This window comes from Protobothrops mucrosquamatus, unplaced genomic scaffold, assembly GCF_001527695.2.
Source record: "Protobothrops mucrosquamatus isolate PMUCROS unplaced genomic scaffold, P.Mucros_1.0 scaffold360, whole genome shotgun sequence".
In the NCBI taxonomy this organism is placed as follows: domain Eukaryota; kingdom Metazoa; phylum Chordata; class Lepidosauria; order Squamata; family Viperidae; genus Protobothrops; species Protobothrops mucrosquamatus.
This window is the reverse complement of record NW_015386695.1, coordinates 136741-201216: the sequence shown is the minus strand read 5'-3', so window position 1 is coordinate 201216 and position 64476 is coordinate 136741. Positions and strand designations below refer to the sequence as shown.

At 36.1% G+C, this 64476-nt stretch overlaps 1 protein-coding gene across 1 annotated transcript; it reads left to right on the top strand.

Annotated features, from left to right (window-relative positions):
* The first annotated feature begins 7369 nt into the window (after positions 1-7369).
* SLCO4C1 (solute carrier organic anion transporter family member 4C1) lies at positions 7370-39307 on the top strand. Its single transcript, XM_015815661.1, has 13 exons — positions 7370-7732; positions 13330-13593; positions 21817-22011; positions 23682-23778; positions 24751-24872; positions 26475-26581; positions 30351-30495; positions 32635-32830; positions 33575-33731; positions 34608-34789; positions 36135-36199; positions 38086-38223; positions 39073-39307. Exons 1-13 carry the CDS (start codon positions 7513-7515, stop codon positions 39195-39197), a joined length of 2013 nt encoding a protein of 670 aa, XP_015671147.1. The 5' UTR covers positions 7370-7512; the 3' UTR covers positions 39198-39307.
* Positions 39308-64476: the final 25169 nt, after the last annotated feature.

The following is a 64476-nucleotide window of genomic DNA, read 5'->3' as shown; positions in this document are numbered from 1 at the left end:
TTATTATTATTATTATTATTATTATTATTATTATTATTATTATTATTATTATTATTATTATTATTATTATTATTCTATCTGAATTTATAATTCACGATTTGAAGGCAATGATATTTTAATTATTCGAGATTTTGTTTAATTAAAAAAAGTTCATTGATAATGCATCAAACCTCCTGCAGTTGCTTAATTTTTTGGCAGTGCATAAGTAGCAGGAATAGTAGGATCACATGTTTTGGGGCTGGCAGACCAAAATAAATATTGTACAATATTACAGACTCGTCACCATGACTCATTGCCAAGGCTAACCTCTGCTGTGAATGTTGTATTAAGCATTGCATAATTTTATTTTAATATATGCACTATTAATGCATATATTAGACAATATTATGTGAGGAAAAGCTTTATATTGGAAGCACTCTACAATATCTCAGGCCCACACTGGCCATTCCCATGTAGTTGGCAAGAGCAAAGAAGTAAGAACAACATGGCTTTCAGGAAGGAATCATTAGTGCCAGACTAGGGTAAATATAGAAATAGTAAAAACTCTAAGAGAGATTTCTCAGCCTTGGTGGGTTAACTAAGGTGGACTCTTCTTGAAATACTTTTGCTGAGCAGTTGGACTGATATGCCTCTTCTAAGATAAATGTTCAAACATCTCATCTTTGCTTTCCTACAATCTCTCTGGCACAAAATAGATTAATCTTAACCTCTCGTTCTATATAAACCTGCCTGAACATATTCTAACAGAAGGATGAGACATAAGTAGCTGAGTAGCATTCCCTAAGTGCTGATAAGCCATGTTTGCAGAGCTGATAAAAGTATAGGCCAGCTACTCATTAATATCAGAAAGCCCAAGATATTATTCAAGTGCCCTCCCCTCTTTTGCCCCTACATGGAAATAGGTGCAACAAGGTCTGAGACTTTGTAATTGTGCTATTCAACACTTCATATTCAAATGGGAAATGTCCTTCAAAGTGTGCATGGGCATGTATGAAGAATCAGCTGGCAATCCAGATATTAGTATGTCAGATGTTAACAATGTATTACTAATTATAAGAATACTAAGGACTTATTGTGCAGAAGCAAAATATACCAGATTATTTGTTAGAACTATACTGAGGTGAAAAGAAGATGTCATGTCTTCCTGACATTTTGGCTCATGTTAATTGCTAGAATGGTCTGTTTGGGGGGAAAAAGTAGTCTGAAGCAGCAGTTCACTTCATTTGACAATTTTAGCAGACCTAATTTTTGAAATTTAGTCCATTTGCCATTTCTATGATTTCTTACTTGCTAGGAAGACTTGTTGGCAAAACCTATGATTCTAGGCCAGAAATTGCTTCACTCAGTTAAGCAATATTGGAGAAATCCATAAAAATCCAGTATGTGTACAGGTTGTTTTATAAAGTAAATTTAAAAAAATATTTAAAAATAAATTTTAATTACTTAAGTTTCAGAACATTTTGAGAGAAGATGCCTTCTGTTTGTAAAGTAAATTTTGGGTATAGCTGGGGGATTCTGGGAGTTGAAGTCCTCACATATTCAAATTGCTAAGGTTGAGAAACATTGCTATATATGCAGTAAATAGAAGTCCCAAGTGAGAGGAGCTGAAAACCAGTATGATCAGTTCCAGCTTTATAAATGTAAATATTTACAGAAATTGTGCAATGTTCCCTGAAGCAGACAATAGGTAGGTATGCTGTGTTCTACCATGTCACATCCATGACAAGAACTAGTTTAGAAAGTTTCTATAACCATAATGCTAAGCCTTCATTAATCTTATATGCAAAACAAGTTGTCAGTTAAAATCTCCTGTATTTCAATATAAAAGGGTTGATTCATAACTTTTTCCCCAATTTTTAAATGATCATCCAACTGCTTTTGCAAATCCAGTGACTCCATCTCAGTTTTCTCCAGAGGGATTTGTTCATCTTCATTAGTAACTTCTCATTCCAATAAAGAATTAAAAAGTTTAAATATTTTGCAGACCTATAAATCAAACACTTCCTTTAAAGTAGCCATCTTGTGCTCTGATAATTGACCTTCGTGGTTTTGTTTTAGAATTAATATGAAAACCAGATAGCTTTCCCACCCAAGATGCTCTTTATAATTAACTTCACAGCCTTTAAAACAGTTTCACCAAACCTTAGTATTTATAAAGGTTTCTAAAAGCAACTTTAAAGTCACCTCTTTGTTGTATATTACAAAAAATTACAAAAGATCTTATAAAAGCTGGAAAGATGTGATTTTCTTTCATGTTAAACAGACTGAAGAGAATCCCACCCACAACTGTTAAACTTGTTGCTTCAAAGGTTTTTCAATCTTAGAAGAGCAATAAGAAAAGTAAAACTCTGAAGTGATTACATGAATCTTCAGTCTAAAAGGCTGAATTTATACCTCAGAGAATGATGGAATCTGCAACTTCCAGCTGATCACAAGTGGCTGTAAAAATAATAGTTTATGCTATCTGCTCACAAAAATCAGCTGTTTGAAGTACATATAGACAATCTCCAGTTTTCTTTTTCTCCCGGAGAGAATTTTGGCAGCCTGAACCTCAAATCTAGCTGCCAATTTCAGCTGAAATGCCCTTGCAGAAATGGATTTATTCTCCAGCTTATCCTTTGTTCACTTGATTTATTTTAAATATTTATGAGATCTACTTATCTAGAACAGTGTTTCTCAGCATTGGCATCTGGACGATATATACCACTGATGGAGAACCTTTTAGAGACCGAGTGCCCAAACTGCAACACAAAACTCACTTATTTATTGCAAAGTGCCAGGGCCGCATCAGCATTGTGGTGCTCTCAGGCAGAGCGGGGGAGTGTGGCCCACTGGGTGGGCATGGCCTCTGAGTGGGCATGGCCGCTGGGTGGGCATAGCTGTGGTGGTCACAGCTGCAGTGGTCATGGCAGACTGGGTGAGCGTGGCTGGGGTGGGTGGACTGGGACCAGGGTGGCGGGGACCAGTCCTTGCCATCTCTGGGCCATCCCCAGGGGGCCAATGCCACTTGCTTGCTCACTTCCTGCCCCATTGCTTCCAAACACCACGTGCTCGCTACTCTGTCGAACTATGCTGGGGCGATGGTGTGCGTGCCCACAGAGAAGGCTCTGAGTGCCACCTCTGGCACACATGCCATAGGTTCGCCACCACTGATATATACATTTCAACTCACAGAATTGTGGAACTGGTAGTCCACATACCTTCAAGTTGCCAAGATTGAGAAACACTGATCTAGGAGATAGATAGGAATGATATATACATATATTTGTTTTCTACTAACTAGAAAGTTATAGTGTAAATTCAAATAATACAAGCATTTCATGGGATGCATTGTCAGTTCTGAGGCCTACCTATATACACTAGAATTTATTCTTAATGAGTTTCTATTTATCTGTAACATGCAATTGTAAAAAGTATTGTACAAATGCAGTTACTACTACTATCACAAAGGTGCTGTTCAAAAGACAACTGGACTTTCTTATTTTTTTTTCCCCTTAAAAACATTTCACTTCTCACCCAAGAAACTTCTTCAGTTCAGTTCTTCAGAACTGAAGAAGCTTCTTGGATGAGAAATGAAATATTTTCAAGAAAAAACCACAAAAAAGTCCAGTTGCCTTTTGAACAGCACCTTTGGAACACTCATGATCTGGATGATTGAGAATCTCCATAGACATTTACTACTGTCACATATTTACAATCTAAGAAAATGTGTGTGTTTGTGTATGTGGGTGTGGGTGTTTCCTGATTTTCACAGTTAACTTCTTTTACTTCTTGTACTGATGTTTTTTTCCCCCCTTCTGGTTTGCTCCATCAGTATAGTTGCCATACCACCTCTACCAATGGGCCATCCTGCTCATATTAGATTTCCTGATTGGATGTGATGGTTAATATTTAAAAGATGTTTGCCCAGGCACATATTCCTCTGTCTGTACAATCCAAGGCAACTCTCTCCCCAATTTTGGCTATATTTACATTACTGGAATAGCTCATCGATATAAACAAATAACACGCCTTTCCCATTGAACATTAGCTGGCATGCATTTCCTGGTTCTTATTTTTTAGGCCAGGATAATTAATATATTTTTATTTCCAATATACAGTATAATGGAAAATAGTATACTCTTTGCCAAATAGATTTGCTTTCTGTAGGCTTCAGATAGTAATTGTATACAATGTCACTTAGAGATGTAATATCATCTCTAATGAAGTTATATTAAATTTCAGTCACTTCGTGAGCAAATAAGGAACTGATATGGTAGACCGAAGTCCATGTACAGTTGAACTTTGTCTGTGGGCATGGACTGTACAGCAAATCAAAGTTAAAAAAACCAGGAAGAACATGAAATATTTATTTTCATTCTTAGGTCACTCACCCAAGAGATTATTTTTTTTTTACAAACAGGAGCATGTTTCTCCTGTGTATTAATAGATTAAAAAAGATTTGAGAAAAAGAAGAAACATAGATAATCCAAAGTAACAGTTGGTCAACTTTGCACCTCTATATCAGCTCTGAGATATTTTTAATGGTGAGATGCCTGTTCCATGTTGGATCAGAAAATCAACAAGATGATGTTCTCTTTCCTCATCCTGCAAAATGTCCTGACTTCATTTTATAATAAATACCACCATCTTGACAAAAGCAGACTTGTGTATCACTAGTGTTCCACCTAATCATGTCATGGTACATTTCCTGTGGTGGATTTATACTCTTTTAGGGTATTAAAATCTGCCAAGACATCTGGAACATAGATGGACCAAAGTGAGGTTATTATCTCATTGGTGACAGGGTGTAATGACTAAATAATTTGGTACTTTCCATCTCTGTAGAAACTTGACACTAAGATTGGAATTCCTACACTTGAATCTATTAGGAAAATTTACTAGGATAATTACATATGAGATAGGGTCATTTCTATGGTAGCAGCAGTCCTTGTAAAATATCCAACTATCTGTGGATGGTTTCTTCTTTGCTAGTGACTGTAATGTTAGAATGATGAAATATGCATTGTAAAATCAGGATGTAAACTTCACTCTTGGATACATGAGTTGCAGATACAGGTATATCTAGGGCAGAATTTGTGTTGCAATACATGCATGTTGCCTATTTTGTTCTTCACTTCATGAATGTTTTATAAACAGGCAGTGAAGTTTTGGATGTTCCTAATAAAGTTTTGGATGTTCCTATTAAATGAATTGATGCTTCATTTGTTTATTTGCACAATGTTTACATATATACTTACATTAATTGTACTATGTTGTTGCTCTACTTTTATTTTTTTTTAAAAAGAATTTTAATTTTTAAATATTTCAAATTGCCTAAAAAGTCTGATAAACATGGTTTCAATTAATCAAAGTCCAAAGAGAGCTCTTTTTTTTTCACTGTTCACTGTTTTAAATTTGTGCACTAAAAGGAATCATGAACACCATTATTCTTATTTTGGTCATCTGAGTCACTTTCCATTGCATAACATATATAGCATAATATGTAGCAATGGATTATTATGTAGTGATTGTGGGTTGTTGAGGAAATGTCATACTGCTTCTGCTGTTGTGGGGAAACTATAATTGTCATGTTCTTTCTCTCTAAAGCAGTGTTTTTCAACTTTGATAATTTTAAGATGTATGGACTTTAATCCCCAGAATTCTAGGAGTTCAAGTCCAGATACTGGTATCTTAAAGATGTCAAGATTGAAAAACATTGCTCTACAGAATATTTCTTGCTCCCAGTGATTAGTTGGGGGAGACTCATTTGCTCCCACACCTCTTAGTGTACCCCGCAGAGATATTCAATTCCCGTGCTTTGGGTATAGAAAAAAGAGGATAGTCCTACTTTGCTATTACCTCCAAAAGCTCTTTTTTGTTTATTTGTTTTCTTGGAGTTTTAGTAAGCTGCCCACTCTAATAATGGCTCAGGACTGCATCCAAGAATACAAAGAAAACAAGCTTTAAAACACCATAAAAACAATATCACAGTACCTTTTAAAGCAATTAAAATATTAAAGCAATTAAAACAAAACTCCTGAAAGAATAAAAGGGCCTGGATAAAAAAGTAGATTTTGATCTCCTAACTAACTCATGAAAGGGGGGGGGGGTTAATTACAACTCCGCTGGCTTCATTACAATAGAACTACTATCATCCTGAAAATAAAAGTAGCAAGTGCTCCCATCAGCCCACGGCGAGTTGTAGCCAGATGTGTCTAACTTGAGTTTAAAAAGGCAAAGTAGTAGGGTTTTTTTTTACATAAAGGTCAAACATACTCACTTTTATCGTCTTTCATCAGTGAGTGACAGGGAGACATAATACCCTCCTCTTGAATAAAGTATTGACAAATTGTTGTTAATCACAATAGAAAATCATACTTACACCAGACAGGAATGTTACTTTGCCATTCTTGGTGGGATTGGAAAAAATCAAGTTTAAGTTCAAATCTTATCAATACTTTAAACTGAAAAGGAAAACTCATCTATTATTCTTAATCCTTTCAATTAGTTATTTATTCGTCCTGCCATTGGCTTTAATGAACTTTCGCGAAATCCCCAGATATGTCTGAAGTATAAAATATTCACTTTTTTCTAAACTTGGGGACACCTAGTGTTAATGTCTACAGGTCCAGTTCAGAAAGAATGTGTACTTTTGGCAGAGTGATGTCATGCCTTCAGTGGTGCCATTGACAACTGTCATTTTTAACTGTCACAAAGCAGACTGTCTGCAACATTCCAGATGGGTTGGATGTTCTGCAATTAACCTGGCTGGCTAAGTTGACCCAATGTTTTTGCCATGAGCTGTAACAATGATCTGGAATCGCCATTTATTAAGACCATAAACTGGAATGTCTTGATACACATTTCCATACTCAGGAAAGCGTGGCGAGCGGGCATGGGAACGGAATCGCCCAAACCCCGAAACTGCAAATATTAAGAAGCCAACTCAGCTCAGCTTAGCTCAGAGTCCGGAGGAGAAACGAGAAGGCAACTCCAGATTTAATACGGACACGGGTGACATCTACCGGCTCACTCTTCTTTACGAATTCATGCGCTTACTCTTTCCTCTCCGGTGGCTGCTATTTAAAGGTGAGCGGGGAGGCAAAGGGGAGCATGGGGAGAGGTTGGGCTTGGTCTTCCTGGCGGCTGTCCCGCTCGCAGCTCGCCTTTCTCCCCGCTGGGCTGATTTCACACACTGATGGGAGCAAAGGTGGCGCGTCTCCTTGGGCATACGAGCAAACTGGTCATTCCAGTAAGGAGAAACCTCAAGTCACAAAGCTGCGCGTCCCACGCCGAGGGTTCCACCTTCACCCTCTCTCAAGAGGGCTGGCTTTCTTCATTGCCCTTCTTTTTCTTCTTCTTCTTCTTCTTCCTAATTTTCACTTTGCCGGTTCTCGACAGCGAGGTCCCGCCTTGAATCGCCTCTTCTTCCTCTGCCCTATGTAGGCGGGCAGGCGCTTGGACGACAGGTGCTTCGGACGCTGCGGCGGGCTTGGCGGCTGAGCCTCTCCCGGCCCTTCCGATCTCGCCATGAAAAAGGCTGGCTTGGACAACCCGGCTTTCCAGACCTCCAACCCGGATCTTCTCGACCCGCAACTCCCCTCGGTCACCCCGAGTATCTTGCAGTCGCAGAGTTTTGATCCGGACGAGCAACTCTGCGGGATCGGCCGGTGCACCCCTCGCGCCCTGCAGGTCTGCAACAACGTCAAAGGCTACTTGGTCTTCTACAGCCTCCTCTCCGTCTTCCAAGGTAAGCGGGACTTTTTGTCCGGACTATTGAGTTACCTTGGAGACATTAGCGTTCCGCCCTCCCTCCCTCCCTCCCTCTCATCTCCAGCTCCCTGTCCCATCGAAAGGGAGGATGAAGAACGGAGGAAGCCCACTTCCGAGACGCTGCGCCCCTGAGCGAATTCCACAGGTAGATCGTTCCCTAACTTGATGCCTTCCCATCTGTGACGATGATTCCGGCGCGGCTGTCAAAGCAATTAGCAGTAATAAAGTTCTCAACCTATGGGTCGGGACCCCATTTGGGGTCGATCGACCATTTCACGGGGGTCGCCAAGCAAGGCTGTCCGCCATTTTTTCCCCTTTTCCGGGGGGGTGCCTTACCTCCCTTGAGCTGGGCCAGCTGGTGGTCGGCCTGCTCCATCTCTGCCGCTTGCCAGCTACGCCTCGGCCGATGCAGGGGGCGGAACCATGCATGCGCGGTGCTCCGGGCAAGGAAAGTCCTCGACTTATGACCAGTTGGGTAGTCCTTGACTTACGACCGGTTTAGTCCTCGACTTACGACTGGTTTAGTCCTCGACTTACGACTGGTTGGGGGTCGCGGCATTAAAAAGGTTGAGAACCACTGGGTTAGAACAAAATGAAATCCAAGGCTAAAATTCACCAGGAATTAAAGTCCTGGGGAAGAGATTCATCTTTACAGGCGTTCCTAACACAAGGCAAACTTCTTGCATGGGGGGGGGGCAAGAAAAAGCCCTCATCCTGTGTGTCACATAACCAGCCTCTGATTGGGGGCAGGGAGACCATCAACCTGACATGTCTGAAAGGGAAGAAGAGTTTCTTTGGTCCTAAGCCACTTATAGATTTAAGGATTAGCCCAAACGTTAAATTGTGTCTGTTAAACAATTGGTTAATCAATGCAGGTCATTCAGCGCCAGGATCGTGCATTCCTTGCACTTTGCACTTTGGCACTTTGCACTTTTGGCAACTTATTTGCCATTCCTTTGTAACTTAGGGATACTTTTCAAGGTTAACTTGGTGTAGAACTCACAGCAGTAAACCAAGTGGCATGGATATACATGAAAAGTCACAGATAACTATTGAATGAATTTGGACAGCTGCAGCTTGCTCCACCAATTGTAATAGTTCAGGTGCTCACTACCACTACCACTACTCACCACTGCCATCTGAGAATCCAGTGGCAGGTGAAAATCAACGAGGGTCCCAGGCTTCAGGTTTCATTTTCTCCAGGTAGTGCAACTCCATCTAAAACAGGGGTCTTCAAACTTGGCCCTTTTATGACTTGTGGACTTCAACTCCCAGAATTCCTCAGCCAGGCAATTCTGGGAGTTGAAGTCCAATTCTGGGAGTTGAAGTCCACAAGTCATAAAAGGACCAAGTTTGAAGACCCCTGATCTAAAACCTCTGAACCTTAATCTCTAAATTCAACTTTTTGTGAGGCAGCCCTGACTGGATTTAACTTCAGTATGTTCTTCCTAATCCAATCCACTCTGTAATGCAACAGCATTAAGAGTAGTATAGGTAGTCCTTGAGTTACGACCACGATTGAGCCCAACATTTATGTTGCTAAGTGAAACACTTGAGTTTTGCCCTTTTCTCAGCATGATGATGGAGAATCCACACCCTCCCTTAAGGGCCGTCTGGTCCTGTGTCAGGGATAGCAGGAGCCAATGCGTCGGACTCTCGTCGGTTGCTTTGCCTTGGTCGAAAAACTGGGTCAGTCTAGCCCAGCGGGAGGCATGGCAACTTTCTAGACCTAGTCCTATCTAAGCAAGAAGGCTGAGACAACCCACTGGTGGATTCTCCATCATCATGCTGAGAAAAGGCATTCAGGTAAGATAACGCCCCTTCTGTGGCTTCCCCATTGCTGCAATGTTTGTGTGAGAAATGGTCATCACTTTTTTCAATGCCGTTGTAACTTTGTATGGTCACTAAATGAACTGTTGTAAGACGAGGACTACCTGTACTGATCATTCCCTTGGAGTTGGAAGACAAGAAACAATAAAGCATTGTGATGACAGGGCACTCCAGAACTTGGTATTATCTCTTAACTGCAATTTCATATAAATATTGAACATCTCCAGGAAATCCTGTGGGACACCATAAATCAATAGCCTAAGTGTCCAAGGGTAGTATAATGGTGAGTTTGTTTATTTTTATCCTGCCTTTATTATTTTTATAAATAATTCTAGACAGAAAACATACCTAATAATATATACCTAATATACATAATATTAATTAATTAATTAATTAATATGCATAATAAACATACCTAATACCTCCTCCTAGTTTCTCCACAACAACGACCCTGTGAAGTGGGTTGAGGTGAGAGAGTGGCTCAAGGTTACTAATTGAATTTCATGCCTAAGGTGGGACTAGAACTCACAGTCTCCTGGTTTCTATCCTGGTGCCTTAACCACCAGATCAGATTAATACATCTTTAGGAGACTGTTATGTAAATAGCGAGCTGAAGGTTTTTCTAGTAATGATGAGAGAGAGAAAAAAGAAACTCCCAGATTATCTTTAGAAAAAACAAAAACAAGTCTTTTCCTCTATGTAATAAGAGATAAATTGGTCCTAAATGGAAAAATCCAGTTGCTCCATTTTTATAACCTCATCACTTTTCTCTCAATGCATTTTGATTTAAAAAAAAAATGAAAATAATTTTGTTTATGCATTAACAAGAAATAACTGCAAATAATTACTGTCAGTTTGAGACAATTGTCAAAGAACCTGACAAGTCGCATTTCAACCCTACTCTCTGGACGTAACCCAAGATTCCAAGGACTGGAACTATTGTAAAACATTTGTCTCCAACAGAATGCCATAAGGCCACCAATCTCTACTTCAGTATAAGAAAAATTAAAGCATTTCTTATACCGAAGCAGAGATTGGTGGCCTCATTGTCCCAGTTCTGCAATTTTATAGAAAAAGAAACATGATGGATGTTACAATCCTGCTTAATAGAACTTTGTTTCATAATTACCAAGTGCTTATTCAATGCAAGTGGATTTAAGCTGCGGTGCTAATGTGAAGTATACAATTGTTTCTTATTCAGAAATATGAGTAAGAGAAAGCTTTCCACCCTCAACAAAAGCACCCCAAACCTCTGGAGTACTTCTAAGCCCCTTGATCTTAACCAGTTCACAATGTAAAGTGATCTTGAGTATATTATATTACACGATTATTTTACAAGCCCTCATATATTAGAACAAAAAAAATCACACTGGAGAGATGTGTTCACTGGCTTTCTCTGGTTTTCATGTGCAGATGTGACGAAACTAAGGTAGGTTGGCGATGTGTGGCAATCACCTTACAAGTGGAACATTGTCTTTTGGAAGAGAAACCAGAAAATAATTAACTTTGTGTTGGCATGGAGTGGAGGCCCATGAAGTCTCCCTTGATTCCTTTATCTACATGTAAGGTTGAATGCTTGACCATCTTCTTCACCAGGCGTCTCCCATCTTATTTTCTCTGGCAATGAGAATATGCTTCTTGTCTTGGGTAATGGCTTCTGATATCAAGCATTCCTGTGCCATGAGGTAGACTGAGAGGTGTGTTTTATAAAAAGAGTTTCAGATCTGAGTGCTGCTTTACTCAGTTTTGTATCACACTTTAAAAAAATGTCACAAACTGCTTCGTAGCCAGATTTTCTAGGGAGCTTACAATGGTCAAACATTTCATTTCAGTGAAATAATACAACTCGGCACCTAATTGTTTTGCAACATAGCATGTAGATTCCATCATTCTGAATTTTAGTTTTTTTTAAGACTAGGGATTCATAGCCAGGAAAGGGTTAGGTATAAGATTTTGTAAAAAAAGAAAATTTATAAATTTCCCAACTGTTTAAAAGCAGCTATTTTGATGATAAAATCTGATTGGAACAAACAAAGGTGATAGATTTTCTTTGATCCAAAGAACCCCATTGAGGTAATAAAACAGAAACTCTTATTGGTCTCCTTGTTTTTCTAGTCTTATAACTCCTGTGCAAAAGTTTCTGTTTCCTTGACATGAAGAGAAAATGTCACTGCAGCAAGGGGAGTTTTTATACCCTATGCCAGCTTGCCATAGTTTGTTAAAAAGTGCCCAATGACTTATCTACATTTATTCTGATGAACACTGGGATCAATTAAACAATCTGTACAGTCAGTGGTTGGATTCAAATATATGAACAACCTGTTCTCTGTTTGGATGCCGCTTCCGGAAGTCCATTCTGGGCCTGGGCAACAAAAAATTAGCTACCGGTTCTGCCGAAGTGGTGCGAATTGGCTGAATCCCACCACTGTGTACAGTGTACAGATTACATGGGTGGATGGCCTATGCATATAGGATCCGTGTGTGATTATATAGAAATCAAAGGGACAAATTAAATTCAGCTGTGGACTCCCACAGAGTTTGACGGTTCCCTAATCTGCTTCAATTCATAAATGAGGTTTTTATTCCAACAAGAAACTTGTTCAGCAATGTGTCAAATGGTGCCTCAGCTCTCTTGCCACATGATATGTGAGGAAGCAATGGGTGGAGGACCTGAAACATAAACTTTAGCTTTTAGATTCAGAAGTGATATTTACAGTTGGCATTTGACCAGAACTAAGCAATTGCAGTCCTAATTTTCTGATCCATCTAAATCTTCCACGGTGGCAATTTGGATTCAATCAACCATAACTGAGATTGAAGGTTATAGTTGCCAATGCCTATGATTTTTTATAAAGTTGTTGTTCAAACATTGCGGTTGAAATGATACTGACTTGAATAAGATAGAGCTAGAACTACTTATGGAAATATTCTAATTAAATATGAAAATAGGTGCTTCTTAAAGATAGCAAGCGATCCTTCTTTGGATTCTGTAGGCTGGAATCAGAATTAAAAACTTAGAAATCAATGAATGGATTAGATGGTGAATGTCCGGTAGCGAACACTGTAACCTTATGCACAATTATTGGAAACACAACAAGTTTTCTTCTGCATTAATTAGATATATTCAGACTGATGTGTAATATTTCAAGGAGCTATGTATCTGGGGAAAAGAAAAACCATTCCATTTATTAATGTAGGTGAAAATGGGAAAGAAATAGGAAGTGGGAAAGTGGGAAAGAAATAGGAAAGGAAAATAAAGACTGTAAATATAAATTGTAGAGTCTGAGATATTCCTTGGATGTCTCTAGTTTTGGCCATCAGGTTAAGGAACCTAAGAGTTCTCTTTGAAGGGAATTCTGGCTAAAGTATTGTATGTGTTTCTTTCTTAAATGGGCAATATTTTTTTTTATCACTGTTTAACCAAGAGTCAGAAAAGGATGGTCTGAAACAAAACATATGTAATCTGATTAATCGGACCCACTTTCAAACAGGTTCTGAAAAGCTGGCTTTTTCTCCAAGCTTTGATTTAGGGTGTTTGATGGACCACTTTACGTTGATGATGATGTAAGGAGTATGTTTTGCTTATTCTCTTGGGGTGATTATGCCTCTTTTTCCCTGTGTTGTTTTTCTTATGCTTTTTCATTTGTGATGCTACTAAGAATTGTTTTGGAGTTGGGTGGCCTACAAATTTGACAGATTAAAAACATGAATAAATAAACTAACACGTCTCTCTTTTTCTTCTAGGGATTATTGTAAATGGATTGATAAATGTGAGCATTTCTACCATTGAGAAGCGTTATGATTTGAGCAGTTCCCTCACTGGCGTAATCTCTGCTGGTTATGACATTTCATTCTCCGTGTTATGCCTTTTTATATCCTTCTATGGTGAAAGAGGTCACAAACCAAGATGGCTGGCTTTGTCCTCTTTTCTGATTGCTTTAGGAGCATTAGTATTTTCTTTGCCACATTTTACTAGTGAACCATACACATATGGAGAAAAAGCAGAAGGTAAGTTCATATATCTTAAACTGGTCATTATTTCTTTTATTAATAATAATAATGATAAAGTTGGAAGGGAGGTCATCTAGTCTATATACCCAGCATGTACTTATGCATTACAAGCATTTGTTTTTCCTCTGTTGCTTATTGGGAATTGACAACACAATCTTGGAAGAGACCTCAGTACAACAGACCAAATAGAATTAGCATTCTCTTCCTCAATGGAAGAGTGGATGGTAAATGTGATGGAGTTAGGGATGGTGAAGCTGTCTGTTTTAATTAAAGAAAAAAAATGGTCTAATCTTGTTTCTACTTGGAAACCACTTCTGAAAGTTTTGTTCAAAACTGGAAAAAATGAGAATTTGATTTTAGGTTTTGATGATTAGAAATATTTTGTAATTATAGAAATGGCTTGAGGTGTTGTGAAACATAAAGCAAAGCGTTGATGTTGAATTATTTTCATAATCTACTGCACTGAAGAAAATTGGAAGTCATTATTTTTTTCTTCTTTCTTTGCACTTTTCTCTTTCTTTTCATATTTTTCTAACTATAATGAAACTAAGTAATAACAATTACCAGTGGAATTAGCTTTTTCAAAATCAAATGGAAAGTAGTGGTCCCAATGACAACCATTAATGTTTTTAATCAGTAATAAGTAATAATGATAAAGTTGGAAGGGACCTCGGAGATTATCTAGTCCAACCTCCTGCTCAGGCAGGAAACCCTATACCATTTCGGACAAATGGCTGTCCAGTTTCTTCTTAAAAACTTCCAGTGTTGACGCATTCACCGCTTCTGGAGGCAGGTTGTTCCACTGGTTAATTGTTCTAACTGTCAGGAAGTTTCTCCTTAGTTCTAGGTTGCTTCTCTCTTTGGTTGCTTCTTGTCCTGCCTTCAAGTGCTTTGGAGAATAGCCTGACTCCCTCTTCTTTGTGGCAGCCCCTAAGATATTGGAACACTGCTATCATGTCCCCCCTCATCCTTCTCTTCGTTAAACTAGACATACCCAATTCCAGCAACCGTTCCTTATATGTTTTAGCCTCCAGTCCCATAATCATCTTTGTTGCTCTTCTCTGTACTCTTTCTAGAGTCTCAGCTGCTATCTTTACAAATGACTGCTCTTTACAAAAGACTACGTGGGAGTAACATCTCCAGTTCAGTGTCTGATAAGCTAAATCTCTTTTGTAACTGGCTTTTAGAAAGTCATTTATCTGATTATTTTGAAGTCCAATGTTACCATAGTTGCACAGTTCTCTTCAGTGGGAAACCTCCATGTCTATGTGAAGACTTCTCTGTGAGCTATAACCTTGCATTATTAGGCTCCCATTCTTTGTATACATCAAAATTCCCTTTTGCTGCAAACATGGAGAACCAAAAGTAATGACCAGCCCCCTTTTGGCAACCTATTATGTTGAGTTGAGTAAAGAAAATATAGTAAGAGAATGTGCCAAAGAAAAGAGAACGAAGATGGATATCAAAGAAAAATGAACTATTGAGATAATGGTGACTTTTTACTATGCCCATTGCTTGCTTAAACCCATCCGCTAATAATGCACAAAAGTAGCTAATTATTTGCAAGGTCACATGATTCTGATATCTGAATTACTATCAGTTGAAGAGTTGCAAGATATTTTAATTTCATTGTAAAGTTAATGTTGCCCCATTCCTCTGTAATCTAGATGGTCCTGGCTCTATAATCCTGAAGTGCTATCAAAAGAATATTTTTTAAATCCACTTTTGTTATTCCATATACTGTACATGGCTCCAGCTCTAGTTACAGACTAAAATACTGCAATGGATAATGATACTACATCCCCCTTTTCCTATAGAAAAGGAACTAACAATGGTAATTCCATTAAATGCTTTAGATAGAGACTTGCCAAGTTACTGGAAACCATTGTTGCAAATGTGTTTAGAGGAGTGAAGTAATTAGCCACTTTTCTTAAAGAACTGTCACACTGCATATTACACACCCAGTATTAATCATTAAATACTCAATGAGTAAGAGAAAGTTTTTTTTTCTTTTTCATCAAAAGGCAGAGGTTTAAAGTTAAGCCCTGAAATGAAAAATAAGGGCTTTTGAGGGTTAAAAATTAATATTAGATCTGGAGCAAGAGAATTTTTCTCTTCTTTTAAATCAAATGTTGTATTCCTTTGGAGGTAATCTGCCAGAGATTATATGGTAGGTAGACTGTAGCAACATATAGACTGCTCCAAGATGTCAGTCATTTTCTCTCCCATATATTTTTCTCTCTTTTTAATATTCCCTTTTTTCCCTTATTGCTGGGGGGGGGGGAAAGTGTCCATGTGAATGCACTTTTGTCAGTGATCTGATGGGATCTATCAGAAGGGATCTGAATTTTTTTTTTAAAAAAAGGTCACCTGAAATTAGGTGAAAGGTTGCAGAGAATGTTAGAACAACAGAATGCTGATTCCTTCTGATCACACAACTTGATTCTTGTCTGCTTGGGGGAAAAAAGAAGAGATTTTACATATATAGTGGCTTATCAAACTTTATTGATATGATAGCTATTTTCATCTGAGGATTTGCATATTTTCATAACTTTTGTTATTTACCGAACTATTTGGACAATTTTTTAGTAATGGTGAACATTAAATTGCTAAGTAGACATATCAATCTGCTACACAGTAGTGAGGTCTAGGCATAATACAGGTAGTCCTCGATTTACGGCCATAATTTACCTCAAAATTTTCATTGTTAAGTGAGACGTTTGTTAAGTGAGTTTTGCCCCATTTTATGACCTTTCTTGCCACAGTTGTTAAGTGAATCACTGCAGCTGATAAGTTAGTAACCCTGCTGTTAAGTGAATCTGGCTTCCCCATTGACTTTGACTTGTCAGAAGATTGCAAAAGAAACCTTGGGACACTGCAACCGTCACAAATGTGAGCCAGATGCCAAGTGTCCAAATATTAATCATCTAAACCTTGGGATGCTGCAACGGTCATAAGTGTGAAAAATGGTCATAAGTCATATTTTTCAGTGCCGTTGTAACTTTGAACGGTCACTAAACAAAGTCTTGTAAGTCGAGAACTACCTGTATTTTTCCTTTTCATAGGCAGTATATTAATTATGATGATTCTCTATTCTCCATTTTCTTTAATGAGGAATGCTCTTAGGTTCATTTGCATGATAATTTCATAATTATTTTTCTTTCATTAGTTAAATTACATAACAAATACATAATTACCTGCAGTTTATTTATATTCAACTCCCTTTTTTACAGCCCAGCAGTTGCTCCGTCCACAGATTCTGTGATATGAGTACAGTAACACTCACATTTTACTCTTTTAACAACCTATTTTTTTTTCTTTGGGGTCATACTTGCATCTCAGTATATTCTCATTGCTTCCACAAGATTTCACCTGCAGTTCTGAGAATGTGTATTGTTCATTTATGAGGAACAATGACATCATGTAATTTTAGCATATTTATTACAATCAGCTTGGATTCAAGTCTGATCTGGAATAAAACAGATTTTAGAATGGAATACGATATTGCTTCCTACAATGTGCGTATGTTCAATGTGCGTATGTTCAATTGTTCAATCAACAATTCTTCCTCATACCAAGAGCATAACTTTTGAATCTGACAGCCTTTATTTTTGTGAAATATAAGGTGATACAAAAATTAAGCAAGGGGGTACCATGAGCAACTGAATGAAGTCTCCCCAATGGCTGTTGTCATCTGCCTAGCATATTCCTAGTAGCATAGTTGAGGAAACACTGTAGTGGTTCGAGTAATACAAGTAGTTGCCCAACTGGTCCCTTTTTGAAATGTAAGTCGAAATCTGTTTTGCATCCTGCTAATGAAATTTGGCTTGGCACACCGAATTCATCAGAAGGACTTCAAAAGAGGTTATCTGGGAGTGCAATGCTGTAGCATCCAGTTGCTGAGCAATTCCTGAAAGGGCGAAACTGTTATTACCCAATGCCTTCTATTGTTGTATTTGTTTCCAGTGAAACTGTCTTGAAGGGAAATAGCAGTTATGCAACAAAGAGGTGTGTCCTCATTACTCTCATCCTTAAGAAGTGTGGTTAACACACTGTCATTGCTGATTTGAAAAAAACAAACACAGAAGCTGTTTTAAAAATAAAAAAAAAATACATTAACTAGAGTGCTTCATTCTATTTTCTTCTCAGAAGGAAATGGCAAATGAGAAGAAAATGAAAGGAACTAGACTTGAGCAAATGTTGAAATTCTGAGAGGGAGGTTTACTGAAAAATGGTTTCTGTTGAGGATACTGATTAGAAATGTTTTAAAACTACTTGCCTTGAGTCCTCATTATTCAGTTTAATAAATAGGTAAGTGTGCTTGAACACATACACATATACAAAGAGACACAGACACCTGTCTATATCTAAACCAGTACTTCTCTGAGATGTTCTGTGCTAAGTGTAATTCAACATTTTCCTTCATTTGGGGGAACTTACGTAGCTTCCTTCTTCCATACCTCAAACAACAGCAAAAGTAAAATGTAGTGTATAGTTCAGAGAAACAAAACAGCTGAACACAGAGGCAGTAGGTGTTGAATAGAATGTAAGCTTGTTTGAATATAAGTTACATGTGCAGGACTGTAAATATTCTGTTGATTTTGTTTGTTAAGGCTGTTCAGTCATGCAGTACATTTTTGGCTTCTTGCTAGTGGTGTTTAAGAATATAGAACATAACAGAGTTGGAAGGGATTTTAGAGTTCATCTAATCCAGACATGTCAAACTCGTGACGTATCAGAACTTTTTCCTCATTGCCGGCAATGAGGTGGGTGCAGTTTCCTCATGACACATCCGGCCCGTGGGCCGGCAGTTTGACACCCCTGATCTAGTCCAACCGTCTGCTCGAGCAGGAGACCCTCTACCATTTTAGACAAGTGGCTGTCCAGTCTCTTTTTAAAAGCCTTCAGTGATGGAGCACCCACAATTTCTGAAGGCAAAGCATTCCACTGGTTCAATGTTTTCGCCGTTAGGAAATTTGTTCTAGGTTGCTTCTCTCCTTGATTAGTTTCCATCCATTAATATGGATTTTATGGACTGCTCCAAGGTATATAGCTCTTATCTTATTGGTTTTATGTTTAATGTTAACCATTTACTAACATCTTAGTGTCACATAAGATTCACATGGAATTGTATTAGAGTATTACATAATCAGAACTATCACTTGAACTACAGCCATGGGGATCTCATAACATACAAAGGAAATGTCTATATGCAATAATTATCTACTGTTTAAATTGGAGTTACTCAAAACACATGTCCAATAGCTGCCATTTATGACCTTCTCAGCTGGTTCAGCTGGCTTCTGACAAGCAAAGTCAATTGGTAAAAATGTATTTGCCTAATGACTACCTGATTCATTTAACAAGTGCAGTGATTAGTTTAATTACCATAGCATTAAAGATTGTAACATTGAGTGTGACTCACTTAACAACTGCCCTGCATAGTAATGGAAATTCTCGTTCTAATAAGTGGTTGTAAGTTGAGAACTATGTATTTTTGTTTTCTATTACAATGAAAGCTGGCTATGGAAAGTAAAAGTCCATGGAAGATTATAGCTCTTATTGGTTTTGTTGGTTTTTATTACAAATGGATTGCTAAAGATATCATATCTAATCTTACCTTCTAAGATTCATTCTGTTAATGGCAAACATAATCTTGTTTCTCTTTATTGCAATGAGAGTTAATGAGTACTGAAAAAGATGATGCATAGGTGTTGAAAAGAGCATTAGCCAAATAGTTCCATGATCATTATGCCCTTTGAAAGGATATCATGCTGGGTTTTAGGTATCATCCTTTTAGATATCATCCTTGCTTTCAGAACCTTGTCTGCTGAAGCACTGTGTAATACTTGAATTAAATTGAAATAAATAAACTAAGAGCTATTATGCAAGACTTGGGAATACTGGTTCATTCTAAATACTACCCTTAGAAGTATTTGGGTGCACTCTGAGTTTGTTTGTTTGTTTGCAGACATTTCATTGCCCAACTAGGTAATATCATCAGTACCAAGGACTCCAGAGTGACTTGGAGTGCACCAAGGACTCCAGGGCTCAACCCTGAGCTGAATTGTTCTCTTCCATTTTATACAATAAGCATCAGGCTGCTGATTACATTTCAGTGTTTAAAGGTGATCTGTTAGTAAGCACCCAAATAGAAAAAAAGGAAGTATAATGAACTTTTAAGAGACTTTCAGCAAGAGAAAGATTAAAGCTAGCTTCATAAATTACACTAAACCACCTAGACCCTGTGATTTGGGCAACATGGTTTAGTTTTTCACAGTGTATAATTCAATCCACTGTAGCTTGTTTTAAAAACTATGGTTAAAAATCTCCTGAGTTGCTGTTATATAAAAACTAGCCTGGAAGAATGCTCATATGTCTCCAGACAGCTTTTTTCATATTTTAGATTTATGTAGCTGATCAAATGAGATAGAAGGTGGTTGGAAAAGGTTACGGGGAAAAATATGAAATTTTGGAAATGAGGTAGAGCCACAATAATATGAACACATTATCAGAAAGAGACAATATAAATAAATTCCAGCAGACAGGACTGGAGGGAAGACATAAGCCTGTTTATAAGCTGAATTTGAAAGACAAAGACAGTCAATTTTTTATTCTTATACAGATAGAAACATTTTGCCATAGATATGGGAAGAAGTATAGTGATCAAAAGCTATAAAAGCAGTTGCTCTTCCTGGATTTTAAGCGATTTATTCCCTGGTGGTATGAATATGTGAGCAAGAAGAATGAGAAGTGTCTTATTTTCTGCAATAGATGATTCTTACAATATAAGGGTCCATGGATATTTTGTGCACCATAATAATAGACCTGTTATTTGAAAAAAAAAATGTGGCATCGTTATGTTAACATGGTTACCATTGTATGCATTGTTTATTGATTATAATGAAACATTTGGCAACAAAGATCAAGTTGAAAATTGAAACTGAAGCAATTGATTACCATTCTCCTTTATTAAAAAAAGAAAACAAAAACCAGACAATGTCACAAAATATCTAGCTAGGCCCACCTTGTTTTAGGAATGAGTTTCATTCTCCAGATGTATTAAATAGCAGCGCCCTCTACTGTATGTCATTATTGCAACTCTAAGAGGAAACTGAATGACACTAAAGTAAGTAACCACAGAACCACTGAAAAACTCAAAGGATTATCAACATCATTTAGAATACTCCAAAATTTTCATTACAGCAACCAGACAACAGTAATATAAAACAATCTTCATATTAGGTCTGTACATATTCAGTAATGCAGAGAGCTGGAAAAACATGGAATTCAGGAAATCTGAGGAGTGGGATGTTGAGATTAGAAGGAAATGGTGGGGTAGAATCCTAACTGGGATGCTTCTTTTAAAGTGACAGAATGTTTTGCTATGTTTAGTTACTGCTCTTATCTCTTATGTTCAATGGTGGGATTCAGCCGGTTCGCACCACTTTGGCAGAACTGGTAGCTAATTTTTTGTTGCCCAGGCCCAGAATGGACTTCCGGAAGCGGCATCCACACGGAGAACCGGTTGTTCACATATTTGAATCCCACGACTGGGATTGTTAGGCCATAATATGTTTTGATTGATTTTGATTTAAAATGACAGGGAAACACGATTTACAAGCATTGTGGTTTGTAAATCATGGATTATAATTTAGCAAGTTGAGTGAATCTGGTCAGTTATGATTTATTAATGAATTATACTTAAACACACTATCGCTGCCTAAGTTATATGAAAACAGAATATAACTAAGTTAGATTCTCAGTAGTTTCAGTGAAGTGGCTTCTGAGTATCATTCTTCAGGGATGACCAGTCTTTCCCAAATTCCCAAGCAGTCCTTAAGCATTTTGAGAATTTGGGGACTTGAAATCCCAGTGTATTTGGAAGCACTAGATTAAAGAAGACTTACTCAGAAAATGAACTTATTACATGTTGGTTTTTCCCATATTGTCTGAATAATGGCTCTATATCGTTTTCAAACTTTGGAGCAGTTTTGAAATCTTATGACTGTTCTGATTGTGGGTTATATAATTACTCTGGAAAATCTGGATAGCTACTAGATGGCAGCAAAGAGATAACAAACTCTTAACTCTTTGTTGCTGTTAGCTAGATTTTTACAGCCTAGGCCCAGTAGACTTATTTCAAACAATTGCAAACAGACGACAGGTTCTCGAAACAAATAAAAAAGTTCCACTAACTTACTGCTCCTGTATTTCCAGACATCTGTCCAGTACCTCTTTCTGGAGGCCAAACCATCTCCTGCCGCCCTGGCAGCAGATCAAAACTTTCCAACTACTTCTATGTTTTCTTGCTGGGTCAGTTCCTCTTAGGAGCAGGTGGAACTCCTCTGTACACACTGGGCACAACTTTCATCGATGATAGTGTCCCAAAGCACCAAGCTTCAGTCTATATAGGTAAGTTACATTCATTTTGATTTCTTGAAATGCCAAATTTGCCTTCAGCATCTAGCAAGTTTGGTAATATCTTTTTGTATTTTCTATTTGCTTATTTAACTGGTTGTAAGATTTTTAGTTGGTTGGCATACAGGATGTATTTTTGCTTACAGTTGCTTATAGTAGGGCTATGTTCATCTTCAGGTATTTGGAGGATGACCTTATCCTTAAGTTCCTATGAAAGGGAGTTTCAGCCCTTTTCATGATCAGCACAAAGACCTGAAGGGTGTTTGTAAGTATGTTATACTGAATACACTTAAAAGTCAGTGCCCACCCACATTGGGAATTTCCCAACCAAATGCTCATCCAGGTGATTTGAACATTCATCTATGAACACCTTCCCACTTCATACCTTTATATGCTCAATATGCAAAGAATTAAAGCTGTCATGTTTGAGGATGCTGCTTACCCACTTCAAACCACAAGCATTTAGTTTAATACTTGCACTGGGATTATAGTTTCTGGTGAGTGGAGTGGCACTTAGATCCTATTTTGGGAGCCTGGAAGAATTCCTTGTCACATTTCAGTTGCTCCTTCTCATCTGTGCAAATCAGTAGATAAGAACCAGATACTGTGCTCCTGCAGTGTTGACCTTGGTTTCCCTTTCTCTTGCCTAGCCGCAACCAGCCTCATAATCATTTTAACCATAGAATAACAGCATGTGAATACTACAAATGAATAACCAGCAAGAATAACAAATGTATCAACTGTGACAACTAGACCCATCATTCATTAATGCAGACCCATGGAAAATTTCCCATGCAGCAGAAAGCAAATTTTTGGTGGTCTATTAAGGCAGTCAGAAAAGGTGGAAAAAATTGTGAAAGAGAAGGAAGTCTCAGTCCCTTCAGTATATTCTGAGTTATTGCCTTCTAGAGGAAGTTGGAAGCTTTGGGAAGTCCATTCTTCTTCACTAAGAATATTGTGCATTCCACCCCAGAAGGTGAGCTGAAGGAAGTCTTTCTGCATTTTTATCTCCTTCTGGCAAAGGATGCACAGAATCTGAAAGAAGTTCATTAACCCAAATAATCTCTTTCCCCTGAACAGTATCTGGCATTTTTGGAGTTATCCTTCAGATGAGGATCAGGTGTCAACAAGAGCTCATGACACGATTGGTAAATGGAGAAGCATTCCCCTGATGATTCATTAGGAATTGATAGGTAGATTTAATCTGAGATATTTATATCCCACCTTTCAGTCTCCGAACATTTTCTTAATGACTACAGAATACAGAATAATAGAGTTGGAAGATATCTTGGAGATCTTCTAGTTCAACCCCCTGCTCAAGCAGAAGACCCTATACCAGGGTTCAGACTAGCATTAGGTTGAACTTAATGTCTGGAATGTACCATAATTACATTTATGTGATGAAGATAAGTTGCATCAATTGTCTTTAGCTATATGTTTAATGCATTTTAAATGAGATGGTATGCTGGGAAGAAGAACCATCTGGAAGCTGGGCCACCCTCCTCTGACTCTAAACAGTGTCTTCCCTAGGGTAACCTACTTAGGATGCATGAACTTAACATTCTCAATCTTTTATCACCTTACACATTTATACAGTGGATATGGGATCCAACATGCATTTTTGTGCTCAATTTCCAAAATGCAAACTATTATCTTCCCTTCAGGAATTGGATATGCCATGTCATTGCTGGGTCCTGCCATTGGCTATGTTTTAGGAGGACAGTTGCTGAATATCTATGTTGATTTCAATCGTAATATAAGGCAAGGACATTTTGTTTTTCATCTATACATTTTTTGAAAAGCCTTTTCCAAATAGTTCATACAGAAATACATATATTTTTGTTACCTATAATAATTTTAATGGGTTTGTTTGGTTAGGGGAGTTGAGGTTTTTTTTTTTTTTTTTTTTTTTAATAATTACTGATTTGTATTTGGGAAACCTGGATTAGAACACCAGAGCAGTAATGAGTAATGAGCAATTTTTAGTCAATTTGATAGATGTAGATTTTGATCGTTTTATCTTTAGAATGGGTTTATGTGAAGAGATATGCATGAAGCCATTTGTGCTGTGAAAGGCCAACCAATTTACTTCATTGAAGCAGTCTGGTTGCTTGAGGCCTCTTTGGGCCTCTGCTGTGGGAGAAGGATCCTCTTAGCCTTCTTTTCTCCAGTATTGACTAAGGTCCTTCTAGGCTGGAAAAGGAAGACCTTTCACACATGTTAAGGTAGCTCCAGACTGGGCAGCTTCAGTGTGCACTGTAATCAATCCCACAACTTGTGGTGAAGCTACATATTCTAAAGGCACTTCAGTCAGTGTTGTAGATTTCTCAAAGCCTTTTCTTGTACGTTGAGCTCTGAGGAGAAAAAAGACAGCAAAGATGCTGTTCTCTTTTGCTTTACCTTCATAAGTAGGGTGCTCATATTACTATGATTATAAAGTGGTGCTACTTTTGAATCTTCCTTGAAATAAAACACTCTTTCAAGCTTTCTATAATCCTGAACAATAATACTTGATTGAACTCATTACTACCTGAAATACATTCATTTTTTTATTTAGTAAAACAGCAGTAATTCTTTTTGTATAACTGCATAAATGTGGGAAGAAGGAAGCATAGTTGTAATAAATAAGCTAAAATGTACATTTTATCATACAGAATAGCTTTGCAAAAGGTATTGTTATTTAATTCATAACACCTTCTTTAAATATGTGTTCATTAAATAATATTATTCTAGTGTAGACCTCACTCCAGAAGATCCACGCTGGGTTGGAGCTTGGTGGATAGCCTTTGTGATATGCAGCTTCTCTACATGCCTTTTAGTAGCACCATTTTCATATTTCCCAAAGCATTTGCCAGGTAAATAAGTATTCTAAAATAAGGAACTAGTGTAATACTAGAATACTGTAACATATTGAGCCTTAGATAAGTTGTTTGGATTCCTAAAGTTATAGTCTAAAATAGTACAGAATGAATGAATAGTTGAATTGTACTGCAATAAATATTCTGATAAATAAATATGGTTACTGCAATAAATATTCTAGAATTTGCAACTTTCATATAGCTCATCACAGTTTTAAATTATTCTTACTGCAGTAGTGTAATTTTATGAGGAACATTGGGAAAAAAGAAAAAAGAGAAGATGATTGCTAAGAGAAACACTTTGATCATTTGGATGTGGACTTATTTCTAAAACAAAGATGAAAAAATTGAATGTATTGAATAGCAATAAAAATAGGGATATATGAGGAAAAACTTGGTAGTCTTTCAATCTTTGAGGAGAAGATCCTTTTTAAATATCTTATTCTTTAACCAATGTTTGAAAAAAGAAATCACAAGAATCAGTCTTTCAAAAAGATCTGAGAAAAAGTCCTTTCATGATGTCTTGAGCCGAGGCAGAATTTTCCTGTGGCATGAAATCAAAGTTCTTAAAGGCAAAGCTTTGTTTCGAAATCCCCATTTCTACTTTTCAGTAGACAAAACCGGTTGAACAGGGAGAGAGAAATTCAACCCATTTTTGGATATTAGCCAATCCTACTTCATTACAGCTGGTAGGAATGAATGTTATTATAACATTTATAATAATGACTTATGATGATTCCAATCTAAAATCTGCTTTCAACAAACTTAAATATCTTCTTATATATCTTTTTACCTTCATGCCACAGACTGATTTTCTGAAACTATTTGTCCTTAACATACCAGAGATCTGAACAGGCAAAGGAGGACTTAGACAATTGGAAAGAAGGACAAATGGGTGAAAAGGAGGACACACTAATTGCTTAATTTTCTTACCATCTGTAAACAAAAATTACAATGCAAATCTACAAAAAATAAAATAATAATATAAAACAACACCCCCTAATTGTATATGTATAGGATCTTACTTTTTCTTGTATCAGATTTTCCAATGGCAGAAATGTATTAGAGTCAGTTAGGAGGCAAAAGCCTTCAGTATATAATTAAAGTCTTGTCAATTTCTGGCAGCAGAGCAAGCTTGCTGAAAAGTACTCTTCAATTAATTAAGGTCACAGAACAGAGCTTTTTAACTTGCCCTTAGCACTTATTAAGGAAGCACTTGTGCCATGGAGAAAAGTTGCTATGGAAGAGATACTTAAAAAGCCTGACAATGTTTAATTTTAAGGCTATGCTTGTCCGACAAAGGACATGAAGACAAAAAGGAAGAATGTCTTCCTTTTATTTAGCTGCCCATCTTGCCCCATGGTAACTCTTTTGTTACAAGTCTGGTAACCTTGTTATTGCATCCTCTTCAAGAGGATGAAACTATTTTAAGTGGGAAATATCTGACAGAAAGATGATTTTGAAATCATAAAGAATACAGATTTGTGGCCAAGCAGACAAATTTACTGAAATTAAAATTACAGCTGATTTCCACAAAATGTGTGTACATCTTGTAATTACAATTGCCTTTTGTCAAAAGTAAATTATTTCTTCTTCTAGGTACAAGCAAAATACGAGCAGAGAAGATTTCTGAAGCACATCATAATGGAAAACAGACCTGTGAATATACTGGGAAGAGTATTAAGGACTTTCTTATGATTCTCTGGGTAACAAAAGCAACACATTCAAATCAATATCTGTAGTTAATTTAAACCTGGCCACATTTGGGTTTCATTGTGTCAATAATATTTGCAAGTCCTCATTAACAGAATGCAACAAGCTTAATAGCATTAATCAATGTCTGAAATGGTTAGATCAGTCAGTACTTTACATTCAAACCAATACAATGTTATAGTCTCATAAAACATAGAATAACAGGGTTGAAAGAGACCTTGGAGGTCTTCCAGTCCAACCCCCTGCTCTAGGAGACCCTATAACATTCTGGTTGTCTTATTAAAAACTTCCAATGTTGGACCATTGACACTTCTGGAGAAAACCCCGTTCCACTGATCCATTGTTCTCACTGTCAGGAAATTTCTCCTTAGTTCTAGTTTGCTTCTCTCCTTGATTAGTTTCCATCCATTGCTTCTTGTCCTGCCTTCAGGTGCTTTGGAAAATAAATTGACCCCCTTTTCTTTGTGGAGCCCCTCAGATATTAGAACATTGCTATCATGTCACCCCCAGTCCTTCTTTTCATTAAACTATACATAATTATTAATTCTGCCTTCCCCAGCTGCAAACGGACAATCAAAGGGACATCGGAATCAAACATCAATTTCAGTAGCATAGATTTCCTCACCTATGCTACTATCTCTTATTTGAATATTGATTTTTAATAGCCAAAGAGCAATGACTGGAAGGAGAATTATATTAGTGTAAGATGCTTTGAGAAGGAAATGAACATGCTGCTCCTAAGCTTCTTCAAGTCTTAAGGTGGCTTTGTATTTGTGTGTATATAATTCAAGCCCACAGTCATATTTCATGTGTAACTGAGGTTTAGGCAAAAGTGATTGCCGAACAAAATAATGAAATCTATGACAAACTGGTGAAACTTAAATAGAGAAGATTAAGGGATACATGATAGTGGCCTTCAAATCTCCGAAGACCTTTCATGCACAAGATGGAACAGAGTTGTTTATATGATTCCAGAAGTGAGCTCTAAAACCAATGAATGGAACTAATATGGAAGATTTGGCAAAATGTTAAGAAGAAATTCCCAACAGCAAGGCCTATTTGTGGCACGGATTATTGAGGAGGATGCAAATTCCTTCTGTTTGAAAAGTTTAAGCACAAGTTTCCTGCCTGGGGACAGACACTTCTTTTGAGTTGATAGATGTTTGGATTTTCAGCAACATATGTGTGCTATAAAAAACAGCTGCAACAGTGATGTATCCCATCACAAAATACTCATTAACTACAAAAAAGAAAACAAAAGAAAGAAAAAGAAAAGAACAAAGCTCTGGTGAGATTGTTTCCCATTATCTGTCATCCCACAGATCAAACCCTATCAACTCAAAATCTTTATATATATTTTTTTTCAGGGGAGTAGTCACACTTCCAAACAAAGCACTGAGGTGTTTCAGTCATCCATTCTTATTTCTTAAGCATGCCTATAGGGCTAATACGAGGTTGAGAAGTATTTTTGGAAATCAAAATGATGCTAGAACCTGAGAGTTTACTTGCAGATATAATTTGTTCTTTTTCTTTAAAAAAAAATAAAGCATCTAAAACCAAATCAAAACATGAGGCCAAAGCTTCTGGTATGTGCCAGAGGAGTCGGCATTGGGAATATAGTTGTTCTTCATTAGAGCACATTCCTAATGGAAAGATCTAGTTGGAGAGGAATAAATTGCCTCAGAAAGTTGCAAGGCATTTAAATAAAGACCATCTTTATTTAAGGATGGCATGTTGCAAGATTCCTGAACTGTAAATGGTGCTTTAAGTCAAAGATGAAACTAAATATCCTCCCCCCACCCGCAAGATGTCTTGCAGCATTAAAATTAAATTATTCTTTGATTTTAAATGGACATTTGATCACCGAGACACATTATTTGAAAACAAAGCATAATAAAAAATGATAAACATATTAACCATGAATAATAACTTTTATTACCCAGTATATCTTTGCAGATTACATTAACAGCTGTAATTGTCTGTCACTATCCTATTTTCCAGTTTATGGCCGCTCATCAGTAGCTAATAATGTTTGTTTTCACAACTTTTTGAGGGCCAGTTCGATACTAAATTAAATGATTTTAAAATTAAGTACAAGCTAAGGGATGAGGTTAACAGTTTCATCTCATTCCCTTCCATGCCCCTGCAAACCTTGAGAGAAATCATAGCCATTTGCTGTGTTGGCTGTTTTCTTCAGCACAAGCAGAAAGAAGTTGACACCATCATGATGATTTCTTACTGCAACTGATGCCAGTTAAAGCTTCTGTTCAAGAAAACCAGGCGATGATATCTTAATCTTACTAAGCTATTACAAGGGGGTAATTCCACCTAATATGATATCCTGGCTCAGTCCATATGCTGTGACTAGATGAGGGAATAACCAACGTTTTTCTTTGTTTTCATGCATGCACCGGTGTCAATCCAGCCAAACTCTTGGTATGCTTATAAAAAGAAACCTGCTACAACATATTTGTGCCCTGTGAACTAGATTTCTACACATTTCAATATTTGAATTCTGAAGCAACCACCTTGTGTGATGAAACAGTTGACACTCTGTTCTAAGAGATTCGTCAAGACAGTGATAGATCTAAAACCCACGACCTGCTGAATTTTTAAAACCAAACAGAAAAGGAAGGAAGAATAGCAAAATATTGAGCTAATGCAATTCTTTGTATATATGTATGTCTGTGCATTTGTGCGGAATTATTGTCATGGATGCTAAGAAAAACTTGGCTAAACTGTAGTGTTTGCAATAGTGGCAAATATCTGTAGCTCGGGTGTAGGATGAGAGTGAAGGTTCCATTCTCTGAGCTTTTGGGTTGATTTGTGAACATTTCATTACCACCAGACTAGGTAACATCTTCAGCAGAGTTTAGGGGATGTCAATGTCAGTGTTCTGTTTATAAGGGTTTCAGATGTGGGTTTATCAAGTGAGTGTCTTGTGATGGGTCTTGTGATGGGTCAGGTGTGAGTCATCAGTGAGAATCTTGTGATGGGTGTTGTGATAGGGAAGTTACATCAGGTCAAGGTCATTAGGAGGTGAACTGCTGTTGTGGGCGGGGACTTGCGTGGGTTAGTGAGGGTTGGTGCTGTCTCTGTAGTGTTTCAATCAGAAACCCTGTCTTTTTCTGCCTCTATTTGGTCACCCTTTGCTAACTTGTGCAAAAGCCAAGATTAGGCATTATTCTTTCATTTGGCATCTTTATCTCTTGACAGGATTAGGGAAGCCAACATAATGGCTCAGATATGCCGAAAATCAACAAAAGGGATAGTTGATTAGCAGGAGAGATTATTTTTGTTGGTTTTTTAAAGAACAGAATGTTTCTAAAGTTTATTCAGGCTTATAAATATATTCAAGGTAGTCATATGAAAATGGGATAAATATTAGTTCTAGGAGGCTTTTCCAATTGGTTTAAATGAATTCCAAATCTCAAACCAAATTTGACTAGCTGAAGCTCAGGATATAGATTCAAATAATTGGATAAATCAGCATTATAATAGCTAGATCTGGAGTCTTCTGGCCAAAAAGTCCACTAAGAACATTTTTTCTTCTTCTTAATGTGCCCTTCTTTTTCTAACAGTTTTTAAATGAGAGATTGAAAAAACAGCAAAACTAATGTTATAATGAACATTTATTCTGAAAAAAATAGATAAATTTCTTTGTGGAATAATCTGAGCAGGTACTATGTATGCAACATAACATTGATTTAAGAAGTCTAACTAAAATATGTAGGGAGAACTTAACCAAACCTCCTCTTCTAGATGCTGCTGAGGAATCCCGTGTTGATGTATCTTGTAATAGCAGCTGCATTAGAAGCTTTAGTCGCTACTGGTTTTGCAACTTTCTTGCCTAAATTTATAGAAAATCAGTTTGGATTTACATCTAGCTATTCAGCTACCTTAGGAGGTAATGTATTTGCTTCATTATACACAAACACCCTTTTAATTTGGTTAATGATGGGATTTATTACTTGGAAAAAAGGAAAACTAGACTATGAAAAGAAAGGCTGGAGTTTTAAGAGTTTTAGTAGAAAATATCCTATTGAATTCTGTGAATTTTATGTATGGTAAAATTTGTTTTCTTTGATAAATTAATCAGAATAATTTGGGAATCCAAGCAATATTTTCTGTTCTTTAGGTTATTGTCCCTTGAGGGGCACTGACTCAGGGTGGGGAGTGAAAGAAGCCTGGATCCTCAGTTGATAGAATGTTTTAAATAGGCCCTAACAATTTCAGATTTGGTTTTTGCTTTATGGTTATAACAGGTTTTTCTGAATTAGTTTAAATATTTATTTCCAAGCTTGCCTTTCCATTTATGGTAATCAAATTGGGAAAAGGATGCAGTCTCTAAAAAAAAAAGTCAGAAACTGCTAAGCAGATCAACTCAAATCAGTATAAGATAGAAAGATAGAAAGGTAGTGTCTCTTAGAATGCAACATAAATTGTTGTGGCTTCTATTTGGATTGGCTTCCCACAAAGAAATACATCTCACTTTACCACTTCATTGGGGAAAAGAGCTGGTGGTCCATGCAGACAGTCAGATTTTTGCTGGCTCTTGAACCTTCCTGGTTGTGATGACTGTTTGAAAGGGGGCTCCAGGGAAGGGAAGGGGGCCTTTGGTGACACTGTAGGAAGAGCCACTTGTCTTTCTTTCGGGTGGTAGTAACCAGACTACTACTCTACAACAGTACTGTGGTCTCCTAGCTAATGTGACAACACCATATGCTGCTGCTGCTGTTATTGTTATTGTTATTGACAAAATTTGGGAGTGTGTACATTTATTTTTGCAAATAATTTTTAGCATTGTAAAGCAAAAAGTGCAAGATTTAGCACACTTATTTTGCACATCAGGTTACAATGTACAAATGAATAACATACCTCTGATAAGGTTGACAAAAAGAACTGTAGATTTAAGGAAAACCAGGTTTGATAGTAATTAGGATGCATAAATCCACTTTAGGTATTTCCATCTGCAAAATAATAATAATATTGAATAAAACAAATGGTTATTTATGACAATAACCCATCTTTTCATATCTGGTTTTGCGAACCACCAGCTGATCTTTTTTGAGTACCTGAAGAAACCAAAAAGCTTTCTGTAAAATGGCATTTCAGTGCTGTGTTAATTGTTTGAGATCTTTGATTAATAATTGCTTTACTGGGATGCCATCTTGAATGGAAGGTAAAGAGCCTGGAATTGCCTCCAGCTGCTGTTTCCACCTGCTTTGTTGTACTTAAAATCAGGAACATGTTATTGAGTGAGAGAACATACCAGGCAGGGAAGAAGTACAGACGTGATCACAGAGGATCAGAGTTGTACAACCTTTGGTATTTTATGTCTGATAGCTGATTTACACATGTATATCTCATGACACAATCAGTTAAGTGAACTGGCATCATTATATGAAATGAAACTTTAGTAGCCAAGCACATGGAGAGCAAAAATAAAATTTATTTGTGGTAATAAAACCCATAAACTCTGAAATATAAATTTAATAAGTATTTAGAGATTATTTAACAGTGAAGATATTGGTGCATGTATTTTTATTCCTCTTAACATCTAATTCCACATGTAATTAAAAGCCCTCTCTTGTTAATGTGGAGCACCATAGTAACTGTATTTGCAAAAAATCATTGAACTATAAACTGGACAACTGAACACTTTTTAGCCCAGTGTGTTGTGCAAACACAGTATGAGAGCTAAGTTTATGGTTCAGTGTGTCATATACTGTAAATCTTGAAATTGGGTTAATTGTCTCAGTCATATAGATAGGCTAAACTTGTTCATGTGACCAGAGCTATATAAGTAACTGTAGGAAAATGTATTTTTTTCACAGATTAGCATTCCACACCCATTTCTTTTTTTTATTCATAATAATTTCATAAAAACAAAACATGCAAAGATAGAGAAAAGTAAAAGAATGACTGTTTACCATAACAATAAAATAACCATGTTTAGTTCTCTTTTTAGTAGTGAATATATTTATTGTTTTATTTTAAGTGAAATTATTACTTTGATAACTCTTTTCCTTTATTTTGTTTTTAGGACTTGTCTTAATCCCAGGAGCAGCACTTGGCCAAATCATTAGTGGTACCTTAGTTTCCAAGCTCCAAATGAATTGCAAAACTATAATCAAGTTTATTATTGTTACTTGTACTATGGCACTGCTATTAAACTTGGTGTTTGCAATTGCTAAATGTGGGAATGAACCATTTGCTGGTGTTTCTGAAACTTATAATGGGTAAGTATATGATTAAAAGTATATGTTAAAATATATAATAGGACACAAGATGCTGATTAAACATTCTTCAGAATTCATTTTGTGTTTTATATTTTTATACATCTCAGAGATAATGAAACATAAAATCAAAATTGCCCATATTGATGTTGATGAAAACAGCATACATAATATATTTTCATCACATTGTCTTTATAGTAAAAATGATATTATGCAAAGCATGGAAAACAAATAAGAAAAAGTAGGGCAAGCTAGAAGACAAATAAAACAACTACAACTATTCATTGTACATCATCAGATCTTATTGTCTTTGTGAATCCTTCACTTTTTATTCACATGCTTGTTTTGTAAATTAGTCCTCATTCATTCTCCCAATGACACTACAGGTAATGCTCAGTTAACAATCCTTCGTTCAGCATCCATTCGAAGTAACGGCAAAGCTGAACAGGTGGTAATTATCATCAGTCCTCAAAGTCTTCAAAGGTTGTGTCAATACAGGTAGTCCTCAACCTACAATCACATTAGAGCCCAAAATTTATGTGCTACCTAGAAACCACCTCCATGAACTTCAGTGGTCTCCCATTTCTTTACAAAATGAAGAATATAAGATTTTTTATTTTAAAAAAATCCTTGCATGGACATTTAGAAATATTTAGCTCCAATTGATCATGATTATTAATGAATAAAAACATGCTATTATGGAAAGTTTATTTTTTATTTCATCTATATATTATTTCTCTGTTTCAGGACAGGCATGTTATCGAACTTAACAGCACCCTGCAATGCCCATTGTAGATGTTTGCGTTCAGACTTTTTGCCCATCTGTGGTGCAGATGAAGTCCAGTATTTTTCTCCATGTTATGCAGGATGTACTGCTATTGTTCCTCAGAAGCATGGAACGAAGGTATGACCATGTTATGTTATAAAAGAGGATGCTCACTCTACATCAGATCTAAGTTATGAATGTTAAAAATGCTTTAGACATGTGTCTTGTTTAAAAGTATCGTTAGCAGTCCATTGAACTTTGGGCAAGTCAGTAGTTAAATTTGACTACTTGGAAAAATAAAACAAACAGATAGGAAACCCAGACAATAAGAAGAGAACATAGGAAGATAAATGAAATATCTATCCTCAATAATGGCATGACTAGCTGGACTAAACACTGAATAAGAACAATTATTAAGAACTGCAACATTTTATTTCACTTCTTACCTACTATATTCTTAATTCCAATAGCTGAGAATAATCCATAACTCAGTGCTGAACTGCTGGCTTCTTGGTGTTATCAAAACTTAATTGTTTTCCTGTAACCTGGTAACAAAATATCTGCAGGAAAACAACCAAGCTCAGAAAACACCAGGAAATTAATATATTCTTAATATTCTTTGTTTAAGTAAATGCAAAGTAGAGAACAGAAGAATAGCTATTTGGATTTTAAAGATAAGATTCATTTGGAAACGGATGTTATGCCTAAAATTTGGATGTGGTACAATTGGTTTATTTAAGGGCCATTGAACTGGCTGAATATATTTTGATATGAAGGTAGATCCATGATCACCAAATGTTCCACTTACATTTAGAAATATAATTCTGTTGCTATAAGAACAATTTTTATTTTACAACTGGCTGAATCGTTTGTTATTTAGTCTTGCTATATTTGTCTGTGTATATCTAACTTTTCAAAAACAATTTATTTTGCTGTCAGATGAATTTTCAATTAATTTTGGACAAATTAGTTACTTATTTTGTTTATTTATATTTTTGAATGTACTATTTATAGCACTACAGCAATTGTTCCTGTGTTATGAATCCCATAGTTGAAATTCAGAATACCTTCCATGGGGCCACGTCTGGAAAATGTAAATCTAAATGCAAAGTCCTGCCTTGGTTCCTTAGCTTCTTCTTTTTTGCGGTTGTTTTTACTTTTATGGCAGTTACACCAACAACTGTGGCCATTCTCAGGTAGTTATAATGCTGCTTTTATCCTGTGTTAAATATTGTAAAATGCAATACAGTATAGGAATTTATTTTAAAAGAATGAACTTGTTTCTTCCACCATCATTTTGCAAACACACCAAACTATTTGTACAGTGAGAAAATGATTTCTATAATATGCATATGAGAAAACCTGAATCTGATTCCTGGTGCTAGGGCATTCTGGGAAATTAAATTGGCAACCTAGCATTGAGGAAAGTATTCAAGGGTACAGGAATCAGCAGTAGATCTCCACAAAAGTCCTGGGATGTCCAGCTGTTTGAAATATTCAGCTGAATATATTCAAACAAGATACTAATTTCTGACTACAGCTAAGAGTTAAAATGTAACCAAAAAGAATAATAGAATAACAGAATAATAGAATTGGAAGAGACCTTGGAGGTCTTCTAGTCCAACACCCTGCTCAAGCAGGAAACACAATACCATTTGAGACAAATGGTTGTCCAATCTCTTCTTAAAAACCTTCAGTGTTGGAACACCCACAACTTGTGGAGGCAAGTTGTTACACTGATTAATTGTTCTAACTGCCAGGATAATGTTTCTTGCATATTGTCTCTATGATGATTTCCCCTGAAGACAATTTTTCTTTTAATCCATTGAGATGGAGATTTTGAAATAGAGTAGATGCAATGGTTTTCTTCTTTCTTGTTACATGGATATATTCAACAATTATTGGTTGAACAATTATAATGAATTTCTGCTTGGAATTCATGCTGGCAGCCTAAATAGTCAAAACACCTCAGAGGAGACATCCATTTCTTACCACAAGTGATGGCAAAACAATATATGTTGTACTGTTATGACAGACGTCCTGTCCTACCCTTTTATAATTGTATTACAGCATCTTAAGCACATTCATAGTGGGTAAAGTTTGTGTCATGATATACATCATGGTGCACATTTAGTCAATTTTGTTATTTCTAATTTTTATTCTACCATTTCCTCTGGGCCTATTCATATATCCCTAGATGTCTGTGTCCATGTGTTGTTTTACAGAACTCTTGTGTAGTATGAAAATTGTTTATTGTTTTTTTAAAAGCATTTTTAAAATTTAAGTATAAAGAAGTAAATAGAAAAAATGATTTCCAATGACAGTGAACAGAAGAAAAATGACTGGAAAGTCACTATGTTAACATTTTCTTGAATTACTATTTACATGTTTAATAACTTACAGTATTAGTTTTGTCTTCTATTTTAACCTTGCCTTTTCAAGAAATACACTGCACAGTTAAAATAATAGCAATCATATCATAGTATCTGTTGAAGGGTGGTATATATCATATTAAATGGTGAAACAAACTTTTATTTACAGATGTGTGCCAGAAAATCACAGATCATTTGCTTTGGGTGTTCATATGCTCTTTCTACGAATATTAGGTAAGTTTAAAACGTGACAAAAAAAATTCATGGTAGGAATAATATTGTCAGTCTAAGGACTATAGATTTAAGGGGCAGACAAATTTGACCCAAAACCTGAGAGTAATAATAATAATAATAATAATAATAATAATAATAATAATAATAATAATAATAATAATAATAATAATAATAATAATAATAATAATAGTAAAGTTGGAAGGGACCTTGGAGGTCATCTAGTCCAACGCCCTGCTCAGGCAGGAAACTCTATACCATTTCGGACAAATGGCTGTCCAGTCTCTACTTAAAAACTTCCAGTGTTGGAGCATTCACCGCTTCTGGAGGCAGGTTGTTCCACTGGTTAATTGTTCTAACTGTCAGGAAGTTTCTCCTTAGTTCTAGGTTGCTTCTCTCCTTGATTAGTTTCCACCCATTTCTTCTTGTCCTGCCTTCAGTTGCCTTGGAAAATAGCTTGACTCCCTCTTCTTTGTGGCAGCCCCTGAGATATTGGAACACTGCTATCATGTCCCCCCTCGTCCTTCTCTTCATTAAACTAGACAGTTCTTCCAAAGGCCGTTGGCTGTCATTTTTTTTCTTCAAAGTACACATGAGTAATAGTGTATTACAATATTATCATTGTTCTGATCTACTAGGTACTATTAGGATTATAGTAGAGAGAAAACTATTCCAGTTTTGCACTATTATTAGTGGAAATCCATCCCTTCCTGGTTGCTTTGACCATCATAAATTTGACAAAAAAATCTTCATTGAGAACTTTCAGCTCAAGTTTCCATTTTTTTTCCTATGCATTGCTTTATACAAGGCTTCTAAAAACAGAAAAATAGTTTTTCTCATCCCCCAAATAGATTCTGCTTCTCATTTTGCTCCCTTTAATAAAATGTCAAGCTATACAATATAATTTACTGCAAAATAATCCGATAGCATGCATTCTTTATTTTCAAAGACTTCTTTTTGTAAGTGGTCTTAGTCACATCCTCTCCTTCTCCAAAGCAAGCCACAAAAGCCTATACAGCTTTCTCTAATCTCCCCAAAATCATGTTGCTATGTTAACTTATTTCTTGGCCAAGAAACTGGATAAGTGAAACTATGCACAGAGGCTGCAAAGGGATTGCTGGCATCATTTCTGTCACATTTTCTTGAAGAAGAAGAGAAAGTTAAACAGGAGAACAGATTCTAGGTCTTGACCTAACTGAAAAAGATAGCATTTTCTAAAAGGAAACTGATCTATTTTCTGAATAGGATTGAAAAGGTCAAGTAAGGAATCACTGGTAGTTACAAAGCTTTTATGAAACAAACTGCAGCCAGGAAAACACATTTCACAATTCAGGAAAACCTGCTTTCCATAAAAAGAGACTGTGCATCAGAAAACCTGTATAGGTAATTCCTGAGGAACATCAGTGGCTAAGGAAGCATCAAGGATTCATTCAACCCTAATTAATCCCTAGACTCCATTCCCTAATAATGAGCTTTAAAACTATAAAGAGATGTCCAAGTATCCACAAAATCATCTCCTTACTTGCAATGTTGACAATTTTATGTGAGACCACATGAAAAGTTACTTTTTGTTGATGTGAATTTGCTAAACCTAGGAATGAGATCACCAACATCTTAAAGATTTATAGCCACTTTGAAGATTTTTCAGAGATTTTAGCTCCTATGAAATCCTGTGGGGGTAGAACTAAAACTAGCTAACTTAAAGGAATAAAGATTTATTCAAAAATGAACTAAATGATTTGTCTGCAGTTTTAGCAAGGGCCTTCTTGTTGAGTTCATTTGCCCATTAACATTTCTAAATGTCTCTAGATCCTTATTTTCTATTTTATAGTTTCAGTCATCTGTAGCTGGTATTTTCATATAATTTTGTGTCACTCCATCTTATGCAGGCACTATTCCTGGCCCGATACTTTTTGGTATCTCAATAGACGATTCTTGCACTCTCTGGTCTGTAGATAAATGTGGACGTAAAGGAGCATGTTGGACCTATAACAACAACAAAATGGCATATTTGCTATTTGGTATAAGTAAGTATATTTGTTTTCCTTAAAAATGATGAAAATATGCTGAAGGGATCAGTTTATATTTTTATAATTTACTTCATTCTCTCATTCCTTTGATTTGGTATATAAACAAAATATGTGTTAAAACAGTCAGTGTTTTTTTGATCTTCAATATCTAAAACAGTGTTTCTCAACCTTGCCAACATTAAGATATGTGGACTTCAATTCCCAGAATTCCCCAGCCAATCATGCATGGAGAGGAGAAGTAATTTCCTTCTGTGCATGGAACGGAGCTGCCTGCCCTTTTTTGGTAGGCAGATCTTTTGCTCCATTGATTTAATGACCTGCACAGTCACTTAATGATCGCACCTTGGAAGGCCACATTAGTGATCATTGAGCAAGGTAATCATGTGGGCACCTCACTTAATGACTACATTTACTTATGACTGTAATGGGAAAATTCCATTACGGTACTAAGTTGAGAGCTATTTATAGTAGGGATCACCTCATAAGTTGTCTAGGTGAACCAATTCAAGCCTATAACCAAAGTTATTTGAAACTTACATTGAACCAATTTAATATTAATTACAGGCTGAATGGATCAAATACCAGTTCAGCAGTTTTAATCAAAGAAAAGCGTTAACTGGCAGAGATCAGAACATGGGAGCTCCTATATAATGTGCAAATTTTGTTTTTTCAGACTTTTAAGCAGTGCAGGTCCAACCCTATTGTCATGTTATAATGATACATATAGAAATCTATTGTTGCTGTATAATTACTGCTTTGAAGTTTGTGTTTTTTTTTTCCTTTTAAAGCAAGATGATAAATAAATAGTGATGTTTAATTTAATTTTTGCTTAATTTATTTTTGCAGGTGGCTGTTCCAAAGCAGTTTCTCTAATTTTTACTATCACAGCATATGTGTTATATAAGCCTCCCCCAGATATTATTGCAGATTCGAAAACACAAGATCAAACAAGCACTTCAGTACGTCTTTAAACGAGGAGGAACTATTCTTTCAAGAGAAAGTCAAAGAAAAAATCTCAGTGATGTCCAATGGCAGCTGTAACTTCTGAGTACCAGCACTGGAGGACTCTGAGCAAGTCATTTAATTCTTTTTAAAAAAATAAATACACTTTTACTTTAAACCCATTTTACTTCAAGTGCACCTCAGTCACATGAAACCTTTTTCTCTCTCAAGAGAATAGTATGATTTTTGTAGCATAGAACAGGGGTCCCCAACCTCCGGTCTGTGGGCCGCAGCATGCCAGCAACTGGTCCACACAAACAAGCAAAGCCCTATCCACGGGATGCAGGCAGTACACAAAACCATGCACCCTCCAGTTTGTGGAAAAACCTCTGTCCACGGAATCAGTCCCTGGTGCCCAAAAGGTTGGGGACCTCTGGTGTAAAATGTCTAAATGTTTTAACCAAAAAGTCATATTTAGAAACTCATTTAATTGGTTGTAGGAAAATAAAGATTTCCATGGGATATGAAAGTACTTTGATAAGAAACAGTGTCTTCAATTTTGGCCTGTAATGGGCAAGCTCAGTCTTTCAGTCTGAGTGCCACCATCTTTACCTGTTAGGATTCAGTACTCTGAGAAGATTATGGGCCAGGATAAAAATAAAATTAAATAAAATTAAATCTGTTAACATGACTACTAATCAAGTAGTTAATATTTTTTTCACATTAATACATTTTAAAATTATGCCTTTATGTATTTTATTTACTTTCCTATTTCTACTCTGGTAAGTACTCAAAGGCAGCTTTCAAAATTAATGTCCCCACCTCAAAATACCAGCTTGCCCAAGATTAAAAACATTTATTAAAATTAAACCTAGCTTGTGCACTTAAACCATTGAACAATTAATTTTCTAAATACTGAAAGAGTGGAGACCAGGTATTATTCCCAAGGAAATACACTGTATAATGTGGAAACAACACAGAAGGGAGATCCAATTTTACAAGCTAAACAAATTGGTCTTTTAAAGCTCATTTTCAGAAGAGCAGTCCTTCAGATAGTGAGATCCTAAGTTCTTTAGGATTTGGGGGATCAATGCCGACACTTTGGGGTGTTGGATTAGAAGACCCCCAAGGTCCCTTTCAACTCTGTTATTCTGTTACTTTAAATTGTTTCTAGTAACAAACAACTGGCCCTGTACAGATATTTTGATATAGATATCATATAAAGCTTGAAGCATATACCAGAACAGCCTAGTTGTCAGAGCTTTTTTGCTCCAAATGCAATTTCTGCATATTTTTCAGAGGTAGGCCCACATTAAGTATATGGGGATAGTCACGATAGGATATAATCAAGGCATGGATAGTCATCATTAAATCTGATTGGTTCAAAACAAGTCCCAGCTGATGTATTAGGTGTAATTATTCAGAAGTGCTATTTACCTCAGCTACGATGTATGAATCCAACGATAGCTGAGAATCAAGGACCATTCTCAGATAGAAAACCATTCCCCCCCCATGGGAAGTGAATTCCATCTGAAAGATGCTGAATCTCAACTCCCACATAAATTTTCCTACTTACCAACAATATCACCATGTCCTCTAAGTTTTATTTCAGCATATTTTTCCTCATCCAACTCTCTTGTATCCTTGGAGTTGAGTGAGATAGATGAGGATGTTTTAGGTTTGTCAGCATGACACCCTCTTTGAAAATTTCAGCTGAAATTTCCCAAGATAGAACCCTGAGGATTATCAGAGATTGTCAGCTCTGGTACTGAACCGTAGTCCCCCAACACTAAATTCTGTTCATGGCCTGATAGAGCTATTATAAAATGATGCCTTCATGGCCAGTCCTGCCAGGCAGCTAAAAGGATATCATGAGATCCAAGAAGTCTGTCAGAGTTTATACTATTTCCTTTCAACTTCTGACATAAGTCATCTACCAAGGGAACTAGTGTAGTTTCCTTATTATGACCAACTGAAAGGCTAATTTATACAGATGTCGAAAATTAGTACCATTCACACCTGCCTAAAGTTGCAAAGCATTATTACTTCCTCTTGCAAAGAGATATGTATCACTTCCTTTAACAATTGATCCATTTAATCAATCAAGAAGAAGTCAAGGATTATTATGGCCAATTTAATCATCTGGACGTACAAATAACAGATTAAGCTATTGCTAGGTTACAGCCCTAAGACTTGCCCTAAAGCTGGTATTAAAACTGAGACAGATCTAATCAACTCAGCTAACTAAGGACAATGGAAGTAGCCCACACTGAGCCAGTTACTGTTTCACCACACTCAGCAATCGAAACTGCAGTTCACCAGCTCTATTCAAAATGGGTCTTGGGCCATTTCCAAGGACTTGATGGGCTGTGACTAAGTCTTTCAGCACTGACATATTAATTTCAGCACTCATAGCATTTCAAGTATTCCCTTGATTCATAAACGCTAAGTGACATTTTGGCCTATATTTATAAGAAATCTCTGGATGCAAGTATCATGAGAGACCATTTTTATTTACATTTATGAAGCATGGAGTACATACTACACTGCTATAGTGCTCATCTATTTGTTCTGTTTCATACTGTTATCTGAGAATTGTTTGGATTGTCAATAGCAAATCAGCTATTGAGAGTTCTAACTGCAACATGTAAGCAAGATACTAGATCAGGGAAAGCAACTATAACTTAATCAACCCCACTCTCTCTCTTCATGTGTGTAAGTGTGTGTATGGCAAAATGGTTTTATTACTTTAAAGAAAATTTATAAAAAGATTGGAATTTCCTTTTCCAATGCTTAATGTATACTAGTCACTGTAGTGTGATAAGTGATTTTATAACGGTTACATATGTTCTCAATATTTTTTTGAGAATATGGGTTTATTATATTAACAGTTAACTCTGTGGATAGTTTTATAACATCATTGAAAAATGAAAAGATGGAGAAAGAAAACCATCTAACCTCATTTTAAGCAAGTTAAAATATGTGGAAGTGCCTTCAATATTTGAACCTTGGGGTATGTAGTTGGTGGCTGCTCCAGATTCTTACATTTCAGAGATTTGCATTTGACTTCTGCATAGAAATGTGATACTGTACTTTTCAAATTGCTTTGGAGCTCCCCCTTATGATTTAGAAAAGGTACTTTATTTTGTTCCAAAATTGTTCTTTTTAAAATTGCTTACTTGAAAGGAGCAGACAGTTCATTATTAACCTTGTTATGCATATTTTTCTATAGAGACTATTTTTGCCTGTGTTTTAAACACCTTTATTTCAGAATATTTAAATTTCATAAGTGTATGGAAGTTTAGTTATAAATAAAGACATAGATAATAATTGAATAAACTTACATGCTGCCCAACTGTCGACTACTGTGAATAGAAGGAATACTGTAGTATCTTTTGGCCTGCCTTACCCCAATTTATATATCAATTTAGCCACTCTGCACATCTGATGAAGTGAGCTGCAGCCAAGAAAGCTTCTGTCTTTTAATAAAATGTTTTAGTTGGAAAAGGTGCTACCAAACTCCTTCTGATTTTTGTCACCATAGTCTAATAAAGGTTTCCTTTACAAGATAATCAGATTGTATTGCCAGAAAATCATCTGTGAATATGAAGACATTCTGTCTTCCATAGGAAACTTTTCTAGCTGCAGTCAATAAGTTTCCAGGATGCAACTCCTAGGCTCCTGTTGAGTGCTGGCATGTAAGCATGTCAGGAATATATTTTTTTGAAACAAGACACAAAAGGCAATATTTTATGCAAATAATCTGAATTGACAGCATTCAGTTGTGTCTAAATACTTTTGCACAATATTTTAAATGAAAGAGACATTTATTTTAGATAATTGTACAATGTAAATGATTATGAAAATTTACTTTGTTCAGTGAGAACCTATGTAATTTATTTATATTGATTAAAGCACTTTTCAAAGTTGGTATTACTGCATTTGTATTGTGGACTCTGTTATTCTTGCAAATGACTAACCATGGAGATAAAATGGAGGCATAAGAATATATGTGGACACCACACATGATGTCTGGGGCCCTGTCCTGGCACTGTGGCACCTAAACAACCATTTTTGTTTTATGGACTCTGTTATCCTTGCAAATGACTAACAATGGAGATACAATGTAGGCAATGGAGTATGTGTGGATACCCATGTTTTGATGGTCTTCTTTTGCCACTTCCAGACTGTCTACCCCATGACTTTTAAAAATATATGCATTTCAAATTCTGAAGAATGAGAAGCTACTTGCAGCAAAGCACCATCGTATCTATATCAGCTATATCTATATCTGTCTTTGACTTTTTTTATAATAAAAATAAGGGGTAAGTGCAGCTTAGTGCTTTGAAGAAGTGTCTGCTTATCCAGAATGACCACTGAGTTTCTATGACTACATGTTGATTTAAACTTAAGTTACCTTCAGTGGTGTTCATGGAGTGTAGAAAAAAATTCAAGATGGCAGCCACAACAGAGTAATCAAAGCCTGCCTAATTTCTTTATGTATCTCATGTGCAACACACACAAAACAGGCATGGCTTTGATTGTATCATCATCATCATTCGACTTTTTTTAAAAAAAACATACCCACACCCTCTTGGCCACCTTAATTCAACTCCAACACTTCATCATTACACTACCTCTGAAAAGTCTAATTGTTGTCCTTGGCATGGTCATATTTATTTGCCATAAATTGATAGTAGTTGATTCAAATGAAATAGAATCAGTTTTACAATTATAATCTTGATATGCTGCCCACTTGCTTTTGATTTTTATTTTACATTTTTACTTTTAAGAAGACCCAAGCTCCAATTAAAAGTTAAAAGTGAGACTTATAGACACCAGTTAGATACTTTTCAATGAAGAAATAAAAAAAGTGACCAAATGTATTATTCTAGGAAAATGATTAGAAAGATTAAATAAGCAAGGCTGGTGTATGTATTTGGGGTGGGATTGGGGAAGAAGCAAAGGAATTATTTCATCCATCAATTAATATACATTCAATTTTACTTGGGACATCTTTTTCATCTAACAAGAAACAAGCAATTGGATTAAAAGCACCTTGGAACATCAACAGAAGTAAATATGCCTTTACACATGCTTGCTTTAGCCAAAAGAAGGGCACTTCCATGAGATGTCATTCTGTTTCATTCTGAAGGCAGGACAAGAATCAGTGGATGGAAATTAATCAAGGAGAGAAGCAACCTAGAACTAAGGAGAAACTTCCTGACAGTTAGAACAATTAACCAATGGAACAACCTGCCTCAAGAAGTGGTGAATGCTCCAACACTGGAAGTTTTTAAGAAGAGACTGGACAGCCATTTGTCCGAAATGGTGTAGGGTTTCCTGCCTGAGCAGGGGATTGGACTCGATGACCTCCAAGGTCCCTTCCAACTTTATATTATTATTATGTTACCCAATTCCTATGCAATGGCAACTGGAAAGCAACCCGTTCTCAAACCCCAAATCACAAAGCAAAAGAGTTGCATTTTGACTTGTGCTGCACTTTTGAGAAACGGAACTCCCACCTTGTTTTGCAGTGTAGTTTTGAGGAGCTGCTTTGCTTGAAATATCATAGCAGAGAAGCACTGCTTTGAATTTTGCAAGACTCTACAAACACAAAGTAAATAACGAACGTGCTGTTTGCCATTACTGGTCAACAGGTGGTGCTATTGCCTCTTATAATACTTGGTAACTAAGTATTTAGGGTTTGTTCATTTGCAAAAAATCCTAGCAAATACCTTGTAGTACATGTAATACTTTTTCATGAAAGCTCCTATCATTTTTTTTAAAAATGGAAACTTTTCTCTTTAAAAACAAACCCCCAGATCACTTTTAGTATAACTGAAAAACAGGTTACCTGCTCAACTTCAGCTCTGCACTCAAAATATGCGGAGGAAAGGGCTAAGCTCAGCAAAAGAAACAGTAGTTGCTGCTGTTGCAGTTACTATTGTTAGTATCTCTTGGGATCTCAGCATGCAGCAGCAGAAGTAACTGTTGACTCATTAGCTGAAAGCAAACAAATCACAAAAATAAACAAAACCACTTCTGAATTTTGCACTAAGAGGGAGAGCATGGATCCTCAAAACAAGGAATGTTGTTACATTTTTGTCAGATGTTGCTACAAAAATGTTTGGAAATCAATCACCTAGACAGATCTGGGATTCTGTCCATCACCAAGATAACTCTATGAAACCAAGAGGACTGGTCAAAAAATGAGGTCACATGACTCAGCGTGATCTGCTGTTAACTGATTGGAAAAATTTCAGAAGCCTGCTTTCCCTAACTGTTAATTCTTTGCAATCTAATGAAAAGAATTAAATAAAATGAGGCTCAGTAGTCTGCCCATCAACGTCATAATGATCCAAAAACTGAAGAGAATGGGACCAGGTTTGCTTTCTGGAGGGGGGAAGGTGTTGTGAAATGAAAGATGTTGAAAAATTATCGAGGTCTGTGAAGGAAAAGAAGTAACACTCTCCCTCTTATACTTAACAATCTTACAACATCAATTTTTCTTCTTGACCCTACAGCACAGCCCGTTTTCATTCTTGGTCCATGTGTGAAGTAGCCTAAAGTTATTAGCTGTGCCAGTGGTGGGATTCAAATATGTTAACAAGCCGCTTCTGGAAGTCCATTCTGGGCCTGGGCAACAAAAAAAGTAGCTACCGGTTCTGCCATAGTGGTATGAACCGGCTGAATCCCACCACTGAGCAGTGCTGATATAAAAGTAATCTCCCCTTCCCTTTCCTCCACTCTGATTTCAACATATGTTAAAACTGTAACACTCTCTGAACAGAGATGAGTGATCTTCCCCTGTATTCTGTATTCTCTAGCCACGCTTGGCAAACCATTTATCTCCCTATCTATTGGAAATTGGTTTCTTCCTAATTCTCATCACCTTTTCCCTTAGAGCTAACTTTTTTTCAGGCTTCCAACAAGGGAGAAGATAGAGAGCAGAATTCCACTGTTTTGTATGAAGAATTAGGATTCTTCTAGCACTATTGCACTTGAATAATATTCTGAACTGTACCTTTATCTTTTGATAAACCTATTTTCCTTGTTACAATATCTGAACATCAAAACGGCAGATGCAAATGGCAGATGGAAGCACCCATGAACAAAATCGGGGCATGGCTTTGATCATCCAGACCTACCTGCCACTTTGACATTATGAATAGTTCTTTCAGATTTTCTTAGTCTGGAAAATAACGAGGGATATATTGAAAAGCTTTTATTGTTTATTCACCACCTTCTTCATATGCTCAGTTTCAATTACCCTCTCTCGTCTCTCAAGGGACTTTCTCTTGGAAAGAGGAGATCTGGTTCCTTACTAGCTAATCAATTTCATTATCCACTCAGAGGACAAAAACAATACACGACCATGCCACTGGCTGCTTCTGTCCTCTGTGTGGCTATTTCTTCTCTGACATGTGCCTTATGTTTCTTTATTCCATATTGTTTTAATTTGGAAGTGTCATAGGGAGCATGGGAGGAGAAGCAGACAAACCAGCATAGAGAAGCCCAGACAGATGTTTGAAATTCCAGCTCTCCATGCTGCAAAGCCATGATAGGTGTCATTTCCCCCTTCTAGCTTGGTAAAATACTGAAGGAGGAAAGCATCAAAGCCAGAGGAGAAATCCAGTTACGGTGCCTTTAACAAATGGCACAGCCAATCAATATAACCCCATTCAACAGTGACTCAGACCAGCTGCACCACAGGCATGCTTGGGATGGGCAATGGTGACAGCAAATGTTGTATGTTGAACTCAGTGGTGGAGGAAAAGTCCAGAGAGAGACAAAGAGAGACAGATTTCCTAATCATTTCTGGCAACAATTAGCAGTGATGCCTCTGCTCCACTGAATGCTTCTGAAGTTAGATTTTCCTTCATGGTTCAAGTGGGCCTTGCATAGTGTTTCTAATTTGGGCAGGAATCTGTAATCCGGCTGGCCCGAACACACTCAAGTAAGGCAAGAATGAGATATTGTATGTTCTTAACTCCAAACCTCCTCCTCTGATTGCTATAATAATGCATGTCAAGGGATGGCATACAGGTAGTCCTTGACTTATGACCGCAATTCAGCCCAATATTTCTGTTGCTAAACAAAACAGTTGTTAAATGGGTTTTGCCCCATTTTACAACCTTTCTTGCCACAGTTGTAAGTAAATCACTGCAGTTGTTAAGTTAGTAAGACGGTTATTAAGTGAATCTGGCTTCCCCATTGACTTCGCTTGTCAGAAGGTCGCAAAAGGAGATCATGTGACCCTGGGATTCTGTGACCGTCATAAATATGAACCTGTTTTCAAGCATCTGAATTTTGATCATGTGACCATGGGGATGCTGTAATGGTTGTAAGTGTGAAAACTGGTCATAAGTCACTGTCTTCAGTGCCATTGTAACTTTGAATGGTCACTAAAGGAACTGTTGTACGTCAAGGACTATTCTTCAGAAGATTGTCTAGACCCTTGTAATTCCTTTCCCTGCAAATGTCAACTTCTCTGTATTTTTTTCTGTGAGTTGTAACCATTTTAATGAGAAAAGACTTTTTGGAGTGGGGGGGGCATTTGTGAAAAATAACACTTCGTGTTAGACATTATTGACTGCTTTTGCTTTTGTTCCAAAGCTGCTTGTCTTTTCTTAATGCTCCTCGTTTCAAATTATCAAAGAAAAAATGCAATCTCCTAACGATTCTTCATTAAAAATAAATTACAAGCAGTAGATTTGTTGCCAAAGTGTATATATCATTTTCTAAACAGAATGGAATATTTGGAGAGTTAAAAAATAATTTAAAAAGTGGACATCACAATTTGATATCAGGATGGATAGAAAAATGGGTAATCTTGACACTACCCGAGTGCAATTAATCATAAAGGATTAACACATTTAATTTCACAAATGTTTATACAGGTTGTTAAAATAAGAAAAGAGAAAGCTGCCGTATGCAGAAAGGATAACAAAACCATATACTGCAAAAGAATCCAGTCTCTTTGTCTTCTCATTGTAGAAATAATTCTTAAAATCTTAATATATATCTTCTGATTGCAAGTATAGATTCTTTAAAAAGAGAGGAGTGCACATTCATATTTAATTATTTTCTCTTTTTACTGAGAGAGAGAGAAAAAAATCGCATTAACAAATTGTTCAATTAGAACAGTGGTTCCCCAACCTTTCTGGCTTGGCAACCAAGTGGGGAGAAGAGGGAATGGTTCCGTGTGAATGGCAGGCACATATACAACCACTCGCAGCTCCCTTTGTGTAAATGAAGCTTTGTGCACATTTGGGCAAGTGGAGCTGGGCACGCGAGCACAAGCATCCACTGTGTACACTTGCCTGCCGCTTGTGCGGCCTGGTTTTGAATAAGTAGTGGACTGCCACCCAGGGACTGGGGACCCTGAGTTAGAAGGAAGGACAGTGGGCTCACTTAAATTGTCTGAAGGAGGACCTGAAGTGGTAAACTGAATTTGTTAATAAAGCATTTATGCATGGATTTTTTTTTAAGGTTTCAGCTTTCAGAAAAGCCACCCATACAAATCACTTTTCTCTATCCAATTCTAGTTGGCTGTCATAGATGACATTAGTCCTATGGTGCGTGGATGAAGGAGCTTTCTCTTCTGGTGCTGCTATTTTGTGAATGCTTTTTTCTTTTTATCTTTTCAAAAAAAAAGAAAGACAAAAGGTGATATCATCAGTGGTGGGATTCAGCCGGTTCGCACCACTTCAGCAGAACCAGTAGCTATTTTTTTGTTGCCCAGGCTCAGAATGGACTTCTGGAAGCAGCATCCACCCAGAGAACCAGTTGTTCACATATTTGAATCCCACCACTGGATATGTTTATGTAAGGAACAAGGTAATACAAGCCCTCTAACAGATGAGAATGGATGTAAGGACAGGCCCAAAGATGGATCAAAGACGTTTATGAAAAATAATAAATGATTTGAATTATTTGCTATATTTTGTGTCAAAAGAAGACATAGAAGGCCACAAAATGGATGCAAAAATGGAAGTAGTATATTTTTTATGCACAATCACTGTCAGATCCAGCACTTGGCACTTTAAAACATGGCTGAAAAAGACTTCTTTTTGAGAGACAATACCAAAACCTCAAAGTGGTCAAATAATCTGACTGTGACTCTGAACATATACACCCTAAGCCACGGTGTCAAACTCGCCATGTCACGTGACGTGTCACGATGTATTGTGTCGCGACGTATCATGACTCTTTTTGCCGGCAATGGGGTGGGTGCGGCTTCGGTATGATGAAACCAGCCTGTGGGCCGGCAGTTTGATACCCTTGCCCTAAGCCATTACTTTATTGAATCAAATTTGGTTCAGTTTGCTTTTGGTTTAAGGAATTACGTGAATCTATAAATTATGAATTATTCAGCAAATCATAGTTAAAATAAGCCATTGTTTAGTAATTCATGAACTATATGTGAAACAATTGTGGTTTTGGGGTTAAGATCAAAGCCAACAAATAAGGTTATCTGTTCACTTGCAGTACAATTACCATATTATATTCTCTGTTGATATGTCCATTGCCATTCCTTGCATATTCACACAAACTGGCCTGTGTTAAAAGTCTCCGCTACAGGTGACAGAGTCTTAGAAACTCTGAGCTAACTGCTATATTAAGTGAACTGGAGCCATTCAAGTGAGACATTGAAGATTAAGCATATTGCAGCAGCCATAAGAGGAGATGTGAAATGAAACAAAAGAAATGAGGGATGAAACTGTAATGCTTGGAAGAAAAAAATTCCACAAAATGAAGACAATGACATCACTAATGGGTTTCAATCTCTCTAAAGAGGGTGACCTTCATTAGTAATTTTAATGTAAATTACTTCCTTATTCATTCATTAGTTGCATATGGCATAACCTCTATACATAGGGAAAGGTCCTACAAGACAGAAGACACCACCATCTAATTTCATCAATCCTGAAGCCTGTTGAAAAGAAAATGGATGAATATTCAGGCTATGTAAATAACATGATGACATTTACCATTGTCTGTGAAGTTATGGAGATTCAGTTTAGTGTAGTGGTTAAGGTATCAGGCTAGATACCAGTAAGTTCTAGTTCTGCTATAGGCTAGGTGACCTTGGGCCACTAATATTCTTTTAGTCCAGTAAACAGTCAGTGTCAAACTGCTTCTGAAATCTTTCCAAGAAAACAGCAGGGATTTGTCTAAGTGGTCACCAGGAACTGAGACTGACTTAAAGGCATTCTTCTCACAAATGATTTTACTGACATTGTGTGCAAATCTAAAAAAAATATCTTATTAAAAATGTGGTTTGATTCTACAAGGTTGGTATTCCTGCTAATACAGCAATGTTGCTTAGTATTATGATATTAGTGAGCACTAACCCAAGATCATTGATTAAAACCCACTTGTATTCAGTTATTTTAATTGGGCCTATAAGATATATATATATCTTACACACACATACACACACATAAACACACACACACACACACACACACACAGAGAGAGAGAGAGAGAGAGAGAGAGAGAGAGAGAGAGAGAGAGAGAGAGAGAGAGAGAGACTTTAGCCACATATAGCCTATAAGATTTCTGAGCTGCAGAAATAGAGATGATTACTAGATGGTAACAAATGGGTTGCAAGAAATCTTGACCCATGCTCCCATCTAGTGGTCTTGTAGATTTTTGCAATACCTAGATGGTAGTCCAGCTTTCTTGAAACCCAAATTTGAAAAGTGTCTTATTTCAGCTTTGTGAAGTGTTAGTTCTGGAACTTGAGTCTGAAATTTTTCTGTTATCACTAATGAATCATGCAACATATTTCCATATTGTCACCACATACCATTTAGAAAGCACTGTGTAAATGTAAGTTTGTATAGAAATTGTAGAGAAGATTAACTTCACTTGTTTGGTAGGAGTCTTAGGTGCTGCAGTACTGTCCTGCATTTAATATTCTTACAGTATAAGTAATACATTTTTTTTAAATGGTAAAACTAAATCTAAAATTTCACAAGATACAGTATATATTAATAAGCAATTATTTCCTACCAAGTTCTCTAATTAGATATTCAGCTCTATAAGCTTTACAAGTAATTTCAATTTCTTTTTGCAACACAGAAATATTTTAACTATTCCCAAACAATTATTACATGGATCACCAGTTTTCCTAACAGAGCTTCTAGGTTTTTAACAATTATTATTAATTCTCCACCCACTCACCCACCAGCTTATTTCTAAGTTAAATGAGTTTGGAGACAGCTTTTTGAAAATAGAATTGATGTTGATTGAAAGGATTAAGCATTATTAATTTCCTTTGATGATGATGATGATGATGATGATGATGATGATGATGATGATGATGATGATAGCAATATCATTTATACATACAGACATTCAAATTATATTGCTTTTTTCCTTCAGGAATAAAGTGCTGTTATCCTGCAAGTTTCTCTGAAATAGTCTTGTAAGATTGTGGATGTGTTCATAAAATGCTAATGCATGACAAATATGTTTTAGTGAATTAATTCAGTTGTATGAATTTGGACTGTAATGTATATTGAACTATGAAGTAGCCAATCCCACTGCAGTTTATGAGGTTTTGCAGACCCACTCAGAGACTGTTCTATTTCAATCAAGCAATTTTGATTGATTCAAAGACATTCTGTGCAATTTCAGAACTGCGTGTGGGTTTGAATCTGGACTTCTCTAATCTGAATCCATTTTCTAAAACACTTCCTTTCATATCAGGAAATTAGAGGTTGGAAACAATGATTTGCAAGGCATGGCATAGCAGGAGTGTGCGGACTCTGGAAATGGTTCAGAAGATGTGCTTTAGACGTTGCATGAATGCAAATACAGCTGTTCTCTCTTACTCATGCCTGACTTTTTTCAGACTTCTGAGCTTCAAAAAAATAGTGTTTCTAACTTCTGGTTAGGCGTTGCAGCGTAATGGGCTCAGGAAGATGGGGCTCTGTCTTCCACGTTCAATTTTGCCCTGCTAAGGACCCTAAAAAGGGTCAAAAGTCACCCCAGAGAGGCAACAAAGAAGGAGGGGACCCTCATCGATCACGGTGTGGTGGAAGCCCTTCCTCTGGATATGAGGAAGCCCTCCAAATCGGCAGGGAAAAGACTGGCTACATTTGTGTGGCCAGTCAGAAGCTGCTGACAACTGAAGATAAGCACTAACTATCAATTTTTGAGCAATGTGGATGGAACTGGGTGAGACTTTATCCTATTTTTATGACCTTAATACTACTCTCATGGAAAAAAAATGCCCAAAGCAAAGAATCCTCCCGATGAGAGAGGGAAAGGAAGTTTTTGCCCCGCTCCCTCAGAAAAGAAAAGCGGTGAATTAGTTGCTTGGGGGAAAATAGAGAAAACTACAAGATCAATTTGGAATTAATACAGATATATAGCTTTGAAATTTGGGGACTAAAATATCTTTGAGAATTTTTTTTTAGAAAAGTTATTTGAAAGTCTGTAAAATAGGCTTGGATTTGGAAAGCTGGAAGATGATGTCAACGACATCTAGTGGCAAATCATGGCACTACAATTTATTATGCTTAAAGGAAACTTGGCTTGAAGCCTGCGCTTAGATAAGACTCTTTGTTGTTCCTGGAAACTTTCACTTTTGCAGACTGCAGCTGGGAAAAGGAAAAAAACTCTTGGGCTTCTTATCTGTGTTGGGGACCCTATTGGACTATAAAGACTACATACAAAAACAAAAATGGGTGTTTCATACTTAGCCTCAAGTGGTAAAAAAATATCTTTAACACTTGTCTCTGAAGTCCCCAGGTTGATATACCAACAAGAAAATGTTAATGAATCTCAGAAAGAAATTCTATGTTGAAATCAATCCAAGAGACAATTGTTTTATTTCAGGATGAAATTAAAAATAATGCAAATGAGATAAAAGAACAATTTTCTAACCTAAACTTACAAATTCAGACAATGACTACAAAGAAGAAACTAGTAACTCAGAAAACAGAAGGAAAATTAGAAGAAACAGATCTAAAGATGGAGGACCTAGAGGAAGGAATTAATAGACAGATACAGACAAATGAAAAATTAAAAGATGCAGTGATAACTCTAGAAATGGAAAAGATATCTTACTTGTCAAGATCTCAAAACACATTTGAGGATAAGGAAGAAGAGCTGATTGAACGGATGATAAAGCTGTTAGGAGAAATGCTGAATATTGACAAACAAGAAATGAAAAGAAAAACTGAAGGAGAAGGATGGAAGCTGCTTAATGAATATAAATGGGTTGAGAGTTCTTCCAAAAATACTTCAATCAAATTTTCTTCCTCATTCCAAACAATATATAAAAAAAACAGAGGAAGAATTACCTGATGATTCAAATGCACTGACCTGGAGAGTTATTTGGCAAAGAAATAAAGCTAGAGTAAAACTGCAGAAAATAGAGGTTTTGACCTATTAGATGGGACATTATACTATTAAACAGATGTTTGAATATCATCAAGAAAATAGATAACTGTTAGAAATAAAAGTATTATTATAATTAGAAGGATAGAATTTGTAACTAGAATATTATACTTTGTTATAGATGGGAAATATGAAAATTCTAAAAGGGTTTGAATAAGGGAAGCTTTTGGTTACCCAAATATAGCTTATTCTGAGAAAATTATAAGCAATAGAGATATTTTGAACATTGATGGGAAATTAATTTTTTTTTAAAAGCAGGAAAAACAGGATATTGATTGAACAAATGGATTTTAAGTGCAAATGCAATTGAGATATGTTCTGGCTAGAAAAGATATTATAAACGGACACTATCGATATTATGTATAATACAGAAAAATGTGATGAAGATGTCTATATTTAATTGTATATATATTAACAGTAACAAGAATTGTATTTGCCCAGTGTGGAAAAATGCATACCACCGGAAGAAAAGAGGATCAAGGAAGCACTGGATGGTGTAGTATTGGAACTAGACTGAAAAAGTTAATATGTACCACTGAATTACCAATGGACCTAGACAACACATTGTTTATTAAGTACTCATGATTGTAAAATTAGAAAATTAATAAAATATGTACAAAAATAGTGTTTCTGTTTTAAAAATCACTGTTAGTAAACTACATGGTTGGTACTGGAAATCTGTAATTTTCCATCTTTAATTAGAAGATCCAAGGCAATTTTAAAGTTTTCTTTCTTTTTTTAACTAGATAAACTAAGCTAAACTAAGCTAAGCTAAGCTAAGGTAAGGTAAGGTAAGGTAAACAAAATAAGTCAAGATAAGACAAGACAAGGTAACCTTAATTGTCATTTTTTACTGTGAGACCCACATTAAAAATGAGATTCTGTTGCATGCTCTCAAAAGAAAGTATATATCTAGTCATACACATATATAACACACACAGGGCTTTTTTTCTCATAGAACGCCCAGAACGTAGTTCCGGCACCTTTTTTGGATGGAAACTTGTAGGCAAGGTGGGTTGTATAAAGTGTGTGAGTTCCTGCACCTTTTTTTTTTTTAGAAAAAAAGCACTGAACACACATATACACATATAGCTGCTGTGGCATTAATTATAGCTTCAGACAAACTCTAAACCAACTGTGAATTTTATTTAAGTAAAGCTTTTACAAAGCTTTCTTGCTCTGACGTTTCTTTCTCCCATCTGGTCTAAGGAAGTGGGTGTTATTCTTAACTAATGTCTAGTTCCTTGCAGGAAGTACAACATATTCAATCAATATCTAGCAGTTTTTAACAATAAACAGCTGCTTGATCTCAGTTTGATAGATTTCCAGCAAAGCCATTGCTGATTTGCAATTGATGCTTCATACATACGAATGATTATCCACTTGAGAAATTAAACATATTGGGCAACATACTGCTGATATTATACTATGAGAGAACATACCATATTTTCCCGAAAATAAGACCGGGTCTTTTTTTTTTTTTTTTTTTTGCCTCCAAAACAGGCACCAGGTCTTATTTTCGGGGGATGTCTTTTATACTCAACTCTGGCACTGACAGCCCTGCCCAGCTGGTCCACTTCTTCTGGGTGAAGAAACAGCTTCAAGTTCTGCAGCTGCATTCTGGCCTGCATTTCACAGTCAGGTCTTTCCGAAAGGCCTATGCAGCTCAGTACAGAGCTATGGATTCAATCCATAGCTCAGCTCTCGGCTGCAGTGGCCTTCTGCAAAGGCCTGTGACTGAGAAATGCGGGCCTGGCTGCAGAAGATGCAGCAGAAGAAGTGGGCCGGTGAGGGGAGGCCTGGCTGCAAGGTAAATGGGTGTGGGGCATGTGGGACAGCTCCACACCCCCACCCCACCCTAGCTTGATTTTTAGGTGTGTGCCTCACCTCAAAACTAGGGCTTATTTTGGGGATAGTGCTTATATTAGGCACACCAGGGAAACATGGTAGTATATAGAATAACAGGGTTGGAAGAGACCTTGGAGGAGACCTTATACCAGACAAATGGTTGTCCAATCTCTTCATGATAACCTCCAGTGATGGAGCTCCCACAACTTCCAGAGGTAAGCCTTTTCACTGATTAATTGTTCTCACTGTCAGGAAATTTGTCCTTAGTTCTAGATTAGCTCCTTCTGTTACTTCTTTTCTTGCACTCAGCTCTCACAATTACAATCTAATTAATTTACAATTGTAATTTACAATTACAAATAGACAAAAACATCACTCTGAATTCTGAATAAGAATATTGATGTATTACAAGAGTGATGTACAGCTAGTCCTCGAGTATGACCACAATTGATCTAAAATTTCTGTTGCTAAATGAGACATTTATTAAATGGGTTTTGCCCCATTATATGGCCTCTCTTGCCATAGCTGTTAAATAAATCATTGAAGTTGTTAAGTTAGTAACACGGTTGTGAAGTGAACCTTGCTTCCCCATTAACTTTGCTTGTCAGAAGGTTGTAAAAGGTGACCACATGACCTCAGGATACTGCAACGGTCATAAATATGAGTCAGTTGCTAAGCATTCGAATTTTGATCACATGACTATGGGGATGCAGCAACAGTTGTAAGTGTGAAAAACAGTCATAAGTCACTTTTTTCAATACAAATGTAACTTCAAACAATCACTAAATGAACTATTGTAAATCAAAGACTACCTATATAGGATTGCTCAACAACACTATCTGATCTTTATTTCTAACTCTCAGTTTGCTCTTTACTAATACCAGATTAAGGCTTACATTCCTAACACTTTTGTGGTGGAAGAATCTGAACAGCATTTTGTAGTCCTGGGAAACACAAATCTTAGATTTTATAGCCCATTAAAATTATCACATGTTAAATGTAAGTCTGAGTAAAAATATCTGACCAGAATAATTCAATTAAAGCTGATATTATGCATTTTGGTGGCATGTGAATGCTTTAAAGCCCAGACACATCTAAATCAGAGTACAAAAATCTAATCTGAAATGTTAGTGATTCATTGTGGCTACTTTCCTTATGAAAAGGCATAAATAGTACTTTTAAAATTAGTGCTAGATAATAAACATGTTGAGCTTTCAGATAAATTGCATCTTCATCCTCCATATTACAGTATTTTTACTTATTGTGGTTTGTTATTGTTTTTACATACAAACCTCCTATTTCTTCACCTGAACACTTCATTTTCCATTCTCCCTAGAATTAGAAGAAAACAAGTATTTCATTAACACACTAATGTTATTTTTGCTTAGATCATTTTATTTGATTGTTTCTGTGATGTTCGATAAGCCAATAATAATGGGGAGAAAAAGTAGTTTTCTATGCATTATCTTCTTGGAATGAGTCACTGAAACATAGTAGCCTAAAAGATTTACTATAGGCTATTTCCTAAATAGTACTGAGAATTCAGGATTATAAACAATCCACACTCCTGCTTGAAGCAATCATCCAGCAACCATCCCATAGAATGATATATAAGTTTCAGACAGAAAAGATAGCTTAAATCCATTTCGAACAAACTGAACAGCTGATTAAATATGGCTGAGTTTAGGATAACAGAATCAGAAATATTGCTTAGTAATAAAGCTCTATTTGTAATCTAGATCTAGGTTTATGCCCATAACTAACAATAACTCTTTATCTAATCTATTCTAAACTGTAATGCATATTCCCATTCATTGGTAATCAAAAATCAATTTAATGGTTGAATACGTAGTCTAATCTATTTAAAATCTATAGGAAGACAGCATTTCTATCTAGGAGAAAAAATAGAATAGGCTGTAGAGTAAACATTCCAAATAAAGTGAATAGCAGCTGTACCATTTTTAAAAAACTTAGTTGCTTGCAAATAATTAGGTTGTTGCAATCAAATGTTTATCAGTGTTCATATTAGTAATTTGTAGTGCAGTAATGATTGTTTGGTCTTATTTTTCCCCCTCTTATCTACATTATTTTGTCTTTTAAAATGGAATTTAGCTTTAAAGTGGCTTCAGCATAGTGTAGGATCCTTAGTATAGGCTCCATTTTAAGGACTCAAAGTAAGTTAAATCAAGATAATGAAACTTCTGTTCTTTTGTAATCATATCAAATCAATCTTTATTTGGCCATAGACTTTTGCAAATAGATTAAAACTGCAGAGAGTTTTCTAATTTCCATGAAGTATCAAAAATGTCATTCAGTAACCCATCTCTGGAATCTAAGTATTTAAGGTTTTAAACTGTTGATGTAACATGCACTATCTTTCTGATTATATACAAAATTTCACTGCAAAAGCTTGAATTTTATTCATTGCCTTATAATATGGTGGTACTCAAAAATGGAATTGCTGCTAGTTACTGTACAGTTTCCTTTTTATCCAAGTGCTATAACATTTCATTTGGTATGAGCAAAATTATTTTTACTTGCACACTAAAAGATTGGAGAACCTTAACTTGTATTTATAATGTCCCTCTAATGAAATTTTCCTCATTGGAGTTTTGATTGTAAAAGCAATGTATTTGGAACCATCCAAGAGACTTAAAGACTTCTGAGATTTGCCTTTGCCAATAGCTATAAAAGAAGTATCAGCAGAACTGTAACATATAAATACATTTTCTATGAAGTTCTGACCTCTCTGAGAAAGACTTTAATCTGGTTTGATGATTTCAAACTTCCTGTAATAATAATCTGGTACCTGGTTTCAGAAAGCAGAAGTTCTACATATATTTAACTGACAATGCCAAAGCAGGACTTGAAATAAAATATATTAATTTTAGAATCCATATAGACAGTAAACCATACTAGAGACTTAAACATCTATCTACTTTTAGAATTTAGTATCAGCAAGTAGCTCTGATAAAAGAGAATAAAAATTATGACTAATTAGAATATCTACTAAACCCTCTCTTTAATATTTGTGATACCTCGCATCAATTTTTAATTTACAGTGCATCACATGCTTCTTGCTAGTTCGCTTCCCTGTCTTTCCCTTCCTAATTTAACTTGCTTGAAAGCGGAGTTCTTTTATGCTGTATTGAATAAATATTTATTGAAATAAATAGGCAAACTGGTGACAAGTCACCGAAGAACATTGAAAACCTAACAGAAAATGATTCAGATATTTAAAACATAATTAAGCAAGCAATTACAATGTAATTGACTAAAATGATTTATTTGTAATCATTGCTAATCAAGGTATAACCAATAACAAGAAGCACATTGTTTCAAATTGGGGAAAAACTGATGGGTTGCTCAGGTTCAGAAACAATCACCCAATCAATTGATCAGTCAATCAGTCAATCAATCAATCAATCAATCAATCAATCAATCTTAAATTCCAACTTCTGCCAGGCAGATTTTTATTGTGAGCATCTAAATAATTTAGTCTAAAGAAATCTATATCTATATCTATTATTTATTTATCTGTTATTTACTTATAAAATGTATATGAATTGATGACATCAGCAAGTATTGCTGGTCCAATTGGCAAAAGAAAGCTGAGGACCGTATTGGTTGGAAACATGCAGAAGAGGCCTTCATCCTGCAGGGGATAGACAATGGCCAAAATAATGATATCACCATCTATCATAGGGAGCCTCCTAGCTCAGGGATCCCCAACCCCCAGTCTGTGGACTGGCACCGGTCCATGGCATGCCAGAAACTGGTCCATGCAAACAAGTGAAGCCCCATCCACAGGATGCAGGCAGCACAAAAAGTACAGTCCCTCTGGTACGTAAAAAAACCTCTCTCCACGGAACCGGTCCCTGGTACCCAAAAGGTTTGGGACCTCTGTCCTAGCTAACTCACAGCACAAAATCAACCATATCAAGCTCCAGTAGAACCAGAAGATGGTCTAGGACATGTGGCTCTCAGGGGACATCTCAGCTGTTCTAAAGGGCAGACACCTCAACCATGAAGACTTAAAACTCTTAGATAATGTTCAGATTTAAGTGTTAGCACCTGAATAATGAAGAAAAGTTAAGAGCAGTATTCCATTTTTCAACAAATGGAATGGCCTTACTTTCCATCTTGGGGAAGGTTTAAAGGCCTAGTATTTGAAAACTGAGCAACATTTTCCATAGTATATAAGAAGTCTTTTTTTTTTAATCAGGATTTTTATGCAGTCTTGTGTCTCTTAGATTTATTTCATAATCTGAATTGTATCACCCATACATAATATGGATGTTCTAGAATGTAACCAACCCCTTAGTTGATGATTATATCCAAGAGAGCTGCCAATTAAAATCGACAGTCATGGGTTGTTAAATCTCAACATTACTAATTTCTTTGACCCCAGGCTTTTTCATTAACTCTATATCTGGATTCTCTGACAGTATTTACACCATACATTTGCATATTGTATTTCATATGTTCTCTTTTTGGAACTATAACCATCTATTGGGTTGCCTTTACTTCTTACCTGAAACTTATATTAAGGAGTAAAAAGTAGGAATAATAATTTTTTTAACAATAATTCAATTAAGAATCATTGTTAAGAATTAAGAATACACTGATTCTTACTAACATATACCAACATACACTGATTCTTGCTAACATATTTAAAGCTAATACTCAAAAAACGATTAAACCTAAATAAAATCATATTTGTGTCTATTTTCTATTAAAATAAAACTTGTTAATTTCTCTGCAAGTATTATGTTACAACAGAGATGGGTGAGAAAAGTAATAATAAGGCAATAATATCCAAAGTTAAATGTATTTAAGTAACAACCGTATATATTTCCTTAAAATTAATTATATCAGTTTTGTGACTTCTAATAAATTCTCACAAATTTTGTATTCTTCCATGTAAGATGGTAGTGCTCGACAGTGCTTTTTTTCTAAAAAAAAAAAAAAAAAAAAAGATGCCGGAACTCACACACATCATACAACCTGTCTTGCCTACCCTACAAGGTTCCATCCAAAAAAGGTGCCGGAACTCTGTTCTGGGTGTTCTATGAGAAAAAAAGCCCTGGTGCTCGAAACAAAGATTTATTTCATGTTTTAACTGTTTATTTTAATTAAGGAATTGCAATCATGTTATTCCCCTACTTCAGGTTCTGAAACAGCTTTCCTCAATATGCTATTATTTGTTGCAGATCAAACTTTTCTATGAGAAAAATGATAATTTTTACTTTTGCAACTCTGCATCTCATCCATTTCATAAAATAGAAAATCTCAACATTAATTCTTTAAAACAATTTTGGTTCAGACAGTGGTATGTCAGAGCACGTTTTACAAATCTATAATCCTTTATAGTCTATTTAGACCTGATCTCATGTTGATGATATCCTTGAAACATGAATTTAGTTGAGGCTTTGTTTGAATCAAATCTTAACAAGTCATATGGTTCCCTATTTCTTCTTCACAATATTAGAAAGTGACAAAATAAGCTCTGCTGATATCTACCCTTTTCAACAGATTATAGCTTTACTCCACCATTTCATTCTAATTCCTCCTGTCTCTCCTGTCCGTCCCTCTTCCATATATTCTTCTGTTGCAGATGGCTCAGGAAAATCTTAATGACTATGTTGTAAGTCACCAATTTCTTTCTTTTTATAACAGTTTCCAATAAAATAGTTTGGTTAATTTCTTGTAGCAAAACAACAAAGAGATGAGAAGCACCTTAAAAAGCAATACATTTAATATTACCTAGGTTTCTGTGAATAAAAATCCATTTCAGTAGAAAGTGAAGAAAGCTGCTCTTCAACCATCTCTGGAAGCCATGTTAAATGGCTTTTAAGGAAGGAGTCAATATTATTGTGGATATTTTCCATTTCCCCCAATATTTGTGTTAGAAATAGCAGTTTTCATGAAATGAGTAAGAACAGACAAAATGATGAATGTCAGATGATTGAAGCTCTATCCCTTTGTACATTTATGAATATCAATGCACATATAAAAGAGGTGGGACTTTTGGGCCACCTCTACCATCTTACCTGCTTTTATCTCCAATCCTGCCCTGCCATTCCTTTCCTCTTAAGGATGGACAGAGAGATACAGAAAAAGCTATTTACAATATTTTGCCCCCTGAGATGAAGGGCAACTTGGTGCTTTCCTCTGATAATAGACTATATTAGTAGATGACTCTTTCAAAGTGGAAAATAATACCATCTACTTTTAATGGGAAAAGAACAAGGTAGTTTAAGGAGGCTTAAGAGAAATAAAAGCGAGTAGTAGCTTTGAGAAGCTCTGTTGACTGTTGAGCAAAACTATCACTCACAGGGATGTTAATAGATATGCCAGAATGTGGAAGTAATGACTTTGCATTTTTTAAGGCTATGTTGCATAATATATTAAATACATATTGTGTAGTTAGCATTCTGGATTTGTTTCCATTAGTGTAAATGTGAGATGCTCTCATTCTGATTGATGGTCTTTCAGTGATCTGAACAGGAGTGAAGTATTTCTAGTTTCCTTTAAGAGCACTAACTATTCTACAACATCTGGTAATCTTCTGTAGCCTGTTTGTAAATTCACCAGCCACAGATGTTTGATTAAAAAAGTGAATATTTTATTCAAGCTAGAAATATAGATTTCCTTGTAAGCCATGTTTTAAACCTTATAGCAGTGAAGCCATAGGATCACTGTTATTATTTGTAGGAGCATATAATTATTTAGGGTTGTCCCTACAATTAGACAGAATGAGTCATGTGCTTCAGGCACAGGTAGTAAGAAGGAAATTGGTATTGACATGTTGAAAAAGAGTGTTCATGACATGATACCTTAACTAAGCTAGTTTTCTGTTTTCAAGTGCATAGAGGATAACTTTCCAATTGCTGGTATTGAAAATAAAGTCAGCTACCTCTTTGATTCAGTTCTGTAACTCAATGCCTCAGGAACAAATACAGTATGATCAGTATTACAAAATAAATATTATGACTCAGTTGTTGCTAGTTGCAACTTGTTGAGCTTTTTATCCTGTCAGCTTACATTTTTTTCACATTTTTCATTATGGTTTTCCCCCCACTGGGCTAAAGAGGATGCTGTCAGTGATAGGCACATAAAAATAGGCAAAACCTCTTAAATTTCATACCTTAATATAAAAACAGAATACACAAATTAAATCTATGAACAACTTGATTTGTTTTATGATAAAAAAATCATTGAGCTGTCAATCATGTAAGTTTAACTGTTCTAATATATCAGAATGTTATTTTGTGTCCAGAAAGGTGAATTTCATTTCAAGTATGTAAAGGGCCTACAAGGAATTGGAATGAATTTTTTATTTTGGCAACATTTGTATGGGGCAATATATGATAGAAATTAATACAAATAGTCACAAGGGAGTACTGGTCTTTAAAGGAAAGTAGGAAGAAAATTTTCTGATTCTATAAAAGAATACCATACTTCTGAATGTATTAGTACAGGTGGTCCTCTACTTACAACAGTTCATTTAATGGCCATTCAAAGTTACAATGGCACTGAAAATGTGACTTATGACTATTTTTCACACTTAAAACCATTGCAGCATCCTTATGGTCATATGATCAAAATTCGGATGCTTGGCAACTGACTCATCTTTATGGCAGTTTAAGTATCCTGGGGTCATGTGATCACCTTTTGCGACCTTCTGACAAGCAAAATCAATGGGGAAGACAGATTTATTTAACAACCATCTTTTTTTTAACTTTTTATTAATTTTCCAATGTTACAATTATATCTTTGAAAAGCAACGTGGTGTCTGAGTTACAATAGTTCCATTACATACAAGTATTATTAATACAAATCTCCAACTATTATAGCCAATATTTCCTCTTTTTTCCCTTAATACATACTGTCTTTTGTTTAAATTAGTATACTTCTTATTCTATCCATCAGCTACTTAATAGCTTTCTTACATTTATCAATAATTTTATATGTCTTATTTATTTTAACATTCCATCTTTTTTTTTTTTATAAAATTTTTTTATTAATTTTTATAATTAAACAATAAGTAATATGATGCATTTATAACACGAACATACACAAAGAATAATAATCCAAATCAATACATTATCAGAAACACTCAGCAGTTCCCAACCTGCCTCCGCCCTCATCCACTTGCCTTTCCTTCCTACCTCTAACCCACAACCACTCCTCCTTCCTCCTTCTCTTTCTACATCCCCCCTCTTTCTGACCACCTCCTCAAGTGCAAGCCGGGATACTAACCGAGTGCTTCCTCTTATCAATACAATTATAACATATAAGTACATCAATTTTTATTTTAATACTTCTAACCCCCTTCCCCCCCTGAACTTCCCGGAGTCATAAACAGGACTAAAACAAGTCATTCCAAATCTAACTTACAATTTAACTAAACAAATATAATACTAACAATATATACCTACTTTAACTCAAATAAGGCAAATTAAACATCTACTTAAAAACTATGTATCATTTAATCACTCCATACATCTAATATAATCTATCCACCTTCAACATTTATTTTTTCCCCTTACATTTTACACTTAAATTTTCCCTTCACTTTCTTCCCTCTCCAATCTATACTTTCAATAAAATCTTAAGTCAATCTTAATTTTTTACCTCTTTTAGAAAAAAAAAGAAAAAAAAGAAAAAGAACAAGCAATTCTTTACAAACATATAAACTAAATTGTTCCATTTCCATTATAAAGTCTCATTTCCAGCATTTATCTATCTTTTGGCTTACAAAGCTTGTTAAGCATTCCTTGCATGTCTGTGGCAACTGCACTCTTTGGCCTCGCCCCGCTCACTGGCTCCGAAGGTTGTGGAAAAGTTATAGAAACTGTTTCTTTTTGTTGCTGTCTCTCTTTACGCCTATAAGCAGCACGGGTCATCCTTTGCTCCTTCTGAGGATCTTCTACAGATAATGACGACATGGCCCCAGGCAAATCCACAACAGGTTGCTCCATCAGATCTTCCTGTACTTTAGATGTCGATGATGATGACATATCAGCTTTCAGG

What these genes read in the sequence shown, in the direction of transcription:
- SLCO4C1 (XM_015815661.1), top strand. Translation starts at nt 7,513, where the DNA reads ATGAAAAAGGCTGGCTTGGACAACCCGGCTTTCCAGACCTCCAACCCG. An exon ending in ATATGGAGAAAAAGCAGAAG is followed by an intron (nt 13,594 to 21,816) that starts GTAAGTTCATAT and finishes CTGTATTTCCAG; the next exon opens with ACATCTGTCCAGTACCTCTT. An exon ending in GATTTCAATCGTAATATAAG is followed by an intron (nt 23,779 to 24,750) that starts GCAAGGACATTT and finishes ATATTATTCTAG; the next exon opens with TGTAGACCTCACTCCAGAAG.